Genomic DNA, 72,089 nt, shown 5'->3' on the forward strand with positions numbered 1-72,089 from the left:
TTATTTTTAAATCATGTTTTTACTATTATTGCTTTCAATACCAAAAAAAAATATTTACGTTATTTAAAATAGCCTGGAGATACCGTCTCCTTCCCAAGGTGTGCAATCAACTACGGAGTCATTAGTTTTGTAATATCCTCTAGCAAACAAACTCTTTAAGGTTGCTTTGGGATTTTACAACTGAATAATTTTGAACATTTTCGCGGATCGTGGTGTGAATTTGTACCACTAAGAGTATGTAATCGAGTAATTAAAATAAGAAGTTTATACTTGTTGCTCGTATTAATATTATATTCTGGAAAAATAGTTTATGCTTTTGCAAACTTTATCAAAAACAAATTCATCATTTTTTCACAATTGAAATTTGAAACATTTCCGTGATATATAAGTTGAAACGTTAGATTCTGAAGACGTTTGCAGTGCCAACGGTCGAATATCAAATAATCCTTCTGGTAAGCCGCATTTAAAGTTAGCATTGGTATGGGAAAATGAAGTATCAGATGACAGCTACCCCGTTGCACGTGCAATTAACAATCAGTTACAGTTACACTCAATACAAATTTATACTTATAAAATAACTGATTCATCATCGCCGAACGTAAACTATTAAAGTTAGGAATATAGTATTAAAGTTAGGTAATAGTCATGAATTTTGATGAGTAGGATCGTTTTATTGAGTAGACACCTACTAAGGAAGGAATCTTGGTAATTCTACTATAAGTGGAATTGGGGTAGGGGTTGAAATACGTTATTCTATCAAAAAAAAAAAAAACAAAAATCAAAATGAACTTTATTCAAGTGGGTTTTAACTTTTGGATCGTCATTAAACAATTAAGTGAACCTACCACCGGTTCGGAAATAGATTCTACCGAGAAGAACCGGCAAGAAACGCAGTAGTTACTCCTTTTCAACATTTAAAAAAATACAAAGTAATTTAAGATGTCAACAGATGGACAACGGATGTCAACATGTATTAATTCCACGCTTTTTTATCATCTTCAAGATTACTTTAAGTTAGAAGTTCATTCAATTTTATTTTTGAGTTGCAGATTAAAAAGGAATGGACACATATTTAAGCGTTTCTAGATATTCTACACAAAGGGGTGAAATTTGACAGCGGTTTGGGATGAGATGCGGTCCTTCTTTTCGTCTTACCCATGGAGGCGGGTTTGCTATTCGACGGATGATTCAAGACGTTGCTGCCGACATGGACAATATGGAACTTTTCATTCTTTATTCTACAGTGTCCATCGGTGGCAGGTGCCTAGCCTAAGATAATAGCGGGAGCTCTACCATGTATACAGTTATTATATGTTTAATTTTTTTTTTTATGAAAACTAAAACAAAGATATATATTTTTTATTAAACTACTACTGTCTATTTAGTTATGTCTGAAAAAGGATTATAATTTAAAAAGTTGTCCCCAGTTACATTTTATTAAGTTTTAACAACATGAAATAAATATAGTTCGTAGTTTTACTTAGACTCTATTCTAGTACAGGCACAAGCGTTTTCACACTATCATTTAATCAATATTCAGACACTGAAGGGTTCGCTTCGTTATACTGTATAGTGTTATCAGGTTAAAAATAATAGTAGTTTATTAACTTAGAAAATAAAAAAAATATAAAAATTTATGTAATTACCTACTATCAATATACATTTAAATGCACGTTACAGATAAATTATGTATGACCGGAATAACAATTAAATTTGTTATTCTTAGCAGTACCTCGATTACATAGTAACTATATTATCATATAAGGAAAATTTCTTTGGAATGTAAATAAGGCACCCTCGTCATGATAAGACGGACACGTAAGGGCAAAGTTTTCTTCTATAATATTGCTGTTTATTCACTAAAATATCCACATCAGTGTAGGTAATATTAGGTAAGTAACATTATTACTTTTTGCTATTTTATTCTCATATAAGCCAGCATTACATTCGAGCTCATATGCGCGTAACAAAAAAGCTGAGCGTACGTAAGCCGAGATTAAGTTGGGCTGGAAATACGTGACTAATTGTAACAGATTTTCATATATTTTATACTCAGATTGAGTACCTAGTATTATGGACGTTTTAGGAATCCATAGTCCGTAGATAAATGGATTTAAGCCTTTCTATATTTAAAGCACAATAGTATACGACTAAGTACCGTAAGGTCGCAATATAAAGTAAAATTGGAACTAATCAGAATTAATTTTTTTAAGACATCAGCCCTGACAATAACAGGTTTTAGCTTTATAACTCGTAGTCATGAAAAAAATGTTTACAATCCAAAGGAATTTTCCTGATACGATATATCAGGCTATACGAGTTATATATATACGAGTTATTATATAATCAACAGAATGTTAATAAATTTTATCTGTGACGTACAAATAAAAATAAAAAGAAACAATAAAAGTGCTGGAAAATGTAGCTATTAAAATCTTATAATGTGTTTCCATTAAAATAATAGTGTTGGAGCTTTTTGCAATTATTCTGAATGTCGAGATTTCCATACTATATACACCGTATAAACAATTACTAACAGAGCAAGCGATTCAACCCGCGAATGAATACGCGTGTGAAAAGTACATTGCCTAATATGGACGCATTTTATTACAGTTTAAGTAATTACAGGATAATTTGATACCGGGAATTAATGCAAAGGTTGCTGATTCATTATTATTTCATGAAATATAGACTTTGATAAGAATGAAAATAGCTAATAATAGAATCGACTCTTCTAGTGAATTGGACTAGCAATGAAAATTGACTTTAATAAATTGTGTATATTGTAATTTCGTCGTCTAGAATGACAGCTGTAACATCGGAAAAAATCGTAAAACCGAACACATCCGAATAAAGTGCGATTTCAAAATCATCAATATTTATCCATTTCCTATGCGAAAATGGTCTTAACGCAAACGTTGTAATTTGTAATGTCATACAACAAAATACATTCGCCAAATTAATTAGTGCTTGTTTTTTTTTTAATTTGTCAATGTTACATTAACATGGCGATACAAACTATTTTAAAGAATTGAACAAAAGTCAACTTTTACTCCACGGTACAATAATTATTGTATTTTTTATCTCTTGTGAAAACTAAATATAATTATTTAGAAATCTTTTGTGGGATTTTCTCTCGTTATTGGAAATTAGTCAAGTCGATTCACCATGCTGCTTAGAATCTATTGAAACACATACTCGATAAATTCTCAATATTCATAGTCACAGGATATGCGATGAATATCAGGTATGTTTAATGCATATCAAATATCTTAAAATGAATACAATTTCAATTTAATCCAGATTATAAATTATTTGCAATTTAATGAATATTCGAAATATAAAACCTATTTAGTTCTGTAGCCCCTATTCGTTTAGAATACTTGCAACATTTTAGTGTATAATAAAATTTTATGAACATAACGAAATTATTTCGTAATAAGATTAGCCAATAATAATCCTTTCACAAAACCCCTGTAGATGTTCTACAATATGAAACGTGCTAATTAAGTAAAGACGCAGTTTACGAGATTAGCTTAATGTAATTCCTTTATCATTTTCAACGACAAAGAGAATTTTAAAGACGTTACTGCAACACGTTGCTGATGGACTTAGTAAATTAAATTAATTCTTAGTCATAATTTAATAGTCTCTTACGTAATTTAAAGGGGAAGATAATTGGATGCCATTGATTTCCTCCCATGAAGTTTATAGCTCTTTCGTCACCTGGATCCATTTCTCACATAATCATGGTTAGTGTGGTTGAGCATTCGGTACAAGCTGATAAAACATGATGTTTTCTTTCATCACCAAGAAAGAGAGTAATTAAAAACAAAACAGAACCGCAATCTTCGCTATAGATTTACATAATTTATTATATATTCATGCAAATATTATTAAAATCTTCCCCTTTTTTAATGCTCTTAGCTGTTGTTGCTTCGATTTTATCGCCTACGCTGATAGTTACAAAAGATTCGCAGATAAATCAGCGTTTACGTTCATTTGTTTCGTACTTTTTTCCTTACCCGGTAATTGAACGTACCTTTGCTGTCTTCCTCATAAATTTCCTGGACAGTACACTTTAATTTATCGTACAAAAAATCTTTTCCGAAACAACAAATTTATCTAACGTTTCTTCGGTATCCATAAATCGCGATACCCGTAAATGTCTTAACAGGGCGCTTAATGTGTTTTCAATTGCCTAAATCGATGGATTATATAGATAACACCGTACATCCGTATAAACGCAACCTTCATTTGACTAAAACAGCTACGATACCGAACGGATAGCGGTCTAATGGCTTGAGTATTTAATAGGGGCGAGTACGGCGGCTAAACTGCAAATTGAAATTAAAGATAATGGTATGGGCCATAGTAGAACTTTGGTATAGCTGCTTCGTTAAAATTAGAACACGTTAATATTCCTTTACTTTGAAGCGAGTACCTTTATAGCTTGATGTAATTTTGTTTGCTTATTATTACGTAATTTCGACGTTCAAAAGTTTGCCGCAGTGAAGTCTAATGGTGTTTATTAATTAATTGGATATAAGACTTCTTCAAGTTAATTCTTGTTCAGTAAATTAATTAGATACATATTAAAATTTGTAATTATTTATTAGTATAAAGAAATGTTATAAAAAGTAATGATTATAAAATTAGATCTCGTTAATACATTTATTAATTAAATTATATTTTGTATCAAATATAGACATGATACGAAAATAATTTTCGCTTAGACTAAATAAGCAAGACTCTTACTTAGCTTACATACTATTTTTGTTTCTACAAAATTAATATAAAAACAAGCAATTTTTGACAATGTCTTAATAAATAATATTTATGTATTAGAATTCCAATATTGGGAAAAGGTTGTTCGGAGAAATTTTGAAGCCGGAGAACGAGTTATCGCAATGATCACACATTCGAATACTTAGCTTCACAAGATTATTATTATTTTTCATCCTACAAATAAATTTAAATATATATGATTACAAATTAGGTTATATTTAATTGCAATAAAAATTTACACGATGTTATTACTTTGCAGTTTCTAAAACGTTAATTTAGATGATTTGAGTTTAGACGGATCGTTCATTGGTCGAAGACAGCTAACGCCCAATTAGCGTACAGTATTTAGTAAGATTAGTAGATCTGACTTAGCTTGTTATTTCCGAAACAGGCAGTTAGTATAACGATCATATGAATAATTAATTTCCACCATGGGATCTACGATGCTATGTTCTTATCTTGTCTGTTGAAAATAACTGTTTCAATCAACATTAAAACCTTAACGTAACAATACAAAGTAGGTATTGATGTTTGGCGATAGAATAACTAATAATAACAATAAAAATAGGAGCGAGGCAGTACTTATGAGATAAAGATTAATCTTCCTCTTTATATTATAAGCTGTTCAACTCAACTTCGTAAGTGTAAAATAAGCATTTCATCCCATCATATTTTTGAACTCTTAATTGTTAAGTTTAAAGTTTACCCTGAAAACGAAAATCTCAAACATACAAAATTTTACTATTTATAAAAGTATAGTACTAAAGCCTTCAATGGATGGTATTCCAAAGAGTTCCAACACGTTGCTCGAATGTGGGTTAGCGGATAAACATGAGACAGAAATTCATTGAAAGAAGATACACGCAGATTTCCTCTCATGCTTTATAAATACAAATTAAGAACATCAAATTTAAGTCCATGTATGATTTAGTTCAGCCCGAAATTATAGGTTAACATAAGCATGCTTATCATCATAATCATACGATTTTATTAAATATCAATAATAATACAAACTTTTATAAGAAGTACTTTTCTAAATTATAGCGTTGTATTCAGATATTTTAAAACACAGTTTCGAAAACCTTAGTTTAGCTAAAGTTTCAAATCCTTTGGGAAAGTGGCACGTATAATATGCAAATTGTATTTCAATTGCTCTCAAGTCCAAGTATGTAAAGAACTAAAGCTGAGTCAGTTTGAAATAAATTATAAATACTTATACGCTTATGAAGAATTAAAGAAAAAAGTTAATCTCGGGTATGAAACTAATTTATTAATATACAGCATGATGTAAAATTCCTTATAACAAATGTGATTTCTTTAAGAAAGTAGGTAATGCTAAAAATGTTGCGCTAAATTTAAGAATATTATTGTTTCATGAAGCAATATAGCCCAGCGAGATGACCCAGTGGTTAGAACGCATGTATCTTAACCGACGATTGTGGGTTCAAACCCAGGCAAGCACCGCTGAAGACTCGTGCGCAGCGATGAAGGAAAACATCGTGAGGAAACCTGCATGTGTCAAATTTAATAGAAATTCTGCCATATGTGTATTCTACCAACCTGCATTGAAACAGCGTGGTGGAATATGTTCCAAACCTTCTCCTCAAAGGGAGAGGAGACCTTTAGCCCAGCAGTGGGAAATAACAGGCTGTTGTTGAAGCGATATATGACTATGTTTTTATGCGACTGCCCAAAAAGGACTGTATTGTGTGTTGATGTTAAGTGCGATTATTAGTTTATCTATTTGTTATAAATTTTAAACGCCTGAACAAATTTTATGCATCGCATGATGTTGAGTGACATTCGCTACTCTTTAGTCCACATTTGAGATAGTTATGTTTTCTTTTATAAATTAAAAATAATTATTATTTTTATACTTGATTAAAACTTTTTGGTGATAATATCGGCTGAATGATAACAAATGACTTAAATTTAGTAAAGACGCGTCGTTTAGCACATTCGCGTCACCTTAACCCTCACCATTTGTCTCGTCGCGAATTCTCCCAGTTAATATTTCAGTGGAATCAAATTACGAAACTCGTAAGATGCCGGGAACATATTGAAGGACGGATGGGGGCTGTGTTATGCGAAATACGCAAGGAAACGTCTTATGGGCTGTATGTGAACATTTCCAAGAGTTATTTCTTTCGTAATAGCACGAATTACATTCTCTACTAGCATAACGCGCACTAGAAATTTTAACAGAAATCTCAGAATCTTTACCCTTACTTTTTTTTATAATAGAAACTTTTTTGGATGTATTACGATATTATTATTTATAGAAATGAATGTATGTGTACACTAAGCGAAACTGTTAACATAGAGTTAAGATAATATGTTTAGTCTGCTTTCAAGTAATTAGCTAATAGATTTTGACACTGCCTATCACATCACCAAATTGGCACTCATATGTAGTATCGGTAATGAGGTCATCATACCAATTTTATTTATAATAATTCTCTTCCACAGACATTAACAGTTCATATTTCGCGCCCTTTAAGAATAAGTAAAATATTATGTGTGAGGCATGAACCAAAATTAGGTTACCCTGATCATTTCTCAAAATCAGATAAATATGTGAAAATTGCTTTTAAATTTTTTTGAAGATACTGCAATGCGTTTCAGGCATTAGCTAGTTATTCATAAATGTTATAATTTCAATTAAATTATTTGCTTTCTATTACAGAATGCGTTTTGAAATTGTTTATTTATTTTGAATACGTAAAGTAGCTTAAAATATGTTGCTGACAGACGTTCCTTCATAACGGAAGCATAGGATTTCGCCATAAATCTTATGCAGTTTCAAATAATAACACTACGACTGGAAAGTTTAAGCTATAAAAGTAATGGCTCTATTATTTACGGTCGACAGTTAGTACTGAGGAAATATATTTATCAAGCTATAAAGGAATATAATTTATGTATTGTAAAGACTGGTCGCTGTTAACTCAGCGATTACGTCTTCCAATTGATAACGACATAAAGATGGAAAGCTGAATCTTTTCGCTCGCATCGCTTATTCTAGCGACAAACATCAATAATCCTTAATGTCGTGTTAATTCAAAGTATGCAGGTTTCCTCACGATGTTTTCCATCACCGCCGAGCATGAGATGAATTATAAACACAAATACGTAGTGGTGCTTACCTGGGTTTGAACCCGCAATCATCGGTTAATATGAGAATTCAATATAGAAGGTATTTATCTTACTTATTACAATATTACATGGTATGATATACATATAAGCAGATTCCATAGTCTGGCGATGAATAATTCTGGGGAAAGATGAAGGTTGCTAGTGAGAATTTAACTTTACTAAAATATTATAAAAAAACATGAGTAACTTGTATTAGTTTACTGTTTACGCACTAACTGTACTTGTGTAACTCAAAATGAAAAGAAATATTTTTCAGAACTAAGTTGTGTAGCAACTCTTCTTAAAACGTGTTTTAAATTCTGTAAGCAAGTTTCTCTCCACTTGTCCTATCTGCGAACTCATCTCGGCTCGACGGTTAATCTATTGTAAAAAGTTTTCAAATAAGAACTTTTTCAATGACACTAATTTTGTACACCCATAGTTTGAAAATTGAATAAAAAAAAAACATTTGTCAATTATTCAATCGTATATTTATTGCTTTGTACAAAAAATCGTTTTACACTTTGATATAGATTAATTATATTTTAATACAGTATACGATTCAGAACAGCATACATCACATTAATATTATAAGGGATAGCGTATAAAAATATTGGCACAGCAATTTACTTAGTTAATTTTCAGCCAACCAAATATCTGAAGTGCAGTCGCCTCCTGGATATCTATAGGAAAAAACAAACAATTATATTTATCTATCTTTAGTAATATTATGAATACGAAAGTAACTCTTACACTTTCTTTGAAGTACATTTGATAAAATCGGTATGATTCCAAGGAAGGTATGCTTTAATTTGACGTCGAGTGGTGTATACACCGGTTTTCATGGGTACACCACTCTGAGGTCCCGGTTTCGATTCCCGGCCGAATCGATGTAGAAGGTTTATTATAATATATTTTGAGTTCAGAGTAATGTACGTGATGTTCTCCAATATTTATAAAAAAAATTACTAGCTGTTTTAATCCTAACTCTGACAACCAACCTCTAAGACGTAAGCGAAGCAGTGGGAACTAGTATAATATAAGTGTAGTTAATTTCAGCAGTGTTATCTTATAAAAATTAGAAGGTCCTACAAAGCAACTCGAAGTTGGTGTCACATCTATGGTGATATCAATTGTCATAATTATACATCAAATATATTATAACTATTCACTCATAAAAATAAGGAACTTATTATGACTGTTACAAACATGTAAATTATGTCTATGAAAATTCATCCACAGTAAGATATAAAACCTTAAAATATTACATAAAACGTTGGAAGAAAATCGAGGCGTCTCGAATAGTAGAATCTCTACATCAAAAACAGCTGAAGGAAGTTTCATTACCTCATTTCATGCGGCAAAACTGGCCCGTTCGGTTCCTTACCGAAGTCGACAAGAAAATCCGGGTCTAATTTCATGCCTCCGTTAACCGTGTCTACGTCCAACTTGACCATCCAACCTCCCTGAATATGCAAATACTTCTGTTATATGACGTCAAATTTCCATGCACTTTTATGATTTTTATCTATTTGTACTTACACATTTTAAGTTTATATAATATTATAACTTTAGTCTACGTTCTATGAATTAACTTCTTTTCTTTTTTTTGACATTTAAAAAGTACATTCTTAATTATTTTCGTTTTACATATGATGTAAAACGACGACTATGATTAGTTTGAAAAGATATATTTTTTTCACAATCAATCTGACTTTCGTTTTAATTAATTCGTAACAATGGATTTCATACAAATACACTGTTAATTCCTTGCTATATCTATCAGACTTGTATATAAAATATGGATCTTATAACTATTCGAAATTTTAAAATAAAAGTAATTTATTGCAACATTACAAATTAAAATATAAATTGAAAATGACAAATAAAAACACAAACATAAACAAAATTATGACAGTAGCAAATTAAAAATGAATATTTCATCTATTTTTAAGGAGATGGAAATATCTTACAAAGTGAAATACAATTTTTCATATGTTACTTAACTAAATATATACTTTATTATAAGCGTAGTAAAATTAAAATTACAAGTTCAGCATTCAATTATTCAAAAGATCAAAAATTAAATCGAACGAAGTTTATAGTCTGATAAAATTTTCAACCAACCTCTTTTGTCATTTGAGGATAGAATTGTTTATCCCATGGAGAGTAAAGAGATGAAGACACGTACAAGCGTTTTCCATCCAAAGATAACTGCAGCATCTGAGGCGCTCCTTGTAATCGTTTGCCTTTTAATATTACCGGCTCAGGGGGTTCCTTAACAAACAAGAACATGTATTCGACGTAGTTCCATTTAATTTGCTGTTATAATATCTCATGCTCACATAATAATGCACGTAATATTATAAATTAATTAGATCCTATATTTATGACACTTTATTTTACACTTTGTGTGTTTGTGCTAGGAGGTGAAGGAAAACATCCTAAGGAAACCTGCATGTGTTTTTTAATAGAAATATTCACCGCAAGTATTCCACCAAATCGTATTGGAGCGTAGTGGAATATGTTCCAAAACCTTCAGAAATTTACAGGCTGTTATTTAATAATTTGGCCACTTTCGTTAAAAAAAAACGCTTTAAAATAATAAATACATTAGGTAACGTAATTATTATTATTTATACGGTAACATGTATTTATCATATAACAATATTAAAAATATTAGTCATTTCTTCATTATTTCTTCAAAAAGTGTCTGTGGTACACACAATACAACTATGAAAGTAATATTAGAAGCGTTAAATTTAAAAAACAAAGAGTAGAACTCGAAATGAATGACAAAGCGGAACTGTAATTGTGTGGAGTCATGAAGCATTAATTTCAACTATTATTTGCTCGTGTTAGGAAATGAGAAATTCTTGCCTTCAGCTCTTTATCTTCAACGACTTTCAGGCCATAATTCACAATTTCGCCGCCTAAATGAACATGGCCTTTCAGCTTGGGGTTCTTTGGGTCAGATACGTCATATTGTCTCACATCGCCGTGTAACCAGCACGAAATGTATAAGTATTTGTCATCCAGTGATAGAATAATATCGGACATCAAACCTAAAATCATTTAATGACACTGTCATGTCATATCATCACAAGTTTATATAAATTAATATCAATGGGTTTTAAACAACGATAGAATTTTATACTGTTTTCAAAAAATGATTCGCTTTATTAGTTGAATTATCTGATCGACTTTAATGATTATTGTAAATGTATTCACTATTAAATTTGAGTGACGCTCGTAATTATAGGATGTCTCAGGTATGTTAGACGACTAATGTAAGAATAAAACCGCAAAAAATAATTCAAGATTATAATTTTTAATTCAGGTAGATAATTTAACGTGGAGTGAAGCACCTTCGAAACAAAATATACTTTTTTTACTAAGCTATCATTGGTTCAGAATGAAAATTCTACCGAAAAGTACCGGTAAGACACAGTGCTTACTCTATTTCAACATTTAAAAATACAAAGTCATGTTAGTAAAATACAATTATATGCGTATGTAATATATCGTGAGTGAACTGATCTATAACTACTTAATGAAATACTCGTAAATACAGTCAGTTGTACAACTATCAGGTATTCATAGCCTTTGAATCCATAAATAGCAACCCAATGATCAGATTGTGTGTAACATTGTTGATAATTCGAACAAAACTAATGTTTCTTTAACATAAGAACCGGTTAAGCACGCCCATATAATTTAAATCATTTCTCTTACCATTGATGTCAGTTTCGACGCCATTTTTTATAACTCTTTTTGCTGGAATATCGATTACTTTATCTGCCTTCCACTTTCCATTGTCTGATTTATAGAACCTATAATAAAATAATATATTAGAGAGAAATTTGTGGCAACAAATTGTTCCTAAATAAAGCTATACATTTGGTTTGCTAAGTAAATGTATTCAAATCTCTTACCTGTATACGTTAGCCTCGACAGCGCATCCGACAAATCCTTGTGCGGATTTAGGATCATGAAGGAATCTGATCTCAAGGGGCGCACATCCCTCGCTACCTAAATCTATGACTTGTTCTATCTCGTGAGTGGACCATTTATAAATATTTAGAGAGGTCCCATATCTCTCTGAGTTAGGAACGTCGTCCGGATGGAAACCCCTACAGAAAATAAAAGAACGAATTTTATATTCGTTAAAGGTTCGTGGAATAATTTATTATACTTTAGATAAAGATATATAGGCAAGAGCATATTTAAAAGGCGTGACTAAACTTCAAATGAATTGAAAAATATATTTTGTTTTGTTCCAAAGAATTGCTTTTAATTAACTTACGATTTGAAGAATTTTGGGGTACCCCATTCTGAAGCGATCATTACATCGTGATAAGGTTGGTACCAGAAATCGTAACCAAACTTTGCTTTCTTCCCTTTCGTCCAAGTGCCTAAAATGTATTCAAATTATCGTTATGTCCATAACATAGTGCAAATCTATGTCCCCTACGGAGTTCGAGAGTCCTCAACCACTTACCTGTCACTTGCAAAGTTTTCGAATCAATGAGCACAAAATCCCCTTTTCCGTTTTCGTTTTCATCGCCCATAGTCGAAATCATGATTTCTCCGCTGGCTAAACAATGTGTCGTATGAGGAAAAGTGCAGTTGAATGACCTCATCTCGGAGCCGTCGATTACCTGGTAATGAGATTTCAGGCTGTGAACATTCGACAAGGGTTCAGAGGCATTTGCGCAGATTGAGTTAAAGCTTTTTATACCGCTCCGAAAGTAGTTCTAATGGAATAATAATACTGCGCAGCTTGGTATAATGTTTCTGATATGCAAACGAAATAAATTTTATTACAGTGGGTATTATTCTCGCTAAAATTAAGAATATTATTTTAAATTAATTTAAAGCTATCATTCTTGTTAATATTCCACGCGGTCAAGATTTATACAGTAACTATTTTTAATTCATATTTGTATATTTAAACATTTAATGTTATTAATTTTTATGATAATAAAAACATTGATATAAAACGAACATTTGTATATTTGTTCACTGATTCTCAAAGATACGTTCGATTTTGATGAAACTTTGGTTTGCTGATACATACATAACCGCCTCTGCCATGGGGACGATTGAAACAAAATATGTATTTGTTTTAAATTTCACATATTTCTAAAAATATTAATCCGGGAACTATAATTTTAAAACCATATTGTAGCTAAAAGTATAGCTTTGAATTTCACGTGTCAAAATCGTCATTTGGTTAGTATATAACAAAATTAAAAGCCGTAGAAGCTAAATTTTTTCAACCGTAACCAGTCTACCCTATTTATTATGTGATTAACGTACAAAAAAAATAATTATATTATATATGTATATTGCAAAGTATACAAAGTATTATATAGAAAGTGGAAAAATATGTGGAATATTATAGATTAAATAGCTAATATGAGTTGAAAACCGTTTCGCAGAATTTTGAATGTTCAAAGTTTGACGATAGATTTGGGACGAGTTGGGCAGAGGTAGTTGTAGGGTAATTTCACTTTATAACTATGTGGATAATAATTATAGTTGAGTCGGGCGATGATCGACGGAACGATGTAGGTAGTGTTACTAACATTTATTGCATAACTTACATTATTAAATGCTACTGTAGTATCCTGGGAAATTAATCGAGCGATACGTACTCAGTGCATAGTATATATAATCAATATATTATTAAGCGTATCTTTCTTTATGTCATTATTATAGTGAAGCGTGACGTTATGGAATTATATTATCGTGGAAGTGATTTTTCGAGTATTGTGTGAATTCACTTAATTGAAATTACAAATAAGAAAATTATAGTTATGAACGACTGATTTTACATGAAGATGAAAGAATTTTATATATGTGATACTAGTGACCTTAATTCCGATTATAAATACTCTTCATGTAAAAAATATGAATAATAATTAAGACAAAATTTTGTTAAATATAAGTTGTTTGAAAATCCACATACCACCAAATACAACCTCTAATTAATAATTTATTGCACAAATAAAACACTTTCATATAACAGATGAATGGCCGGCATGATTGGTATGCCTCTTTGTAAGCTATTATGCTCCTAAGATTTATTCACTCACGAAAACAGGCCACTCCACATTTAATTATCAGCGTTCATTATTATGAGTGACACTCGTGCTTCCAAGATGTCTTAGTCTTGAGATGACTAACGCAAGGATAATGACCGCAAAAAATATAAATAAGATTATTTTATTAACAAGCTGAGCCCGCGACCTTGTACGCGTTTGAATTTAACAAAAAAGAAATTATATTGTAACCTAAGTTGCTCCTTATTATGTCAGTTATCTGCCAGTGAAAGGCCCGTTAAAATCGGTCCAGCCGTTCCAGAGATTCTCTTTTTTTTTTTTGTGCATTGAGTTCTCCGAGTTTTAAGTTTTCTTTTGAAGATAATATAATAATATGAGACAACATCACATACATTACTCTGACCCCAATTTAAGTAGCTTAAGCACTTGTGTTATGGAAAATCAGAAGTAACGACGGTACCACAAACACCCAGACCCAAGGCAACATAGAAAACTAATGATAATCTACATTGACTCGGCCGGGAATCGAACCCGGGACCTCGGAGTGGCGTACCCATGAAAACCGGTGCACACACCACTCGACCACGGAGGTCGTCAAAATTATTTATTTAGATTAGCTGCAACAAACAGACAGACGAGCAGACAGACCGACAAAAAATGTAAAAAATGTTATTTTGGTATAAGTACTATTTTAATATTACAAACAGACACTCCAATTTTATTATATGTATAGATGGACGCCGATATTTTAATGTGAAGGACGCGTTTTTATGCGAGAATAGTAGAGGCATTCTGTAAGAAGAAAGTCGTAAGTCAACGCAGAGCAAGTCAAATATAAGAACGTCATATGCGAAATTGACTATAATAATTATCAAATTTATAGCACATATGTATCAAAATGGCGTATCATTGTTAGTTGATTATCAAAATTTTATAAGTGAGTTGCAAAATGAATTCTTATTGAATCTCATAACATCCTTTACATTATCCGTGCTCAAATGTCAGCTAATTGTCATAGCTATACGTTAAACGATTTAGGAAATAATATACTGCGTTATATAATAGAGAACTGTGTGATGTGTAAACTATAAGTATCGTCTCTGTTAGAAAATTCAAGTATTATATGTAATTTTTTAAATTTCTTTGTTAAATATCACAGTATATTTATCTCAAATAAATATACTTAATATGTACCAACTGGATGGTTCATAGACAATCTATACTAATATTATAAAAGCGTACGTAGCTCTGTCCTTGTCTAACGATTGCTCTTTCACGAATATGATGATAACTAGTCTTCTATACTAACTTATAAAATCGTAATTTAAAACATTTTTTTATAGAAATTTAAACTACAATTACATAATAAAAAGAGGTATATATGAATGAAAATGGAAAATCTGACGTCATTTGGATTTAACTCGTATTATATCGGGTCATTTTTTTATACATAAAGGCAGTTTAATACCGTACAAATAATTATAAAAGTAACATTTCATTTAGATTTCAATATTGAAGATCGTATAAAATTCAACGTTCGGTTATTTATACTGGCTTGCAATATTAAACAATGGCCGCATGTGATATTGAAAGTATGAAAAAAGAGATGATGAAATTAAAAAAGTTTATCCGATCCGTTGACATAAAAATTCAGTTTTACGAGTTTCGCGCAAACAAGAACCAACTTGTCCATGTTACTAACGCTTCGAGTTTTTAACTAGTAAGAAACCACAATAGGTTTTTTATGTATGAAAATGATCTGAATTTTCAAGCTTAAAATATATGAATTTAAAGAGATCTAGAGACTAAATATATTTCATAGAATGCTTCAAATTATATATAAATAAACGAAACGACTTAATGGAAATTTTATGCATTTATAATACCATAATTTGATATCAATAGTGATGGTAAAGCGTACGTTATACAGTTTCTGGAACTAAATTTATTTTTTGTCTGATTACGTCATCGGTTTCTAAATAAATTTTCCGTGTTCCAACGGTTCTAATTTTAAATTATAATCCGACAATATTTGAAATTAAAAAAAAAAAAAAGTATCACGTCTTCGAGAGTGTACGAAAAGCTATTAAAAAGTTTGATATAGCATCACAAAAATCTACATTACTGATTAAAATGATATAACATCCACCGTAAATCTTGCAAAAGTTGGAGTAAATGTTCCACGTTAATAGCTTTGATGGTACTTAATCTAACTTTATTACCTTATGCAGCTCCGGCTTGCGTGGGTTTGTGCCAACGTCAATAACGAAGACATTGCAGGAATGTAAGCCCGGCAGTATTAGGAAATTTCTTTTTAGTTCCGGATTGTCGTGGCAACTCGAACAAACATTCCATCCGCTGTGATGAAGCTCATCTCCGACGCTCCCAGTGTATGTGCGGTGAATGACCTGTAATTAATAACATTAAAATTTCACAGACCTTTGGTGCGGAGCATTACGCAGTCTCTATAGGCAATAACTGTCCCCTTTGAATATAAATGATCTAATCTCTATCGAAAAGCTATAAATGATTTTAAATGTTCAATTGACGTTGGAGATTACTTTGTAAAACTCGTTAATTGCTGTAAAATACGAGATATTTTAGCAAGACACAAAAACACAAACATTTTAGACATCAAAATAAAAAGGACGTTGGGATCTTATTTCACCACGCTAGAAGGCGGAGTGGTGGATAAACTAATCCATCCATCCATCCATCAGCCCATTTCCGTCCACTGCTGGACATAGGCCTCTTCAATTGCAGGCCACTGAGATCGTTCTTGGCCTACTCGCATCCAGCTCCTGCCAGCCGTCTTGTGTAAGTCGTCACACCACCGTGACCGAGGACGTCCTAGACTACGTTTGCCGAGACGATAAACTAATGGTAGATATAAATTATACTCATATTAAACTTGCAATATGATAATTTGAGGGTGCTCGCGCAAGTTCGATATGACAATCAATCGCACAGATTATATATACTTTAGAGAGGTAGTTATATACACATAACATAACGTGAAATTGTAATCTGTTCTCAAAACACTATTCCTAATATTTAAACTATATAAGTTTTTTTTTTGTTTTGAACAAATGAAGCCTTACTGCTATATACACCTCCTACATTTGTGTGAGTGTTATTTATAAATATATGTATGTGTATAATCTATAAATAGGTAAAATTGAACTTTGTCTCTATACAACTAGGTTAGTTTTCAGTTGATCCATATTTTTATAAAATATTATTTTGTCGAGCGAACGGTCGTTCGAATATAAAGGTCGAATTTGAATGCAAGTGTGTATACGTAACGTTCGGGAAAAATGGTTTTGATGTAAATTTCTATTACTGCTATTTGTATTTAATAAAAGCAACTTAGATTACAGTATTTCGTTTGCAACTATGTGTTAAAAATAAAACGCTGAAGTTGAAAACAATCGCAATAACAGTAGTATGTACGTATTAATTTAAACTAATAATCGTTTTGTAATTTAAATTCGTTTCAATTTATACACGAATGTAATACAGACTTTCAAATAAAAAAAAACTAAAAATTATAAAAAAAACTAAACAATTTATAACTTTCAAATAAAAAAAAAATCAAAAATCAAAATAAACTTTATTCAAGTGGGCTTTTACAAGCACTTTTGAATCGTCATTTAACAATTAAGTGAAGCTTACAATATCAATAGAGGGCGTGACCGGTAGATTCACAATGGAAGAAATTGCAAAAATTTTACAAAAGATACAGACCGACATAGCAGATAACAAGAAGGAAATGAAAGAGATGGAACAAAATATTAAAGAGGCGATAAATAAAAACATAGATGAAAAATTCTCCATTTTTGAAACTAAAACTAAACAGTTGGTAACAAAAATAGAACAACAGCAAAAAATTATAGATATTTTAGACAAACAACTTAGAAGGAAAAACATAATATTTTTTGGCATCGAAGAAAAAGAAAAGGGTTATGAAAGCTTACTCTCAATAGTATTGAATATCATAAACAATATGATGGAAATACCTTGTCAAAAGTGGGAAATAGAACACGTTAATAGGATGGGGAAATATTCCAGAAAAGCAAGACCAGTAGCCGTTACAGTGACAACAACAAGTAGAAAAATAGAGTTACTAAAAAAGAAGAAATCATTAGAGGGTACAAACATCTATCTGAAAGAAGATTTCCCCCCTAACGTGCTACAAAAACGAAAAGAATTACAAGAAGAGTTTAAACGCGAGCGAGAGGCGGGGAAAAAAGTAGTTCTACGGTACGATAAAATTATGACTCTAAGGCCACGAAAATCAGAAGCCCATACACCAACAGAAAGAAACACAAACAAACGTTTCATGTCTATATCGCCGGAAGGAACCACGAACGAAACAAGAAAAGGTTGCAACAACGAAAAGACTAAACAATTACCTAAAAGAAACAAGTCACAAACCATAACTAGTTTCCTACGCCCGCCACAGCCAAACCTCAATGACCCGACTCTACCAACTGAAAATAGGGAAGGGAGCCAAAAAAACTAACTGGCGCCTCTGTAACCTCTCTACCTTCTCCAAGCCGGCTGGTCACCGTGGAGAAGCCAGACCAACGCCTCCTAAACCACATTCAAAACCAAAAGACCAGATTAATAGCAAAAACATTAACAAGAGAATGACATCACAAAATCTCTACATAGCAAGCTTTAATGTAAGAACATTAATATCGGACAGTAGAATAGAAGAACTAAGGCACGCTGTTATGTCAATAAAATGGGATATTATAGGTTTGTGTGAGATAAGAAAAGAAAAAGAATCAATAGAAGAATACACAGACTTTATGTTATTTCATTCGCGTGGAACGAACGGAAGAAATGGAGTAGGATTTTTAATTAAAAAACATTTAAAAAATAAAATAGTAAATTTCAAATGTCTCTCGGACCGCGTGGCGATACTAGAAATACAAATATCCGACAACTCTATCTGGTCACTCATACAATCATACGCCCCCACAGAACAATGCAATGAAGAAGATATAGAGCATTTTTATATAACATTGCAATCCGCTTTAGACTCCACTCACACAAAAAATATAATCTTGCTCGGTGACTTCAACGCAAAAATAGGGATGGCCCAAAAAAATTAAGAAAAAAATATAGGGCCATACGCACACGGAGATAGAAGCCAGCACGGCCAAAGACTAGTAGAATTTGCAATCGAAAATAACTATTACTTCATGAATAGTATGTTTCAATGCAAACCTCATAAAAATGGACATGGCGATCACCAAACAATAAACACTTTAACGAGATAGACTACATACTAACAAACCAACCAACCTATATAAATAATTTCGATGTAATAAAAAACCTGAACTTCAACTCTGACCACAGGATGATTAGATGTGCGCTGTCATTAACTTTAAAGCCACAAAGAAGAAAAATTATCTCCGCTGGGTATACCAGATTCATACCGAATATCTCAGAAAACGACGCTAAACATTGGGAACACAAATTTATGGAAACAATTAATACACATACAACAGTACAAAATCAATACGATAAGCTAGAAATTGAGTTACAAAACTTTTCAAAACAGCTACCCCAAAAAAGAAAACTTGCAAATAAATATATAAATGATGAAACAAAAGAACTATTACAGCAAAGAAAAGAACTATATACGAAAAAGAGAACAAAATATGTGAAACGCGAACTAACAAGAATAAGCAAACAAATTAATAGAAATATTACGCAACAAAAATGGGCAATAAGACAGAGCACCTTCGAAAGATTTATAAGTAAAACAGGGGGAGTACGTAAAGCTTATAAAGAGTTAATAGAAAAATCAGAATGGACAGGCAACTTGAAGAATAAACAGGGTATTACGCTAACAAAACGTCCTGATATAATAAATAAAGCCACACAATTCTACAAAGAACTCTATGCTGGTACAGATAAAACATACTCACCTCTCTACAAAAAATCAAGCAAGTTCAGAGGAGAAAATGTAAACCAGGAGATACCTACAATTTTAACTTCAGAGATCGAGTTCGCAATAAAATCCCAAAAAAATGACAAGTCCCCAGGAAGCGACAACATTACTAACGAAACCCTTAAATCTCTATCGACCATACTCTTAAAACCTCTACAAGCTTTGTTCAATAACATTCTTAGAACCGAAACCACACCGGACCAATGGTCAAAATCCACAATCATTCTACTGTTCAAAAAAGGAGATAGAAGTAATCTAAACAACTATAGACCCATCAGTCTCATGTCGAACTTATACAAAATTTTTTCAAAGATCATATTGAATAGAATAACAGGGACCCTAGATGTACACCAACCGCGCGAACAAGCAGGTTTCCGGAAAGGATACTCGACTGTAGACCACATCCACACTGTGACACAAGTAATAGAGAAAGTAAAAGAGTATAGAAAGACTATATATATCTGCTTTATAGACTACACAAAAGCATTTGATTCTCTACACTTCGAAGCCATATTGACAGCACTCACACAACAAGGCGTCAACCAAAAATATGTAAACCTAATTAAAAATATATATACAAAATGCTTCGCCAAAGTACGTCTAGAACGCGAAGGTGCAGAATTTCCAATACATAGGGGAGTTAGACAGGGGGACCCGCTCTCCCCGAAGTTATTCACAGCAGTGCTCGAATCCATTTTCAGACGCCTGGACTGGGAAACAAGAGGAATACGAATAGATGGAGAACTACTGAATCACTTACGTTTCGCGGACGACATAGTGATTTTCGCAGAATGCGCCACTGAATTGGAGAGTATGATGAATGAACTGGCAGCGGAGAGTCAAAAAGTAGGACTATCAATGAATACGACGAAAACCAAGATCCTAACCAACGGAATTCCTCAAGATATTACGGTAAAAAGTGAAAAGATCGAATACGTAAAAGAGTATATATACCTGGGACAACTCGTAACTTTTGAAAATAATACAGAAAAAGAAATTAAAAGAAGGATAACCCTAGCGTGGAAGAAATACTGGGGATCGAAAGAAATAATGAAAAACAACGAAATTCATGTAAATATTAAGAAGAGACTTTTTGAAATAACGATATTACCCTGCTTAACATACGGATGTCAGACTTGGTCATTAAGGAAACAAGATGAAGATAGATTAGCCATCTGCCAACGTAAGATGGAAAGAAGCATACTCGGTTTAAAACTATCTGATAAGGTCAGCAATATCAGTATTAGGAAAATAACCAAAATAACAGATGTGAGGAAAAGAGCGAGACTACTCAAATGGCATTGGGCAGGACACGTCTGTAGAATGAACAATACCAGATGGGCAAAACGCCTAACAGAATGGGTACCAAGAGACACAAAAAGAAGAAGAGGACGACCAAGCAAAAGGTGGAATGACATCTTTAACCAAAGACGGGGGCCCTTATGGATGCGTGAGGCACGGGAACGTGAAGAGTGGAAAGGTTTAGGAGAGGCCTACGCCAGAGAGGTTACTACTTGTTAAATTTAAAATATATATTTTTGTTTTTCCTTATAATACACTTGTTTACTGAGAAATAGAATTTAGATCTAGCAATATAAACTATAAAAGTATAAGTTGTAAGTAGTAGAAATAAAGGCTATTTTTATTTTATTTTATTTTATTTTAAACAATTTATAACTTTCAAATAAAAAAAAATCAAAAATCAAAATAAACTTTATTCAAGTGGGCTTTTACAAGCACTTTTGAATCGTCATTTAACAATTAAGTGAAGCTACCACCGGTTCGGAAAGTAGTTTCTACCTAGAAGAACCGGCAAGAAACTCAGTAGTTACTCTTTTTCAACTTGCATTTAAAAAATACAAGGTCATGTTAATTAATACAATTATTAAAATTAACATAAACACTTAAATGAAAAATATATATTAGCTCTAGGTCTTGTGCCTGTTATTACAATCGCTTAGTCAGTCCAAGTCGGAATACAAATTTGGCAGTGAACTAATGAGTATAGTTATTGTACGGTACCGGTACCTGGCAAAAATTCCTACCACTGGAAAATCAAAGTCAATAAGCAATTCCAATTTTAAAAATCGATCGGAAATCCAATGATTCCTAGAAACGAATTCCAAGCTAAGATATATTGCATTCCGGTTGTTAATTTACTTTCACGTTCGTACGACGAGATACACAATAATACTTTCCTAGCCCTAAAATCCTTTAGGATTACCGGAACGTTATTGCCTCGCTGCGACATCTCTCCGGACTAAGCGGACGTTCGTACAATTTTATTTGCTAATATCCGAGCTAATTTAGCTCTTCGTATTTTCATTTTCTTTATCTCTTAAGTAACAGCAATAGCAGGTAATTACAGCTACATAGAGTTACGATGGTATAATCAGGGGTAGATGTGACACTTGTTTTGTAATGGAACCGAAATGGTACACTAAATTAAACGTTGTATTCTCCATCGCACGTGACATTGCCGAAATAATCTGTGCCCTTCTGACACAAAATAAAAAAAAAAAACTAAACGTTTTAGTGTTGATCTAAGGTCGTAGTTTCATAGTCTTGTTAGCACCACAGATTTGTAATTTCATGTGCTTAATTTTTGTATTGACATACAAACCTTATTTCGCATACATTATTTTCGTAAAGTCACTCAATGTTTGAATTGCTTTGACATACTTTTTTACTTTTCATACTAGCTGTTACTAGTTCGCAGCGACTCGTTTATAAGTGTGTTTCATATACGAATCGAATATCCCTAGTTTAGCAATAATTTCGCAGTAAATATAATAAAAATAAATGTCATAATAAAGTATGAAATGATAAAAGTGCCTATTAAAATCTGTAAGTACTTTTATAGATCTATTCATTAATGAAAGGGCATATCTCCACGTTGTCTTCAAGTTAATTCTATTTTAAGAAATTAAACTTAACAAATTTAATCTTTTCTCTCTGTCTATAAGCATGAGCTTCACGCGTGACTTCATTAACGACTATATGTCTATACTAATTAAAATTAGTAGCCGCAAAAACCAGTATAAATAAAGCTTTCTCTGCAGACAACTTCCGCTTACTTGGTTGTAGGGTTTATGCGAAACCTTTTCTGCAAAGACCTCCGTATTCATTACATATTCCACCGCCAAAAAGCAATATTGTATTGTCGTGTTCCAGTATGAAGGGTGAGTGAGTTAGTGCTGCCACATACACATAGGATACAACATCTATGTTCCCAACATCACCAGCGCATTATATGTCACGAATAGTCAATGTTTTTAAAACCACCCAACTGTCTGATCTTTTTGCCCCATATAAATCAACATTATAGTAATGTGGGTATCTTTATCAACGGCATTTAAATATACTTTTATAATGTTCGAGTGTGACATTGCTTATGTGTGTATGTGTGTGTGCTCTTTACTAAGATACAATAAAAGACTTTCAATCTGGAAAGACTTAACGTTATAATTTTGATTAAAATGGCTCTAATTTAACTTTGGTTGTAAAACATTTTTACAGAAATTCGTCATTGAGGTACAACGAACTGTAGTTCAAGTTCCAAACCGAGTTTTCATTCAGCGTACGGTCCAGCGAATTGTTCTGAACAAATGTTTGTCTACTCTATCGACGTTTGGACAGGTTTGAACAGGAGTACTCGGTCTCCCGGCTTAAGTTCAAATATATCTGTTCGAATTGAGAAAACTTCCCTATTTTTTATACGAAATCGTTTGAACGGTTATATTAAAGTTTATAAATATTCTGTAATAAAATAATTTCGATTATGCAATGCTTTCTTATGTTATTATGACTACAAGTAAACCTGAAAACTCGATAAATAACTAGAATTAAAACATGCACATGACATAATACTAAATCAAAATATTTTTTGAACTTAACAACACGTCTTTGAAGATTATTTGGTTTATAAAAAAGACTGATACGTGTGTTCTTAAGCTGTCATGATATTTTTGTTTACATAATGGTTGTAGTTTTGTCATTATTAATAATTATTAAGATATTGTTTAATTGGTTTTTAAGCTAGTTTTAATAGTATTGACCGACTTAAAAAATGTGTTTTTGTTTATTACCTCACAACTCCGTCGTTAACGAACCGACTTTTTTGGTTTGTAAGAACAGCTTTGGTACTATTTAATTTTTTATATCGTTTATTATTTTGTTGAAATTATAAAACATACTTGAACCACATATAATCACCTGATCGTACATTCCTAATTGATACTTTTAAGGAGTATGGTAGTATTCATAGGCGCTAACAAATTATTGATAATATCAGATGTATGAACCATTTACTATCGCTACGGCCCTAACCATGTGATCTAATATTATGGTCCCCTTTGCCTGTAATTGCACCGACTCGCCTACCCTTTGAATATAAACGCAGCTGTACAAAGTATCACTGTTTGGTGAGAGAATTATTAATGCGTGGGTAGACCGATATATGTATAAATGTTTTATCACCGACTTAAATATCAAATATGTAATTAACATATTTTAATATATTTTTTATATCATTGTTTAAAACATAATTGTTAAAAACATATTTGTCGTATCTAGAACTTTGGGCAGGCTTAACACAGCTATTTATAAAATTTAATTATGTTCTTTATTAGCTACTCTGTAAAGATAATACAGAAACCGATTAAAGCCAATCAAAATAAATTAAAACCTGGCTGTATGTGGGTGATTTAGGGTCCACGTCGACAGTAGCGAGATAGTCCTCCTTACTCGGGTCTGGTTGCACGCACACAACATAAAGTAACCCTTCCCTGGGGCCGTTTCTATATGCGTCAAGTGGGGATGCGTATCCCGGACCGAGCTTACCTGCGGAAAATAATAAATTATTATTGTTAGCCAAATTTGGGATGTGGGAGTTTTCAAATGAAATTTGCGTCACTCAAGGGGATGGTAATGGCTTCTGTTAAATAATAATACGAAAGGAAAAGGCAAATTAACAATATTTTATGTAACACTGGTTAATTCTGCGCCTTTACCCGCGTGAAATTTATAAAACACAAACTTTTAATCCCCGTTTTACCCCCTTAGGGGTGAAGTTTCGTTCTTAGTGGATGTTTACACCTTATAACGAAATTACTTGACAAATTTCAAGCTTGTAGACGTTATATTTTCTGAGATTCTGTGATTAAATAGTGAGTGGTATTTTTTATGTAAAAATTTTAATAAAAATTAAATTTCATTAGCATTTAACACTGCGGAAATATACAAAAAAATCATTATTATTTGATATCGTTATAGAATTCAGTAAATTTATTTAAATTTTAAATTTCAAATTAAATCTCATTCAGACAGTTCTAGTTATTTTTCATTCTAAAGTACAGTGTCCCTTTTTGTCACTTTATTATTATTTTTCTCTTCTAATATATAAAGATGTTTATATGTAGATCTTACAAAATTCTTAATCAAAATTATATATGTTACTGTTATACAGTTAGCCTATACGTTATTATATTAATCAAGAAATCGAATTACCAATTAATAATAGAACTGCAATATGTTGTGATTCGTCCGACTATTTACATAAGGATGTTTAATTGAAAAGCAACATGTTTACAACGGTCTATTTTGTAGTCTTTAATGGATTTCCATTTAAAATGTTCAAGGCGGTATAAAATAAATCGTCTGACGAAATTTATTTGCATTTCCTTATGGTTTGAGCGCTTTTTTCATTCATCCGATACGATATCGGCATTGGGTAAATCCCAAGAGAACGGTAACGTATGAGGTTATAGTTAGAAGATAATATAATAGATAATTGACATACGCACTTAAGGTCGTACATAAAAATTCAGTATATACATTAAAATATATTAACACTAATTGTCACTCGCGGTTTTGCTCGCATTTCAGGGGTTGGTTATCAAATCTTAGGCATAAAAAGTAGCCTATGTTCTTTCTTTCAGTTCAAGTATTCTTCACACAAAATTTCATCAAATTCGGTTCATTGGTTTGGTCACAAAAGAGCGACAGACAGACAGACAAACAGAGTTACTTTTACATTATATGTTATAATATTAGTATAGATTATAAGAAGACAGTTTTTATTTTGTAATGTGAACTGTGAGATCTAAGGTCAGGTTAGGTCAGGTTAGGTCAGGTCCCTTGCTCAGAACGTTCTCTTATTTCTATCAAACAATCACAACACTATCAAATAAACAAATAATCGGTCAATCAGTAAAGGCAATTTTACTTTCAGCCCAAAAGTAATGGGTAAAAGTCTTATAAAAACGAAGACCTCTCCTTAACAAGATTGGCCTATTCCAGTAGCAGATTTCAATATGTATCTAACACATGAACATACAAAATTTCATCCGACTCATGATCAGGATGTTTCCTTCACGGAGATCGAGATGAAACAAATTAGGCACATGAAAATTGAGATCTTCATCTTCGTCACATATGGAAATTGCTAATATATCGAAATACGATGTAATTCCAATATCGTATCGGATAGCTTAAAATATAATCTTAATATTCTCAATTTACTTTGGAAATGAATGTCTTTGCGTAAATAGCGAACTGTCACATCCCATAAATAGTCGACAGATATACAAACATTACATTTTGAATTTTATTATATGTTAAGAAATAGGAGCGGAAACAAAATCAGTTACAAATTAGTGTTAAAGATCAAGAGCTTTTTATAATGTTGATCAGAAGAATGAATATTTTACAAGAGACAGAGCATCAGAAAAAATAGCATAATTATGCAATGTAAGTACTCTCGCTGGTGATAGCTCGCCGTTAATAGGTCGGCTGGGAGATTGCATGCAACTAATTTTATATGCACCCATGTTTATTCGGGGCGGGTCACTAATTACGTTATACGATATACGCAAATACAGATATGAGTTTAAAAATGTTTCAAACTTGATATCAAATTCACTCACGTCATTAAGCAAACGCTTATATTTGGTATATTTTTAATCAAATGTTAGCCTAATATGAAAGCTATACATATATATTATATATGGTATCCTCCTCCATTAATACTTTATCGTTTTAGTATCCAATACGATTTAAAGTTTTGTCTGTTCTAATAAAAACTATTTTATATAGAGTAAAATAAAAATAGAATTTAATCTAAGTACAAAAGTTGAAGATATTTCAATTGATATTCTACAATAACTGTAGACTGATCGTTTTATAAGAACTTTTTTAAAAATTATAGCATTCATAGGGCTACATAAGCACTGAATATGTTAAAATGTTGAATATATGGGTGGTTCTGTCAGAGTTTTTTTTAGGATATAGTTTGGCGGACGAGCATATGGGCCACCTGATGGTAAGTGGTGAACATCGCACATAGACAATGACGCTGTAAGTAATATTACAAATCCTTACATCGTCAGTGTGCCACGAAACTTGGGAACTAAGATGCCATGTCCCTTGTGTCTGTAGTTACACTGGCTCACTCACCCTTCAAACCGGAACACAACAATACTGAGTACTGTAATTTGGCGGTAGAATAACTGATGAGTGGGTGGTACCTACCCGAACGAGCTTGCACAGAGCCTTACCACCAAGTAAATTTTTAAATATAATTCGACTATTATAAAGCGTATTTCTATCTACATAGCGCTACGTAAGCACTGGATTTGTTAAACCGACATTGAGGGATAAACACCCCTTGCAATTCAGTAATCACGTGAGATAATGCTTGCATATAAATTACTCCTTTGTTTGGAATAATCGTATTAAGCGCCATTGTTTACGACACCAACTTCTTCATTTTGTACCTCTAATCTCTCAAAAAGGCTGCTATTTTAGATAACTTTTAAAATTATTTAAAATAACGAGATAAAATTTTATAACATATCTGAAGATTTTGCAATTTTTTTCATTGATAGTACGTGATATCCGGTCAATTTTTTTTTTTTTTGAGTATAATGTCGTGTATGTTTGCAGTAGGTATTGCGTACATTCTTGTGGGTACGTAGATTGAGAGAGACAAACATATACGAGGATTGTGTGCAAGAGGACATAGAATAATATTATTACATTAAATATTTGCCTTACACTCCTTTATTTACATTGGTAATATTAACTTGAAATTTATTATGTTCAACGGTTTGAGAATTTTATTATAAAAATATCAAATTCATAATATTTTAGAATGTCGATGTCGATGAGAAATAATGAGCAGTCACTACGAATTCCATTTTTGAAATTCTTGAAATATATAAATACTCTTTAATAATGTCTTGCGAGTCGCTTTTAATTATTGTTTATAAAAGGCAATTACATTATTTTTAACGAACTCATTCTCAAGGTTCCAGACGTCTCGAGTCTAATGACTATACTAGCACGAATTCATTTTTAATATGTAATTATAAAATGTTTTTACTTATTAACTTTTTACTAAGTCAAAATCAAAGTGGCAATCTACATTCAATGTAGCTTTACACTTTCTTGTTGATAGCCAAAAATCTACCACTATTTCGGAAACAGAGGAAACCTAGGTACGAACCTCGGACCTGAGAATCAGTGGAAGTAACACAGCTATTTTTTCTAATGTCTTATTTTACTGTTATTGTTTTTGATACTATAACAACGAAAAAATTGTTACTTGAGGCTATCATTTCATTTTTAAGGTGTGCAGGTGTGTAAGGTTCAATTTAATATTTTTCAGATTTTCTGGTATCCTGTTATAATCCTGTGTAATCGGGTAATTGGAGTAACAATTTATGCTCGTCTATAGTAAATACGTCACAATTTCTTAAAAAAAAAACAATTAGGAAGCGACAGACTTTATTGAAATTTCTTTAAATTTACATCTTAGCGAATAATTGGGGCCCAGGTTATAGATTGCATGAAAGGCTCTCTTCTGTAATACGAAAATGGTATATATATCGGCTTTATTCTCTAGAGAAGAATGCTATAACACATTTTATTGTATAATTAACTTAATTACAGTGGCGAGCCGTGGCAATATCACTCAATGGTCATTTTTTTGTAATCGCGCAAGCTTCATTATGTCTACGAGTCAATCTGTTAATAGGTACCCGATTTGTATGTCAGTTTGATTTCCAGTCTACCTACCTAAATTAAATGTATTTAAATATGACCTTTTTATATGACATAAAATATAACAGAACAAAGTATAAAAATAATTAATTTAATGTTGTTTGTCGAAGAAAGCGGAAAAGCATTACACATTAAAGCCACATAAAACTCGTGTAATTATAATATTAAATATAATATATCATGCTCAGAACAAAATAAGAGCTACGCATATAAATTGCACAAATGGCCAGCCTCTTGTTTAGTGTTTGTAATAATCTGTAAATGTAAAATTATGAGCTGTTTAAAGTGTCGCTAACGATTCTAGTGGGAACTCTTATAATTTATATTTAAGTATATTTTAGTGCAGATGATATTTGTTTTGTTTGTATGACCCTTATTAAAGATCGTAAAGCTGGTGTTCCTGCATCTGGTTTCTTACTGGTCGTGTCCGATTGCGAATCCATCGGATTATAAGTGAATACTGTGCACTTGTATTTATGGATAATATACTTGTGCAAATATATAGTTGTGGGCGGTATATTAGGTAATATTTCTTGTCGTCGTTCAAGCTAATAAAATTAGTCCAGGAAACTCACTATCAAATCAAAGTATTCTTTATACAAATAGGCTTTTACAGGCATTTTACAATCGCCATTTAAGAAACTATATTCAGTGAAGTTACCTCCGGTTAATGCAGATACAGAAATACAATTATATAGGTATGTAATATATCCTGTCTAGAAGTCAACAAGTATTAGCTCCACGCTGTTTTATGATCTATTTAATCTTATATTGAATAATATGCTTTCTTTATCAATGTATTTTAAACAAATGATTTGAATTTATGAAACAACAAAGTTCAATCTCATTCAATTTAGTTCATATCTTTACTCATAATACCTAAGTAAAGTAGCTTATTTATCCTACTCACTATTACTTTCATTGATTTAATTGTATAAAATTGCTTTTATTAAGTTTAGTTATTTATTACAATATGAACTATTTTAAGGGGATCTTTCTTACAAATTTTTAAACATATTCAAAAACTAGTACCTCATTAGACAAGGAAGGGAAAGCAAATGGATCTGATAGCGATAGTCAACGATTGATTGGGAACGAAACACTACTAACCGTATATACGCTGGGGACATGATAGTAGATAGGGTAGGATATGTTATACCCCTCATTTCTTTTTTACTTGGTTTTAGGGCTTTGTGCAAGCCCGCCTGGGTAGGTACCACCCACTCATCAGATATTCTACCGCTAAACAACAGTACACAGTATTGTTGTGTTCCGATTTGAAGAGTGAGTGAGCCAGTGTAACTACAGGCACAAGGGACATAGCATCTTAGTTCCCAAGGTTGGTGCGCATTGACGATATAAGGAAAAGTTAATATTTTTTACAGCGTCATTGTCTATGGGTGATGGTGGCCCATATGCGCATGCGCCAACCTGTCCCATAAAAAAGTCTATAATTACCTATACATTGTGTTAAACAGTGTTTTAGTTCTTAAACCGGAATACTGATGTGATAACACATGTTACATGTGACAAAACAAATCATGCACAGATACATACCAATTCAGAATATGCGACCGTTTCATATTAATTCGAACGAAATATTTTAAATTGTTTTTGCGATTGAGGCGCTATCAAATGTTGTAATCTTGCTCTTTTTATTGCATAATTATTTTTTTAAACAATATTATCTGTGAATTATTTGCGTAACGATTAACTGTTACCTTTTTAAATAACAATATTGTTTATGTTTACAAAAAGAAAACGATTTTTATAGCCGTTTATCGCTAACCTTGATTACGAAGTGTAAAGTTCAATTTGATATTGGAATACATTTATTACCATTCAAGTGTGAAATTTTACTAATAACAATATATAAGCATTATGCACAACTACGAGAAAATTGCAAATTTTTAACCAATGATAACACTGGGTATATATTTCAGTCAGTGATATAATATATATTTTTTTTATTATTCTAATGCATTGACATATTTTTTAGCATTTCAGTTTAGTACATAAATTTTCAACATATATCCCTTCCCAAAGTTCATTTACACGGAACGACATAACAGCGGAAATTATTATCGATAGTAGTTTAAAAATATACGTTTGTTAAGTACTCTGTAGAGTTATTCTTTAACAATAAATGTGAAACCTATCGCAGAACTCCATCATAGAAAATTATAAAACAATATGCTACTTAATAAACAAATTACTCAATTCGGTTTTTAAAACTTTAAGATTGGGACGGTCGCTGATGCCGTGTTAAACAAATTCGAGATATTCAAAATCCAACTAAACAGCTGACTCAATTTTTACAAAGTTCGAATTGATGTTCTTAAAAATAAAAACAAAAATAATTTTGGTATACGAAAGTTATAAATCTATTAGAAACTTTTGAAATGTACTCCAATAAAAATTAACATCATTCATCCTTTAGTACTATTTCTATAAGCCTATATATTCTATAATTTTAATAGTTTAGTTTAGCCAGCCTAGAAATTTTCCGTTGACGGAATTAAATTGAAGTTTGTTTATTTAGTTTTATTTGTTAGGACGTATTTACGTCTTAATTACGTAGGGCTGCCGTTGAGGATGCAGAATGAAACCGAACGAATTTAACTTATACGTTTATTTAAATAATTTAATTTAACAATTAATTATTTCTAATTTATAATATACGTGACAGTCTGTTCGATGTTAGAACAAAAAGTGAAGTTCTGTAGTCTGAATTACATATTTATATACGAAATCGGTAAATCACTGAATGGTCCCCACGGTATGGTGATTCTTGGTAGCGCTCGATGTTCGGGAGGTCTTGCGAAACAAAGCAGCGACGCTGGCAACAGGTGGTAGCTTCAAGGAATGCATGGTGTGATTATTTCTCACGGTATGGTAATTCTTGGTAGCGCTCGATGTTCGGGAGGTCTTGCGATTATTTCTTAACAACTCCCTCCGCAGGATCAGCAGCTATTTGGAGACTTTTGTCGAAAATAGTGCTGATAGAGACATAGGATCTCTGGGGCTGTCCTGGACTTCTTGTGTTCTGGTTGCCTCATTGTCCTTCTGGTTGGTATTTCTTAAATGCATACATTTGCGACGAATGAGGACGATGCTAATAGTGAGTACTGATGCACCGATGAGTAGGTAGACAGGTATAGTCGTGTGATAGAGCGTGTCTAAGTTCGACAATTCCAAAGTCACTGGTTCTTGAGAGGCAATCCTGGCATTGGTTGAATGTAAGTGAGTCAAATCTATACTGTTCAATTTCAAGATGTTCTTCGCTGTCGCTTTGTATGGATCTTCATTACTATATTCTATATTCAACATTTTCAAAACTTGTCCTTTTACTTGATCATGGTGGTTAGTGATGGTGAAGATGGACGTTTGTAGAGCACACCCTTTAGGTATTTCAGCTAGATAGCTTCCGAGAAGGTTTTTGTATTGATCTTGAGAACAGGTTAAATGAACTTTCGTTAAGTTGGGAAAGCTCAGAACATAGTGACGATCATCCAATTGTTCCATGGCTTGAGAAGATAAGATTACTGGAGTAACCCGACAGGTTTCATGGATATGTTGCTGGAGTATAAGATGTTGAATGCAGCTCGTTTGCTCTCCATAGTGTCGGTTTAAGTTGTCCTCGCAAAGATGACCGTGACTGTACTTCGGACATTCTGTCTCTATATACAGTAGATCTTTCTCGTTAATTGCTACGTATGGATAGGTAGGGATTATAATTTTATCATTACTATTAGGGGCTAAGGACAATTTGTAAAGGATGTAGTTATTGGGATTCATGATTGGAAACTTAATTACCAAGATTATATCATTATCTTTATAATAATATCCTAATCTTAATAGATCTAAATATTCCCTAAAATTAATATCTAGCACTACATTTGAATTGTATAAACCTTTTAGTTTATTTAACATAACTATATAAGTGTCGTAATCGAGAACGGAATAATGGATGCTTTTAGCTCTTATGAATGCCAATAGATTCTGTAGTTTTGACAACTCTTGTGACAAATTGTCTATGTCATCACCTAGTATTGTAAGTAGCTGGGCTAAATGAAAATACTTAATTGCATCTTCTTCTTTCCTAACATCATTATCTAAGATGGTTTTAATAATGTTCTCTATTTTCCTCTGGTTTTCTACTATCATATCTGTAACATTTGAACTCTGAGATGCCCACTGCTTGCTTAAACTTATTTGATGATTTATTTCAATGGCTAAGTTATTTTCGTTCTTTTGTAGAATAGCAATGGCATTTTCGTTCTTTAGTGCGTCCGTATAATCTAAATTTCCGGAGATTAGGTACCCGTTTCAGGCGCGACTTGGGTACGGGTCCTCTCTTTCTCTTTGTATAAATATGTATAGGTAAATCTGTTACAACCGTATCGTTCGTATAGCGGGCAGCTAATTTCTGTCTATTAGCTAGGGGATTTCTGACATAGATTCGTTGATCAGGTGCATATGTTTTATTTTTTATGCCATTTCTATTAATGTTCTCGGTTATTTCAGTACGACGCTGAAGGGCGGTTTCATTAATGATTTCGTATACCTTTAACATTCGCTTACGGTGATCTAGTATATATTCCTGCAATAGGTGCTCTGTTAAATAAGGATCGTAATAATCGGCATATTCATCGTATATAGAATTGTCAATGAAACTATTGTAATTTACTTCTTTAGATTTAAAGTAGTTCGTAGGGGGTGGGTTCCCGGATTTTGAACCTTGCGATAAAATAGCTAAATCGTTATATAGAGCGGTCTCATCTCGTTGGTCCGCGAAGTTGTTCACTAAAGCAGTTCGAATGCCTTGCCAGTCGGATGGAATCCCATTAGAATTAATTAAGCGAGCAGCAGAGCCTGTTACTTTGTTAAGAATTCCGTTGAGAAGAGCACACCTACTTAATTCACTACTACTATCACTACAAAACTGTCCTACCAATTGATCACATAATTTTAAAAATCTAGTAAGTACATTTGGGTTCCCGTCGAACTCGGGTACCAACCTTAAGGCTTTATAAATGGTGTCTAACTCAGACATTTCCGTTTGTTCTTCTATACTACTTAAACTAATATCTCTTCTATTATCTACGAAAGTTTGCCTACTACTAATAACTATCCTAGGTTCCTTCGATTTTCTTAAATGAAAAATCTTGGCAAATTTTATTAACACACAGGTTAGTTAGGCTAGGATTGAGCAACCACTAAAAAGAATCTAGTGTACTCACATGAACATGTTTCGGTCTCTCTGCGTTATCGATGTCTGGATACCTCTCGTGCAGCACTACTCGTAGATTCGGATGCTACGGATGCAGCAGCTAGACAAGCTACGGCGGGGCTTCACGCGATTACGGAAATCTTCTACGCGAAACGTTCCGCGAGCATCCTACCGACTGCGCCAATTACGTAGGGCTGCCGTTGAGGATGCAGAATGAAACCGAACGAATTTAACTTATACGTTTATTTAAATAATTTAATTTAACAATTAATTATTTCTAATTTATAATATACGTGACAGTCTGTTCGATGTTAGAACAAAAAGTGAAGTTCTGTAGTCTGAATTACATATTTATATACGAAATCGGTAAATCACTGAATGGTCCCCACGGTATGGTGATTCTTGGTAGCGCTCGATGTTCGGGAGGTCTTGCGAAACAAAGCAGCGACGCTGGCAACAGGTGGTAGCTTCAAGGAATGCATGGTGTGATTATTTCTCACGGTATGGTAATTCTTGGTAGCGCTCGATGTTCGGGAGGTCTTGCGATTATTTCTTAACATCTTAACAAATATTTGTTATTTGTTATAAAATGTATTTACATTTTATAAAATTTCAATATGATGTAATCAAAAGTTGCAGTTTAGTAAGGATTGTTTCCATAACAAACAGAACATCTACACTTTTTTTATAAAGGTTCTTAATCTTTAATAATAAACGAAAATACGTTGTATTGTTATGAGGCAAGATAGGTGTTAAGTGTTAAGTGGTTATAATGCGCGAGTCTTCATCGAAATCGTGGATGTGAACACCAATTTAACTTTTGTTTACAATTCAAATCCAGCACACAGATATACTTGTAATTATATATATATTTATATTATATTATATCTAATTTCATTTTATCGTAAACAGCGATTGAGTCTGTTAAGCAACATGTTTTAACCGCCAACGACATTTGTATTATATCATTCATATTTTTTTAACGTAAATAATGAGAGTGACTTTAAACATCATTATAAGAATTGCATAATCTGAGCCGGGATGTATTAGAATATAAATAAACTGTAATGTACAACACTAGTCGTATTGAATATTAATATATGCAATCAAAGTGCGCGGTTATATGAATCACAAATAAGTAAAGTACTTCTAACAATAGTTAAGGAGGTAAACACTGGTTGAATTTATCTAAGTAACCCACCACTCCAGGAGATAAAAAACAACGAAGATAGCTTCAACTTTCTCATTTGCTTTTGAGATTAGATGAAATAAAAACCAAGTTAAATGAAACCTCATTTACGTTACACGATAAATACAAAAAAAAAAAAAAAAAAAAAAAAAAAAAAAAAAAAAAAAAAAAAAAAAAAAAAAAAAAAACAAAAACAAAAAAAAAAAATACAGACGAATTGATAACCTCCTCCTTTTGGAAGTCGGTTGAAAATAGATTACTATACATAATTATATATTAATGTATTAAACTTATACTTTTAGTAATTTTATTTGACTTGTGTCGGATACGATGTCGCCTCTATAAGCACACTTTGTATATCTTTAAACTTCATTTTATACGCAATTATATATGTATGAAAGGCAAGATGTTATTTTATTTGTTTATTGACAAGTAATAAATATAATATTAATGTTAGAAGCAAAATAAATATATAATAATAAACTTACAACAAGACATTTCGTAAAATGTCAATTACTATTACAAATCCAACACTAAATACAAGTTAAGCAACTGAACCCTGCGCGTTGACAGACATCACTAACAAAATCACAGATAAGTATGAAAAAGTAACTAACAAACAATATATTTACATCTCCAATCCATATAATATAACCGTCTCTTTTTATTATTACTGCGCTTCAATATAGCTATCTCTTATCGATTACGCGCCATAGTGTAATCATGCAATTTTTTTTGCTGGTAATATTTCTCATCCAATATTTATCTTGTGGATATATTTTTATTTAAATTTGGGATCTAAATTTAAAAATGTGAATAAAGAAAAAAATGGGTTTTCGTAATGTTCTATTTTTTAATATCTATAAACAAACTAAGATCTGCGATTACTTAGTATAAAATAAAGGTCAATACACTAACAAGTTGGCGCGAAAATCAACAACAGATATAAAAACATAATTTTCAAATTATGCATGCAGAATTTATACAGTCTAGTGGAAAAGTCCGATAAAAAATAAAAAAATAAAGAAAATCAAAGTTCTTAATTATTTATTATCTGCGCCGCTACAAAAATACTTTTCGATACTCATGTTATTGCTATTTTTTTGAAACAGGAGATTGTTTATAAATTGCCAGTAGCTTAAAAAAAAAAACAAACATATTAATTAAATCGAGAATGTTTGAAACATTCAAGTTATTTGTATTTATTATTGTCTAATATTTATATTGGAAAAACAAATATGGAACGATTTTTCGGTTTTATATAAAATAAATTGGCACTGTCGTGTCTCCAATATTGAACTACAAGTAATATTATACATTCAAAAAGCTCTGGTTGTTAGTACTTGTAAACCAAAAGAAGTACTGTAAAAATACTATTCAACCAAAAACTAAGACACATCGTACATACGTGCTTTGGAAACTAAACTGCTTCACAACTTCATTCAGTCTTTAAGCCGCTTTTCGTATTCGTATGTTTATTGTCAATGTATTGTTAAGTTCTTTAAAACGTAGCACAATTATAGTTTATCACCTACTTTATAGTACATAATTTGGTCCGTAAAACCCGAGTTTAGCGTTTACGCGTTAACACTTTTCGTCTCCCTGATTTATGTTTATGCGTGTGAGAATTAGTGTCTTGTAAAATTCGTCGCAAACTAGAATGCTGATGGAACTGGTGCCGGATTGTAATGTGTCTGCTGATATTTTTAAATAGTATATGCCAGAGGGCTTTGTCTTTATTCTTCCACAATAAATCTGCCGTCTTCTCCTTAATCCTACGCATATTTTCCTCGAGTCTCCTAGCTTTTATTTCCATTTGTATGAGCGAACGGGTCGTATTTGTCAAAAGACGGTACAGGTATTCTTTTCTTCTCGTTTTTCCCGGTTCCGTTGCGGTTTCATTAATCATAGGCTCGCATTCAATATACGAGGAGTCCGAAATATTTTTTATGGTTGTGTGCTGTTTAATTTTCGTTCGTAGTAAAATTCCGGCCAGTAGTACGGTGAGTGCGAAAGTTACTATCATAAGTAATTTCGCATGTTTGTAAAGAGGTTTCAATATAAAATGCATGACGCATGACTGTCAGAACGAGGCGTTCGCTACATGTCTTACGTGCGTCGCGTTATATGATCGCATAATATGCAGTATCGCGACGAGCAACAAGTCACGTGGTCGCGTCAGACGCTTGCGGCGCCCTCTCGCGTCCTGAGCGCAAACGGCACTGAGACTGAAAATACGCCGGTGCGACGCACCCTACGATTTTCCCCAATGACTTTTCCGCTTGGATGTTGGAATAATAGATACGGTATTATACGATAGCTCTGTCCTCGCCTTATGAAATTTTCTTATTAACATCTAACATTGATAAATTGAAATGGTGTCTGAATCAATTCGATTGTACGCGCACCTGATCAACTCCAATTGAGTTATTATAATTTGCGTGATATGTATTCTTTTCTCTAAATTATATTTGAGAAGATACGATTTAATTGGTTGAAATTTGTTCCAAATTTAAAATAAATTACCGTCTTAAGCCTTTTTTATTGTATACTTTTTATGCCCTTTTACACAATATTTCTAAGCTCCCTGTTTTTGTAGGTGCGTAAGTGGCAAAGGGGAAGGGCGTGAATTCACCTCGCCTCTCGTAATGTAGTCTAACACTATCTCCCTGCTATCAATATTATTTGTTCTGTAAAGCCTTTGTCATTTAAATATACGAGTTACTACTTTACATAATAATATGCACTTGAAACAGAACGTACCTACTATCGCAGGTAAATATTTAAGAATTTGAAGAATCGTTAAATTATTTTATATTGTAATAAAATCAAAATTTACAAAAAAAGCGGAAGATTTCTTGGTTATTTTTACATTTTCTAAAATTCTGTTTTGTATGGATGTAATAAATATCTTCTAAATGTCCCAAAATTTTTCTAACTTCCAAATTGCCTAAGTATTGACATAAATTGCATTTAATTTTATATATTTTAATAAGTGACTTATGTATTTATCTCTACTGAAAATATTGACAGTCGTAACTGTTTATTAGCAATCTCCGATTCAGGTTTGAGATGATGTTACCAAGATGTGCGAAGCCCATGTGAAGACGTAATATGGCTCTTATGCATGGTAAGATTGACGAGACCAACTCACCCTGTTTCATAGACTTGAATAGCCAGTTCATATGAATGCGAAACACTCTGGACCCAATAAAAAAATAAAAACTAAATTAAAAAAGAACCTTTTATTCTATGCATAAATGTACATATTACATTATACAGTTTTTTTTTTATTAAAGTTGTATAAAAATAAGGTATTGAATATTTAAGTAGAAACAAATATTGAAAATTTTTAAATATATAAATTTGAATTCAATTAAGGTGTTTCTTCTTGGCAAAACTTGTGTTTGCATGGACCCCTCTCAGGTGAAGGCCTCCTCCAAGGCGTTCCATTTCTATTCTTTGCTGTTATTAACCAGTTTGTTCCTGCGATCTTTTTAACGTCGTTAAGATGGGAATCTTGTGTAAGGTCTTCCCACTCTCCGTTTGCCTGTTGGGCCCTTCCGTGTAGCGACATTTATGATCCATCTTTCATCAACATAGCGGGCTACATGGCCAGTCCATCTCAGTTTCTTCAGTCTCAGGACCCAATAGCGAGTTAGAATTTGGGTTTATTTAAATATAGGTTTTGCAGTAGCAGCTGGGAATTGACGGAGCATTTGAAGCTAATAATCCTGACCGCTCTCTGCTGGTGTCTTAATATATGTTTATAATTAATCTCGTGCTCAACGGTGAAGAAAAACACCGTGAAAAATCCCAAATGTGTATAATTTTCATCGATATTCTGCTACATGTGTATTCCAACAACCCGCATTGGAACAGCGGGGTGGAATTTGTTCCAAACCTTCCTCAAAGGGAGAGGCCTAAACCCAGCAGTATTAAATTTACAGGCTGTTAATGTTTAATGTAATATAAACGAATACAGATATGAATCTCCATTCGCACAGATTATTATATCGATATTATCTCGCGCCATTTAACTGTTGAAATTTACATGTTACAAAATGTTTTAAAAATTTGATAATGAAATTTATTTTCGTTCTTATTTCTGTTATTTTTAATTTACTCTTAACCACTTAAGCAAATGTATTGGTCGGGCCACCTTATGTTATGCAGGAACACCTGACAAGTTACCCCTAATAATTTGTATTTTTGTATTTCGTTTGAATTTTAAGTGAACCAGAGTCTACATCCCATGGTTATCAACACAGTTTTTTTATCATAACGTTAGTACTACGACAATAGTTACAGAAATCAATGCTCTTTTATTTATGTTAAATATACATACATATTATATAATGTTATTCAATATTAAGTTTAATCTAAATGACTTCGAGAACAATTGTTGAAAATCCATATTTTTTTCATATCGCCGAAACAATACCGTTGAATGAATTTAAAACGAATAATTTTAATAAAATCATACCGTTGTCTCATCGCAGCTGGCGTCGGTAGATAAGCGACCCTTTCTTTCAAATTCTTTGTCTTGAATTGATTTTTGGGGAGAAAGGTCTATAAAATATTTAACAGCGGCGTCTAAAAGACGTTACAAGTTTACTCAAGTACCGATAACCGTATCGATTGTGGGCTCAGGTTTCTGAAAAGGATCACGTTGAATCCTTAGACATAAGCCTATTCTTACGTCTACTGCGGTATACTTTTACCAACAACAAATAAATATAATGTTAGGTATCAATTTACGAATTAAGTTTTGCAAAAAATGTTGACGTATTTAAATATCAAAACACGGTGAAAATTATTCGAAAATTCTAGTTGAAGACAACATCCTTAAAATATTACACTGTTTATTAATGAGCATTCATACTTCTGATACATTGCTGGCTAGTTATTGGATATTGTTTTTTTTTTTCAGTTCAGATTACGATAAGCTCAAATGAAGAACATGAAAATTTTATGACGCCTGTTCGAATTTGAATCAAACATTGGTTCAAATTTTGTCCAAGTCAAGACTTATAATTATACATGAGCACGCGTACGTGGACGGTGAAATAATCCCATCTTAATACCAGGCTTCAATCCTATATGAAAATAACCCACAATAAAGCATCGCTTGTACTGAGAAGATTATATTATGTGACGTTGCGTGGGCAGTTTAAAATCCTCCCTCGGAATAGACGACGTTGTGAAATACTCTTCATTCGTCTCATATACTATGCAAATCTTTTATATATTTTCAATAAAAACTTATGTTTGGAAAAACGTTGTTTATTAATAACTTCAAACACTCATGAATATTTATCAGTTATCGAAGATACTATTTAGTATATAATTTACTTGTAAGATCTATACTAAGGAGCGCCTTATGTAGTCTGTGTCTCCTAGTGTGACATTAGGATGCCTAATAAAGAATTTAACTTATTAACAAAGATGTTAATAAACGATTTTTATTTTTAGGGCTGAGGCCTCCACTTCCAATAAGGAGAGGGTTTGGAACATATTCCAGGACGCATTTCCAATAGGGTTTGGTGGAATGCACATGTGGCAGAATTTCGATGAAATTAGACACATGCAGGTTTTCTAACGATGTTTTCCTTTACCACCGAGCACGAGATGAATTATAAACACAAATTAAGCACACATATATATAGCGGTGCTTTCCTGGGTTTGAACCCGAAATCATCGGTTAAGATCCACGCGTTCTAACCACTGGACTATCTCAACTCTTAATTGATTTATTACCGTCTTTTCGAACATTTTAATTATGAAATTAACTGAAATGCAATTTATTGGAACATTTGATTTAAAATTTATTCAATATACTGGCATTCAGTAGATCAGTTTTACGATATGTCTGTCGGGTAATATCCCTGCACTTTATGATATGAGTGTTTGCTCTATAGATACGAATGAAAGGTAGTGGATTATGCGAATCTGTCTGCGATGCTATTGAGTATTCCTCGTGCTATAAAATTGAAGTCAACAAACTTCATCGCTGGCTTTAAATATATATGAAGATTTTATACTTTATTATTAATGGAAATTAGATCTATAATACTATTTGTACAGCGGGAGTCTGTACATTCAATATATAATTTATTTTAAACAACTTTGTAATATGTTATTTAAATGATTAAATGTTGTAAGTTATTTAAATGAATAAATGTTATTTTAACGATATGCTGATGATATTTGTCATATACTAGAATTGTGATAATAATACTAAATTTTCCCAGAATTATGATAAAAGAATATATTTGATAAATAACATTATATTGTGTTGTGTTTTAGTTTTCGAATTTCACGTATAAATCTATTGATAAAACCAATTTGATATTAACCCCCCGTATTAATAAACATAATTAAATTATATACAAAACGTTCTGTTTTTTTTTTTAATTTGAAATTGGAAATAGAGAACGCAAAAGAGAGAATTTAATTCATAAATATTCTTCGGCTTTAAAAGCTGATTCGTAATTATGTTAATTTATTCTGAGAGAAAATCGTTGATTTAAGGTAATCTCTGTCGTCTACTGGATGTACTAGATATAAAAGGTATATTATAGTAAAGTCTGGAGCAGGAAATCCATCTTAGATAGATAAGTCACGATTATCATCTTCTTCTTTACATCGTATAAAACAAAGTCACTTACCGCTATCTGTCCCTATGCATTCTTAGATCTCAAAATTACGCAACTGATTTTGATACGGTTTTTTTTTAAAGTAGACTAATTCTAGGGGAACTTTTTTGTATATCATACACGGACAATGTAATAAAGAAACGCTGTCAATTTTAGAAGTTTCTAATGTGATGTCGCAAGTAAACAAATTCTGAAGTATATTTAGTATCAGCATTAAAAACGCACGAAGCCGGATCGGGTCGGTAGTTATATCATAATTATTGTCCTGTGTGGGCTGGCTGGATCGTTCTAGATCGCTTGATTCTATCATATTAAAATAACAAAAACACTGAAACGTAAGGGCAGATAGTGAAAATCTGAACTGTTTTAATCATATGTATTGAAATTAACGTCGTAAATATCATTAAAGGTGACTTCGCGTCACATATCAATTAGGCTCTCCAGGGAATTGTAAATTCTCATTTGCTGTTGTTTGTGTGATGGCCTCGCTAAAGAGGGGAGGTTGAATTTATTGTTTTCCGTTTCACTGCATTACGTGATCTGTTTGGATTAACTTACGGGATACAAATTTAAAGCTTCAAGTTTACAGCTTTTTATTTGATTGTTAAGTATTTTATTATTGTGATAATATGTTATTTAACATGGTCAAATTTCAGTGTTACATAAAATTAAATAAATACACAACCTGAATATGGCCATTGATTATTTTTTTTATTTATCTTCAGAAAGAAAACCAAACTCAAAATAAAGATATACTTTATTCAAGTAGCTTTATAAAAGCACTTTTGAATCGTCATTGAACAACTATATTAAGTGAACCTTACTGTACCTTTCTGAAGGTCGTTCAGAAATGTATCCGGGTTATTGAGGGGTCAAACTGGGTTATGTGGGATTACTACCCACTAAAATCATTGCGATAGCCGCCCTCGACTCGAATCGAAGAGGCTGCGGAATCGTGTATAAGGGATCCATGTCACCGCCCGTTCAGTGCTCTGCTCTCTGGGAGAAGGTGATCTCGCCAAATAGACAAAAATACTGCTTATAAAGTGTATAACAGACATGAGACGAAATGGTGAATAGAATACAAACATCTGAACCAAGTCGTGACTTCAATTAATCTTATTTGATTTATATTTGTTAGAGAACGAAAACATCGCAAGGAAACCTGCATTTGTCAGTGAATTCAGAGACATGTTTATTCATTAATTTGCAGCGGGGCAGTGTAATGGATTGAATTTTAGTTTCCCTTAACATTATTTATTTATTTTATATTTGTTTTTAGAAGGCATATGCAAATGTTCCACTTGATGCTAATATGATCAATATTAATATGGCTAACAAAAAAAGAAGATTTAGAATGACATTTTAGGCACAATACCAGAACCGGAACGCATTATATATATTAGCTGGTTGTATACGTTCAGACACGACGCTCTGGCACCAGAATCTTATTAGTAATAGTAACTAGCAACCAGCAGCACAACAATAAAAAAAATATCCAAAACCAAATTAAAAAAATATATCCGTTATAACTTAAATATATATGATGTCAAATATCCATTGGCGCACTTTGGGGATACCACTGACTCGTATGCCGTGACGGTATACGGTATTTCTTTATATGCTCTTTTATCCGGTATCGGATGCCTTGTGTAACATATATACCTACTGAATATTTCTTTGCTATATAATGTCATCATAACAAGATTATTTATCTATTTCTTTAATCATAAAAACTTTAAACAACTATCTCTTTTTACTGGGGGACTTGAGACGGTCCTCTATTTTTCCATGTTGCTGTTTTGTAGAAGACAAGTCTTAAATTTGATGATAAAAACAAAACAAATATAACGGTAAATCGTTGTAAAACAAATGGGACAAGAAAAATAGAGAAGTTCGGTCATTACGTCGCCCGACGAGCTTGAGTGCGAAGTTCGCCCCATTTGGCGTCGGCTACTAAATTCTACCCTCAACTGGATTCGAAAGTGTTAACATCTTTCTTAACTTTTCTTTCACCAGTTATGTGTATAGTTTAGCTTTGTGGGACGGTAATTTAATGAGAGTTCGCCTCTCAGATTGTTTTATTCGTAAATGTAAACAGGAAAATATTTTTAATACATTTTCCGAGTCGAATTATGATATTAGTACTATTCGAAAAACTAACTTACATTAAATTTTGGCAACTACTAAGCTAATGTGAAATGAAATATTTACGAATTTGGAACAAAATGTATTCTATATTTGAGTATGAATAAATATTTTGTGCTAGCAAGCTTATATTCGCATAAAAATATGTCATAACGAATTGTAATATTAACGATATTAATATTTTCAATCTCAGTATTGCCAGGTACATAAACATTCGTACATAAAACGTAATCCACAGCGTTAAAATCATCATAGATTTTACTCGGAAAAAATATATTTTACCTCCTATACAGTTTTTTGTGTTGATCTTATTAACAACATATATAGAGTATTTTTTGAATATCATAAAATAACTCATTGAAGTTCATTATTTATTAACCGACTTCTTTAAAACTTAAGTCGTCGTAAACACGAAAAGATATATATTTACTTAATCATATATCCTTTAAAACACTTCCTATTTCAAGTAAGATACTTTCAGTTTGAAATGGTCCCCATTTAATTACATCAGAAAATTATTGATATGAACGGTTGATTCTCAAGTTTAAAGCATATAGACATATGACTACAATTAACTAAGGGGCGGATATAATATACAGAACTATTTAAAGTTGCAAAGCTGCTAATAGAGTTTCCCAAACTTCTTTGAGAGAACCCCTATAGGGCAGACACATATTTGACATGAAATGTCAGTTCAGACTTTTGTTTAAGTTACATCCATTGTGTTACTTACAGGGGCACATGTTAACGTTTATTAATAGATATACCAGTATTATACCAGTAACATGCCCTGTTATCTATCACGGCGTGGCATCTTTTTCATACTCAATATTATGAGTCAAAAGACTATAATGAAATTCTCCGCCACGTCAGGTATCACAGATTGCGTCCAATATGCCCCGTAGGGATGCATGAAGCACACACGCCTATACCAAAATAACCAATTTATCATGACCCTCCGATACATGAGTAATGTATTCTCTGTAGAGAGTATAATGCAACAACGACTGCTGGGGGAGGTCTGCTTTAAATGGATGCGTGACGTAGGTATATTTCATGCAATTTCTTGCGCCTGCAGGCAACGAAATGACATGCGGGACGTTCGCGTTATGTCGATGCCAATAATGTTAGCCCCCGAGCGATCCCGACGAATGAATATAAAAGCCGAATAAGGCACAGTGCGGCAAAAAACATAGCCTTTTTGGCTGGTAGTAAATAATATAGCTTTTGTTTTTCTCGTGCAATTTTGATTTCGATATTTAAAATTTTAATAATAATAATTATAAACTTTATTTTTCTCCACACAAAAACATACCTTACATAACTATATCTAATGAGATATACATATATCTATAATTATATACATTCAAAATTACAATTCAAGTATAAATATATACCTAATTTAATGAGAGCACCTATTATTACCAATTTGATATTTCATTAAATTAAACTACTCCGAATAATTAAAATAAATATTAATAACACCTATAACATAATATATTTATATGTTACAAACAGACATTGAAATCACTAAAATCTTACAACTAACCAAGCAATTTATTTCAATAAACGAATGCGTTATTATATTATGATGTAAAAATGTAAGGAATAATTAAATATTTTCTAACATATTTAACATAACTTTGTTTCTTAAAACCTTCCAAAAGAAATAACATATATATTTATACTCACTAATCTTATAGAGCTATAAATCCATATTTACATTGTTTACTGGCGACGGGGAGAGTTAAGTCGGGACTCGATAAATTATGTTAAAGGTAAAATTAGGGTCGTCTTGGTTGTATTCGAATATGTATTTTAAATGGAGTGTCAATGTATTATATATATATATATATATATATATATATATATATATATATATATATATATATATATATATATATATATATATATATATTTTATTTATATATATATATATATATATATATATATATATACATAAAACAATATACCACTCTATAACATCTACAAACTTGAAATATGGCATGTAAGTTCCTTATAGGGTGCATATATCCGCTAAGAATGGGTTTTATGAAACTTTGCCCCTAAGGGGGTATAACGGGTATAGTCTGTGTTTTATAAATTTTGCGCGGGTAAAGTCACAAGTTATAACATATATAACTGTATTCTTTATTTAATCGACAGAATTATAAAACGTATATGAATTTATAGTTTTCGATTAATTAAATTTCTACGTTATTTTGATTTTTTAATGATCCAATATCTATTATAGAGAAAAAAAGATCGTTTTACACGCAATCGAGTAAAAAATGTATTGAACCGTTTTTTCTTTGTTCACTAGAAAATAAATAAGCTTAATATATTTTATAATCACTCGGGAGAATAGCAATTATAAATTATTGTGTAAGCTTCCAAATAAAAAAAAAGATATTACTTCTTTTGTGTAATATGTCATATTATCATGATCTTAAACATTTTAATGTACGATCTCTTAAAGCCTTTTATGCTGTTTCCTATCGGCATGGGATGTTAAACTAATGTCTCATAAATTATTTGGCAAGCATACTTGTAAAGACTATCATCACTTAATACGTTTTAGAATCCAATGTTGTTAATTGTTAAATAATAAAACTTAAACAAATACATTTAAATCTGTTGTTAATAGCATTGTTAACAAAATGTCTTAAGTGCCTTGTTTTGCGTTGGGTATTTAAGAACTTATTGAGTCAACGGTAATGTCAGTTATGACAAATGTACAATCTATGTTAATAATATAAATGAGAAAGTTACTCTGTCTGTCGCTCTTTCACGACCAAACGGCTGAAACGAATTTTATGAAATTTGGTATGAAGGAAAATCGAATTCCAACAAAATCAAAAATCAAAATATACTTTATTCAAGTAGGCTTTTGAAAAAAGCACTTTTGTCAAGTCATTTCACAATTAAGTGAAGCTACCACCGGTTTGGAAAGTAGATTCTACCGAGAAGAACCGGCAAGAAACTCAGCAGTTACTCTTTTAAGCATTTAAAAAATACAAAGCCATGTTAGTGAAATACAATTATTTAAATTAATATATCCTGCTTGGAAGTCAACAGTTATTAACTTCACGCTTTTTTATCATCTATAAAATCTTGTATCGAATAATATGTTTTTTCTACCAATGTATTTTTTACAAACAATTTGAATTTATTCGGCAAATTTAAAATTGTCTGCGGAATTTTATTATAGAAACGGATACCTTGCCCCAAGAAGAATATATTGACATAGACCACTTTTTTGCCTGATACATGACAACAACAACAACCAACACCCTGAAACGCAAGGAAAACTGCGGGCGACTACTAGTATGTAATAAATAAGATTGTATGATTGATTGTATGTATGGATAGTATGGAATAAGAAAGTTATAGAATTATGAAATACTGATAAATACTAAGCATAAATACATAATGTCAATACATTTGACAATAAAATGTGAAAAAATAATGTTATCAATACATTTGTCTACTAGACAATCGATATATAAAAATATAATCTAACCTTGATATCTAACTAATGACAATCCTATGTAATCTAAAGTTGAAACTTGACTTACCTAATAACGAAGATTTTCTCGAATCACAATTCTCATGTAAGACTTAGCACTAACGTGCTGTGGATAACGTAGTTAGGTTTGTTGTAACTATCTTGAAACTACAAACTAATTAGAAGCAGCTTTGTAATAATGAATTCCACTTTCAAAACCATATTATAATAAGTCTTATACACTACACTGCGTAACGTAGTGTATTTTTTATATTTAATATTATGTGGAAGCAGCTTTACATTAACTGAATCGTGAAAAAAAAGGATATTTTGATTATTTTTTTTATATACGTCAGGATTAAGACCGGATTGAATGCCGCCGCTGACTCGCTCCGCAGAAGACGACCGGGCAGAAGGAAAAGGCGCTACGCGCACCTTCTCCCTCCGTCTCAATAGGCGCCGTAGGGACCAGGGGGGGTCCCAGTACCCTGGGAATCCCCCCTAGCTGTTGGAGGCCCGTATAGACGGGCCGACCGTCAGGGCGTCACGGTAGCTTGCGTAAGCGATCCCGTGGCGTCCGCCGAAAGACGGAGAGGGTACCGCTGGTTTTTTAGTGGGTAAACCCGGTGTGCTTGGGCGTACTCGGTGTTCAGGGCTCCGGGGAGTCCCACACACCCCCCCACTTTCCATCACGTGGGGGAAGCGCGTAATGCGTTTTTCCAGCGAGAAAAAAAAAAGGAGTAAGACCGGACAAAATGTGTGGATTATGAGATTTGCAGGAGAGTAAGGTATGGAGACAGTGTGGAATTAAAAGAAGGAAAGAGTACATAATGAGATGATGATAAATCAATGCATTTACAGAATAAAAATTAATACAAATATAGTCATGTTTAAGTCTCGCTTTGTGAACTATCTATAAGTTAGAGTGTACTACTGGATGTATTATAACTTCTTAGTAATCGATTACAATATTTATATATATTTATATTTATATATATTCAATATTTATGTAGATACTTTTTTTAACATAAAAATAAAATGCCGTTTAATGAATAATAATCATAAATTCATTAGCATTGCATGTTTCACATACATAAGTAAAGTGTAATAGTTGTCACCACATGTTGTCACGGCTTAAAAATTATTCAATTAAATCATTAAGCACAAAATTTCAAGGATTTTTTCTTGAAGTTCATGCTTGATATTTAGTTATATTATTTGGTTGGGCCGCGAAAGAGCACCAGACATAGTTACTTTCGCGTTTATTTTAGTATATATTTAGAACATTATATATTAAACACTTCGTATGAACTATGTATGACTAGGGCGTTCACATATTGTTTAAAGCGGTGCCTGAAAGGAAACTAATTATTTTCACTGACAAGCGAGCGCCCATACCTAGTCCTGTTGCAAAATAATTATCTTGTACCAGCTTTATCTCTTTGATGTTACTTGAAATTTAATAACGCATACAAGCAACACGTTCAATAAATAATAACGTCTGATCTTACCATTAATTTCGATAAAATATATTGCATGTATCTACAAATAAATTTAAAAAAATAAAAATTCTTATTTTGAAATTAAATGCGTTATTTAAATTTGAAAGCGTTACGCTTATCTATTGATTATCAAAAATTACTAATGTTTCGCAAATACATACCGCGCGAGAAAAACAACATTTTCATTAATATATACGAAGATATATCGAGACCTATGAGAAAGACTTCCCTAAATCTCATTGCCAATAATATATCGACGAAAACCAGAATTTCACTTTTGAGTTAATATTTAAAAAAAATACATATTTTTTTATTTTTAGAAAATGCTACGATATTAATATAAATTTAAGTAAGTCGTGATTTAGAGGTAGTTTTTCTTTTTAACCGTTTTTTAAAAAAGGACCTCTTCCTTTTGTCTTTCTGCTTAACTATATAATATGTCACGACGAGTACCTACCTTCATAAACACAAAGCTCTATCGCAAAGTAAAATTAAACAATTAAGATAACTTATCAAATCAATTAAAAATTTACTTTGGCAATTTTTACTTTCTTTAAAATCTATAAAGGAATTGTTTATGATAACGTGCTGTTCTAGTTCTTATTATTGTTAGTTGCTTTCAAAAATGTATAGATCACTGCCATGCAACTGCTTCTACCAAACAGAAGCGTTTGGCTCGGTTCCGGTATGAAGGTTAATCCAGGTTAATTACAGGTCAAAGGAAATACCAATTTAGACGCTGTGACAGGCTGCCCATTGCTAATTTCTCTTTCAATATTAGTGTCTTCAATGATAATAATCAAACTGCAGGTAAACTCAAGCCCAATACCTTTCTATTGTTCTTAAATAAATCAAAAGTATACTTTATTCACGCACAAACTTATAATATATGTTAATATACACTAATAAAATAAATTAATAAATATTATTTTATTTTGTTTATTAAACAAAAAGAAATGAATTATTTTATATTTTAAGTTTCAGAATAGCTGTATGTTTGTCACTTTCGTCTTAAATGTAAAAAAAAAAACATTACAAAGGAACAAAACAATCAACATTAAACGAAGGGTTATTCACCCTCCGGAAATTATACACCGATTACTCAACTTGTCTGCGTCTAAGTAGACTCTACTGAGGCCTAGGCCATACTTCCATATCTACAAGTACAATGCAACTCATCTACGATACGTCCAACGCAGGCTATTAGTCTCCGGAATGAATGGGAACTAATTTAGCAGTTTCAGAGGAAAGACAGGATTCCATGTTGATGAAACTCTCAGTTAAACTTGCAGAATTTAAATTGTCTATTGAAATACTTATTTTATATGGAAATATTTATGAGAGGTTTTCTTTAGAAGCATGTTTTAGGAACTGATTAAAATAAATGTAAATAATGAAGTACTAAGCATATGCAAGATATTTAAATAATTTTATTTGTATATCTATTATTATTAATATTAATACCAAAAAATTATATCAAGCGAGATCGTTGCTATATTGTTATAAAATAGCGTCACTATATTTTTATTAAATGCTTGACATCAGTGTTACATGAAATTGAACGGATATTAATAATCTGTATTTTGAAGAATACAGATAAAAATATGAAACAATAAGGTATCAAAATTAAAATTATTTCGACATTTTTTTGCGTGTAAAATATTAATTAATTTATATCAACTATTAATTATGAATTAAATTCCACACCCTTAAAAGCTACCCATAATTAACTTTTATTACTTTTGGATATCACTGAATATATTTTTTTCAAAAAAACAAGATAAACTGCTCAATTGTCTTATTTCGAAGTGTTCGCAAAGAGTAGTTAAAATTTCACTACTTTTTACAGAACAATCGTACCGGCTATACCTTAATACGATATTTCCTAGAGATCACGATATGAGATTCCAATGTATCGCCTTGGGTATATTGAAAATATCCAATTTAAAGTATCGAGATACAGCCGTGACAACTAGGATTGCATATCGATTCCTGTAGTGGGAATGAGATCACATCTTTTTATTTTTATGTCAGTTGATATTAAAAACGTGTAACCCCCAGCGGTATAGGCCAGGTGTGATTTCATAGGTAACGTTTGTACAATTTCATTTCACTGTGATATGCTTAAATCCGATGGGGATTTAATATGTTATGGAAGTTTAAAATAATATATAATATTTTTTTATACCTAACACGAAAAGCTCAATACATATTATTTATCTTTTTATGTTATAAGGGGGGAAAACGAGCGGGAGGCTCACCTGATGGCAAGTGATTACCATCGCTCGTGGACATCTGCTAAAACGGGGAGCTTGACGGCCTTTAAGGAAGGAGAGCGCTCATTTTTTGAAGGTTCCAAAGTCGCATCGGTTCGGAAAAACCGCCGGAGAAAGCTGGTTCCACAGAGTGGTTGTTGACAGAAAATTACTTAAAAATCGCACTGCTGTGTATTCGAAAAGACACATAATTGTATTTACCGTGACGTCACAAAACCTAAAATTTAAAATTCAATCGATCAATTGGAACATTAAGTTTCAAACGATACCTCCTTTTTCATATAAGTAGTTTAAATGAAGTACAGTCGAATAATAAGAATATAAGAATCAAGTATATGTAGTATACATATACTTGATTCTTAAGTCAAATATATACTTATGATAATTTGTCTTTGTGTCTTTTTCTTTCCCTAAATGTCGGGCGCACTATAAAAAGAGGGCTGTTATAGCCGCAGCTTCAGATAAAACCGTCAACAGAGACTTTATTAAGTTAGAGGGAAGATTTATTTGAGCCCTTTTGCGTGAGTTATCCACGAGAGTATAAATTCTATTTTCCATTCTATAAGGGCTTATCGACTGCTCAGTTCCACGCGATTCAAATTAAAATTGCATCGAATGATTTATATAATTCTATGATATCACAAATTTACGTTAGTTTTATTTTTGTAAAACCTAACGTCTTGTCAAAGACCGTTTGGCCAGGGACTAAAAAAAACACGTGTCCCCGCATGGAAGCAGAAGTGAAGTAAATTACAAAACACGTTCTCGACAAGGTGAAAAAGTCTAAGCCCAGCTGTGGGACTCTGAGAGTCTATTACTTTGTTAAGAGCATGAGTTAAATTATATTCACCCAAGATTCTATGATCAAGCTTTGTGACAAAATTCCAGAGAAATATTTACCCTCATAAACGACGACAAGGTAAATTATGTATTTGTAAAAGATTGTTGTGCTATTCAGATTTGATCCTACGACCTTTAATTAAGATACGTGTGTCCTATATAACGTATGTTATGTTTTACACATTAAATTATGCAAAGTAAGGTCAGATCACAGGTAAAAGTTTGGAACCTATTTCACCACGCTGTTCCAATGCGGGATACACATTTGGCAGAATTTATATGAAATAGACACATGCAGGTTTCCTCGCGAGTTTTCCTTCACCGCCGGGCTCGAGATGAATTATAAACACAAATTAAGCACATGAATATTCAGTGATGCTTGCCTGGGTTTGAACCCGCAATAATTGGTAAAGATGCATACGTTCAGGCGTGGCACACTTAAATTGTATATAGAGGATTATTACAGAAAGCTAATGTTTTTTATATATATAATATGCAATAGATAATCTAGCACTAGAAATAATATTAAGAAATTCTTACACAACTACCCTGTGTTTAGTTAACGTTCAAACTGGCTTTGATTATTAACGACACGTGGCTTTTTTATATATTTTTTTAGGCAATAAAGTCAAGGTATCGTCTGGTTTTAATATTTTTGTTAACAATGAATGACTGTCGGAATTTCGACCAATGAGATACTACTCCTTATTATTTCAAATTTGATTTAAAATAAAACAACATTCCAATATAATAATTATGTATTTCGCACCGAATGAATCCGAATCTAATGTTTTTAATATACATATTACAATGTTATTCAATTTCAACAGATTTTATATAAAACATAAGAGCATAATTATTCTTTAAAATTTAAAAAATGTAATTAAATAGAGGTGTTGTTAAAACAGTTTTCTTACTTAAAACAATAATTACTGATAACTGACTTTTCATTATGAAACAATTTTTATTTCCTTAATATTAATTCATATTATTATTTTTTAATTTATACAAACTAATATTTTCTTTTAAAACTACTATATTTAGTGTTATATTTAATCAGTTCAGTCTTAAAACATTGACAAAAGCATGTCCATTTAAATATTTGATCATTATTTACACAGTCATACTCAATCACACCTAGTAATCTATATTATATTATATTACAACATCATAACACACACTTATAAAATTTTCTAGTAATATTTTAATACTCGTTCCACTACGATTTTTGTTTTTAAGGATTTAATATACTTTAGCATTAAATTGTGTCGAATGTCTATAAAATAACTTTAAACGAATGAGATCATAATTGAGGTTCATTGATCACTCAATTCTTCAACCCGTGCTATTTTCCAACACCAGAACCGAATGTCATTGTTTCACCAGTTATCTGGGCAATACTCCACTAACTGAGCCACTGTACAAGGTCGAAGACAGCACTCGTCCACCACTTGGCGTTTCTGTCTCTCCCTCGTATAGAACAGGACGGATCTCTTCGATCTCAGCTTGGAGAGACTCGTAGAGGGCAGGTCAGCGATGGGTATCCCGCCGGTGCATATTTGAAATATTAAGTTTGAAAGCGATCTGCTACACAAATCCTTTAGCACAGAATTCAATGCGAGCGATTCACAACTTATAACTCTACCGTACAAAAACAAACCGTATATAATCCAATGAATTTTTTTATTCGTTATCGAGCACATTTTTATTAATTTAAAATTCAGCTGAATTGTTTATATCAACTGGGTAAATGAGAAACTGGCGTTTCCGTCTAGTGTAAGTCCATCAATGCCTCTGAATAAATAGAATTGATAACCTCTGTCAATTATGACAACTGTACGACATTAAGTTCAAAACAACATGTCGGGGGCCTCAGGACATTAGGAAATTTCCAAACGAAAGCTTTAGATTGGACTTTCCGTTTAAATTATATTGTTTAAGATAAGAAATATTCTTTAACTGTGCCACAGGCGTAAGCTTCTTATGGTATTCGAATAATTACAAATTATTAAATTTAATAATATTCCGTAAATTGATATCTTAATATGACTAATAAATTATTATAATATAATTATTTTAATGTCCACACTATGATAGCACAAATACCTAGCCAATGTATTATATAATACGGTACAATAACAATACTTAAGTGTGCCATAGATAGGATATCTCATATATATCGTTTACACTCCAGGATACTTTGTATCCTACATTGTAAGCGATATTCAAGACACCCTAATCTCAAAATTCACCCCATGTTGACGCTGAGACATATATACATATATATTAATAAAAGCGCTTTTAGTTGATTTATATATTTTTAATATATACCAAGAAAACATGAAATGACTAAATGTATGAATATTATTTAAGTTTTAAGGAATAAAATTGATTGAACGAAAAAGACAGTTGTAGAGATGAGTCGTAAAGTGTGGAGTCAGCCTAACGCCGTCTCCACAAATGATTTGTTATTTATAGAATTAAGATAATGAGTTGTTTTTAGAGTTTCATTTGTAGACTACGGGGACGTTTGCTCCCTCTGTGTACTGTGACTTATCAATAAAATTATTGACCTCAAATTATGTAAATGATAACGCAAGGCCAGACACGGAGTTATTCAAGTTTCAATTTTTGTTTTTAAATCATGTTTTATCGTATGCCCTATTCTTTACGGAATTAGGAATAGTCACGCGTGGTTTGTATTGTATTCTATCTTGTATATGTGTATGATCGATGTATTTAATACATTTCAAGCAAAGAAAGGCCAAACAACCAATCAAGATATTTGATAAACACATGTTTGTAATTATTTTATTGATAAAGTTGTGTTTTTGGCACATGACCTTTGGTTGAGCGCGTGTACGGTATCGCTTTGTGATGTTACAATATGTTGTTTTTGTTATAGATACTTTACTTTTGTAATGTCATTTATTACATTATTTTTTTAATTATTTTGTATCACATTTTGATAGAATTTCTCGAACACTTTTTTAATAATAATTTGGACTTGTGGAAATGTTTTAATCATCCCCTAACCAAAAAGTATGATTACCATACCTTTGATAATGATTATGTTATTATAAACAGGATTTTTTTTGCTAAGCAGCCACATAGACGAACGGTGGTCACCTGGTGGTAAATGATTACCACCATACATATCATCCATCATCAATTAAGTTTTTTTATAAAAATTCTTGCACTGACCTTGGAAACTAAAATGCTGTATCTCATTCAAACTTGAGCCTTTAGTCATACTACATAGTCATATCACTCATTTTCCAAACTGAAACACAACAATACTCAAAATTGTTGTTGTTTTACCATACTGCACAATAACCAGCATTAGCATCGATACGCTGGTAATCATGAGATTTATCCTTCGGCCTTATAACACTGATTCTTTCCGACTTTGCGAAATCAATTCTGGGGCAAGGTATTCGTTTCTGTAACAAGATTTCATAATATTTTCAACTTGACCTATTAAATTAGTAAACATAAATAAATAATTTCATTGATAATAAGGCTTATTATTCGATAAAAAGAATATATATTTATCTAGATGATATTTAAGCGCGGAGTGAGTATTTGCTTTCATAAACATACATATGTAAATTGGTGGGAAAAAATACAAAGTTTTTTTAACCAATTATTTCAAATGTATTTTATACAGGTATAAACTGTACACGTTACTTTACTTTCTGGTAGGCCTGTGTAATATGATCTAGTGAATCAGTATTTTCTACCGCCAAACAGGAATACATAGTATTTTTGTGTTCTGTTTTCAAGGGTGAGTGGGCCAGTGTAACTACAAGTACAAGGGATATCACATCTTAGCTCCTAAGGTTGGTAACGTATTGAGGAATATATTATATATAATATTGAGGAATGGTTATTATTTCTTCCATCGTCATTGTCTATTGGCAGTAGTAACCAGTTACCATCAGGTGTCTCACGTGTCTGTTGCCCATCCTATAAAAACACTATTAAGTCAAATTAAAAATCGTTAATTAAATATATCCAACTCTCGTTTCTGAAAGCAGCTTCCAGCGAGAAAATCAGCAAGAAACTTGCATCAGGTGTAAAATATGGTTGGTAACCTCAATTATTGATCTTGATCAATCCTGCGCAGAACCCGAAATACTTTAATCCGAAAAATTTAAAAAGTATTATTTTAATGAGCATTATGTTAAAAAGACTTATTAGTTAATTGTTTTGTAATTAAAATTTTCAATTACTAGATTAGTAATACTTTCTAGTATTTTATTAGGTACATACATCATGGCTCCCTTCGAGTAAACGTTTCAAAACAGTGCAAGCTATAAATTCAATGCTACGCTATGGCATCGAGATTCTGAAGATTATGAGCATATTTGATTTCCGAATATATTTTTTTTTCTTTGTGTGTATCTCAATTTATTGTGGGTCACCATTCAAACTTGAACATAGAAATAAAGAATGCCGATAAAATATTTGATAATAGTAAAAACGGGGCTAAGGTTCTGCAAACGAACCCTCCTCTTACTTTAACGCCGACAATTTTTAGACAACAATTATATTTTATCAAGAATAACCTCTAGAGGTCCCGTTGAGCTAAACTTGTCTGGAATACTGCCCAAAATAGCTTTACGTTATAAATAACAAAAATATTTATAATATTATATAAGTATGTATATTGTTTTCGCAAATATACTTTAGACATTGTGTACAATGGATTTGTAATATATAAGAGTAGTTAAACATAATCTATATATTACCAGCTATAATTTCAATATACATATATTATTTTCAATTAACAAAAGTATAATTGTGGAAACAACAATGGAGTTCTGATTTTAATTATTCCATTTTATTAATGATTTAACGAACGCACGACGTGTTTTACGCGAAAGCCTTCATTTGCTTCAACAGTTAGAATGAAATGATCGCGAATGCATTCGATATTTGGTATATTTTCAGCTGATCTGCTTTATAATTTATATAAATAAATAAATATGAGACAACATCACATACATTACTCTGATTCCAATGTAAGTAGCTAAAACACTTGTGTTATGGAAAATCAGAAGTAACGACGGTACCACAAACATCCATACCCAAGACAACATAGAAAACTAATGATACCGGGACCTCGGAGTGGCGTACCCATGAAAACCGGTGTATACACCACTCGGCCACGGAGGTCATCAAATTTATGTTATTATTTTCATACAATAACATTACATATATATTTTTAATAGTCCATGATATATGTAACCAATTTTAAAAGAGACAGCAAAACATCGGAGACTAATTATATTATTGGTTATTTTTCATACCTTAAATAATGCTTCATTTTAAAGGAGTCCCATTTTAAATGCGTTATAAGAACAAGCGACAAATTTCATGACGTATGCTTTTATCTTTTTCCAAACTAGATTCGTGATAATCTTAAAGCAATTCAAATTTTCAACATATTTATCTAATTTTAAAAGCTTTGCCAAAAAAGCGTCTTGATTTTCTTTTATAAAAGCTCTTGGTCCATATGTGGGTAAAGTTAGCTTGTATTCCAGGTCAATATATTCTTTATTGCAACCGAGATGGTCCAGCGGCTGGAACGCGTGAAATTTAATTGAAGATTGCGAAACAGACCCGGTTAAGCATCACTGACTTTACATCATGGTTTAGTGCAGGTTGTGTGGTAGGTGGTTGGCGTAGCGGTGGAAGTTGGAAGAGTGGTGGTGAATTAGAATATTCACATGTATTTGAGTCTGCAGTGGGGTAGCTGAGAGGAAAGAGAATCACTCTTTTACGGACAAAAAAATCTTTAATAAATCATAAATATTATTAATTTTGAAATATATATTACACGTTTGTTATATTTTGAAAGTTATGTACAATTCCTAAGAAATATATCCATGTATATTTATTACATAAAGCGTCTCTTATATAACATTCACTATTGTGTAAGTGCATTGTGTTGTTCGGAAGTGTTTATAGCGGAAAGGCATTGCTTTGCTTACATTCTAAAACAATAGCAATAAACTGTTTCAAAATGAAATATACTTATTCATAGTTGCACATTTGTTTGTACATAAATTATAATATTCTTATTAACAGCATAACGATGCTGTTAATAAGAATATTATAATTTATAGGAACCAACGGGTTCCTTATAGTAAAATCTAATAATATAAATGTTGATTAATTGTATTAAAATAAATATTTATAATATATATAGAATTTAAGTCAATTATGTCAGGTATTATGTTAATTTAAATATAACTTTTTATTTTATCATCGTAAACAGACATACATATATTTCAAAAGACTTAACTTTGCTCTCTTAATTAAAAAGGAGTTAAAAAATAACAAATTCAAAAATATTTAAAAAAAGGTTTTATATAGATTATGTAAGTAATTAAAAAGTATATGATAGATGAAACTTTTTAAAATATAAAAAATGATTAAAAATATATATAAAAAAGTACGACGATGGCTCTCGACGTAAGACGAAGGTCGAGTGATATAAACGTATTTTTTTTTATAAAAAATAGTGATTACACAGGCAAAGCTGAGGGCGATTGATAGTTATTTGTAAACGAAAACAATAAGCGTTGGTAACTGTAATTATTTTCTTAACAAGCTACGAGGTGTTTACTCTTAACAAACAGATGAAGTAAATAAATTAATACTTGTTTACAAACATTCTTTTTTATCTATTTAATTAAGATATTACGAAAATAGAACAAGAATATTCTCTCTGTATAATAGATCTATGTAATTTAACGTTGAATTTCTTAAATAATGTTTATATGGAAACCGAACGGATAAAAATAAAAAAAAAAGTCTCGGCGACAAATGCTTAATGGATAGTTCTGTATTGGAAATACAGATGCTGAGACTCAACGATATATTTTGTTCAGCGCTGTAATGTTTTCCTTGCGATAACAGAGCCTGTCTAGCGCACTGAGATAAATATTTTCTATTGGAAAAAGAAAATTGAATCAATTGCACCTGTAAAATATACATTCGGAAAACTGTTTATGTTTTCGTATTATTCAATTGTCGAATTAAATGTTTATATAAATACATATGCAATAGTAACAAATATGTCCTTGAAACAATTTTCAAAACAACTTTTAATTTAATCAAATGATAAATTTAAGCATTATTATTATTATTATTCATTCCTTTTTTTGTTTAAATTTTCATGGTTAAATAAATGTATAAAAACCAATTGAAGTTTTTTACGTACAAACCCAAACAGGTGAATATCATCACCATTATCCTCCTGCCGTTATACCAATTTAACTTGGGGTCGACGCAGCATGTCTTTTTCATCCATACTTCCCTATTCCTTTCCCTAACAGGAATATAAATATAATATACAAACTTCTAAAAAAGTGAAACTGCTCATTCAATCTGCGTCCGCACACAAAACACACACACATACCTGTTTACGTATTATATATAGTGTACAAATATGTATATTTTATTTTTCATCACACTAATGAATAATCTATGAAGATCAAAAATAGTTTCATTTTATGAAGAAAAAAGAAATAGCATAATGTTACGTGTTATTCCACAATATAAATATTATCTGTGACAAATTTCATTCAGATCCATTCACTCGTGATTGAGTTACAGACATCCATCAATCCAAGCTTTCGCAATTATATTATAAGTTAAATAAAAAGTAATTGAAATTGGCCTAATTTCATTAAACACATCCAATACCATCCGCATTCTTTTACAAGGACTGATAAAAATAAATAATAAAAACAAAACAGTACAAATATTACTTTCAACAATCATGTGCTTTTATTATTATATTTATTAAAAAAAAACAACAGCGACAACTTGATAATATTATTATTGTAACACGACTTCGTTCAATTTTTATCTCTGTTTGTATAGAGTGGATTTCCAATACTTATGTACATATAATATATATTATATGGCTAGCGCCGGACCACGCTGGAAGCTCGTGCAATTTCTCATATCAGCGGGTTTAGACGTTTATTATACGTGGTTATCTAACCGTTGCATGCGAGGGAGTGTCACCAGGAAATATTGCATCGCACATCAGACCTTCTGACACGAGATGACTTATGGCGTATTCGGATCTCACTCAGGCGTATCTACCTATTACTAATTAAGCACTCGAAATGAGTGTTGATATACTGTCATAAATTTCATACGACATTGCGTTAAATGTAATTGTAGTGTTTTATTAAAATTGACAATCAAATGTAACTGAATTTATGTAATAAACTTCAATTTACAGATTTAATTAAAAAAAATAGTGTTAAGGGCGTAAAGTGACTAAATCTTGCAAGCTGTATTATAATGACTTCCTATTTATTATCCAATGGAGTCAACTCCATTGGATTTTAGATGTTGTTGAAATACAGATGACAACGCATTTTGTGGTAAAAAAAAAATCAAAATATACTTTATTCAGGTAGCACTTTTGAATAGTCATTTAACAAACTATATTTAGTGAAGCGAACACCGGCTTGGAATGTAGATTTAAGAACCGACAAGAGACTAAGTAGTATTCTTTTTCAACATTAAAGGTACAAAGTCATGTTAGTTAAATACAATTATATATGTTCGTAATATATTCTGCCTGGAAGTTAACAAATATTAGATACACGCTTTTTTTTAGCATTACCCTGATTCCGCAGGGTTTGCACCAGACGGAGGAAAAACAGTCAATAGCAATAGCAATAGCAATATTACATATCTATGTAAGTTTAGTAAAAAAGATACAGGCAACTGTGAGCCTGCAGATGCTGTAAATTAAATAAAAAATCTCCTTTTAAGTGCTCAACCTGAGATATGTTATAAAATCGTTTCCGATTAGACATTGCAATTTGGGGTTAATACTTTTCAATAGGTAAACTGTATATTTCAAAAAACCGTGGTATATTTTAAAAGTAAAAATTTCAACGTATATAATATAAAAAACACTCAAAAAGTGAAAAATATCTGAAAGATAAAGATTTTTGTAATATAATGTGATGCACAAAGTTTTTAATTCTATATATAGATCAAAGTCTTATAAATATTTCAATGTACATTACTCCTACAGCCTAACTTACTGTAGTAACAAAAACAACTATGGAAATTTAAGATTAAAAAGTAAATATGAAAAACAAATATTGTAATTATATCTTAAGAATAACTATAAATATGCGTTCTACTTTACGAGCTGTGATGGCCCAGTGGTTAGAACTCGTGCATCTTAACCGATGATTGCGGGTTCAAACCCAGGCAAGTGCCGCTGATTCGTGTGCTTAATTTGTCTTTATAACTCATCTCGTGCTCAGCGGTGAAGGAAAACATCGTGAGAAAACCTGCATGTGACAAATTTCATTGAAATTCTGCCACTTGTGTATTCGGTGTAACCCGCATTTGAACAGCGTGATGGAGTATGTTCCAAACCTTCTCCTCAAAGGAAGAGGAGGCCAGGAGGAGGCCTTGTTGTATGCGTTTCACAAGCCTGTCTGTATTTAATGAATATAATTCAAAGTAGGAGCAAAAAGTAACTTTTCCATGTATTATATAAAAACTACCAACATTTTTGTGATGTATACATATAAGTACTTAATGTTAACAAATAACTTGATAATAATACGTATATACATATGTAGATATAGTAAGTTCAGTCACGCGACCTAAAAGTAAATTACTATGTATAACAGCGGATATCAGTATTGCCAAGCAATGCCGACTATTTAAACGATCAAATCTGGTAGACGAGACTCTGGCACGAACTGTGGACGTAAATATTTACTCGCACTTAATAATAATGATATTTTACATTTATACTCTTTTGGCTTGTTTACAACAAATGTTCCTTAAAATAAAGAAAGATTTTTTCGTGATTAAGCTATCAGGATCATATGGGATACTACCAAACATAAATTTTACTTGGTGGTAGGGCTTTGTGCAAGCCCGTCTGGGTAGGTACCACCCACTCATCAGTTATTCTACCGCCAAATAACAGTACTCAGTATTGTTGTGTTCCGGTTTGAAGGGTGAGTGAGCCAGTGTAACTACAAGCACAAGGGACATGACATCTTAGTTCTCAAGGTTGGTGGCACATTGACGATGAAAGGAATAGTTAATATTTCTTACAGCGTCATTGTCTATGGGTGATGGTGACCACTTACCATCAGGTGGCCCATATGCTCGTCCGCCAACCTAGACCATAAAAGAATAAAAAAAGAAAAAAAAAGAAAAGATTAAAGTTTCAATGGGTCAATGGACAAAATCCAAAGTATCAAAGTATTGTGACAAATTGTCATGTGTTTGCTTTGATTTTGTTTAAAATAATGCTCAGCGGTTAAAAACTACATCGCCACTACGCTTTGTGCACTGTTTGCCTGGGTACTATTCTAATGCCAACATGTGATGCATTTGCCACTCACTTTAAAAATTTATCAATATATATAAAAACCCAGAAGTTGATTTAAGTAATAATCATCTGATAATTCGACAACTAAAAGCAACACCGTTATGGAAGAAATTAACATGTAAATGATCAAATAAAATATTGTTGTCCAATATTTGATGTTGTTATAATATATTGACTATTATTATTGTATGTTGTTTACGATAATATATCATTTATCTAATGAACTCTTTACACTTTAAACTGTTGATAACTATATGTGTCTTTTTTTTCTAATTTAAGAAAATAAAGGAAGATAATACACGGATGCAGTTTTCGATGATTTGTTATTCTTAAATTAAACATAATCGGTATTTAAAAATAAACTAAGAATTGACCTTTATATGTTAAAATAATTGACATCTTTATCACTACTGTTTACAGTTTCATTTTGAGTTATTTTTTTTCTGGGGTAAGTATTAGATGATGTGAAGTTAAGAAGCCGACTCCAGGATTTCGTAATCGTTTTTTTTTTATGTTATAGGTTGACGGACGGGCATATGGGCCATCCTATGGTTAATGGTCACCACCACCCACACCATTGACAATGTTGCTATAAGTAATATAAACCATTCCTTACATCGAGAATGCGCCACTAACCTTGGAAACTAAGATGTTACGTCTTCCTTTATGCCTGTAGTTATACTGGCTCAATCATCTTTCAACGAAACAACAATACTGAGTACTGTTGTTTGGCGGTAGAATATCTGATGAGTGGGTGGTACCAGGCGGGCTTGCACAAAGCCCTACCACCAAGAGAAATATTCAAACAATCTTCAGACTAATAAGCTAATTCTGATGTATTTCACGTTTAAAAAATAAAAAATCTTCATATCTTCCACCATAAGTGTTCGTGTTCGTAAATAAAATCAAAATAAACTTAATTCAAGTGGGCTTTTACAGGCACTTTTGAGTCGTCATTTAACAATTTAAGTGAAGCTACCACCGGTTCGGAAAGTAAATTCTACCGAGAAGAACCGGCAAGAAACTCAGTAGTTACTCTTTTTCAACATTTAAAAAATACAAAGTCATATTAGTATTAACAATTATTTAAATTAATATATTCTGCCTGGAAGTCAACAGGTATTAATTCCACGCTTTTTTATCATCTACACAATCTTGTACCGAATAATATGCCTTTTTTACCAATGTATTTTTTATAAACGATTTAAATTTACAAACCGGCAAAGTTAAAAATGTCTGCGGAATTTTATTATAGAATAACTGCAACATGACAAGCTGGTTAATTTTTTCCCCCAGAGGATCAGAATTACGAATAAACGGGGAAATACGACTAGCGTTCTTACCACGATTCCACGCGGTTATCATTTTTTGAGTAACTATTTTTAATGCTTATTCGTATATAGTTAAGCCCCTATATCAATACGTTTTCACGAGTTTTACGATTCTCAAATTTCCAGTGTAATGACAAAAACAATATAGTTTGTTTAATAGACAAGGTAGTATTATACATGTATTGTTTTATTGTAAAAAAAGGACATAGGTACAATCGAGAATGCCACGTACCATTCAGTAAGCAACACGAACAAAAACATTACAACGCAGTCTAGAGCTCCCCCTGCAAAAAAATACCCGCTCATAATCCTTCGTAATAACGGATGGATTAAAACTTCCAATGCCTAAAGCTGCAAAGTACCGAAGCCGAGCGAAGTTACAATTAATAAGAATACAGAAATCTCTCGAATAAGGTTTTAATTGGTAACATCGGTTTCGAAGTCTCTAAACGACTTTTGCTGTTTTCAAATTGTTCTCTTTAGCTCCATTGGTTTATAATTAAATTTTAATACCGAATTGTTTGCAATCCAATTGGTTTTTTCATTGAATTGAATAAAGTATTCTTAATTCGAAAGTAGTACAAAAAAGCATTATACGCATACACACATATACGTTTTAACACATATATAACCACACCGACACAAAAACACAATTAATATAAATAAAAATAAAGAACAGTTGCCTTATTTCGGGATAACTATTTACATTATGATATCATGGACTTTTATTTTTAATAAGTGCTATTAAACATCCAGTACAATCACTAATATTTACAGGTTGGCAGTATGTTACATCGAAATGCAAAATTAAATAATTCCAAATTCGAAATTTAGACGATAATATTCATAGTTCATAATTCTCTTCCATCAGTTTCTAACTTAACCCCTTCGCAGACTGTATCGAGGATTTTATTGTAGTCTGCTGCGTTTCCTAAGCTTTTTTTTTCTGTTGTCTACTTAAACCGCAGTTCATCATTTTACAATAACAAAAACGATTCAGTAACAAGACCATCAAAATAATAGACGAAAAAAGTAAAAATGAGTTATTATGATATGAAGCTATGGTTGCTAGTAATATTGCTTCCAGGTTCCATTTCTTCCATTCTATGTGCTAAGCGCTAAGCATTTCGTATATGAGTAATATTTCATTTATAATTGATTCCTTTCTACTTTTATTAACAGAGTATCGTACAAAACGTACGATCATTGTTTTAAGATATCACTATAATTATCTTTTGGTGATATTATTATCGATATCCGTACTTCAACCACCCCACAGACCCAAGGGTCAAAGCCGTAAATTAAGAAATCGGGTTTCATATCATTTGGTTGATAAAAATAGATTTCGATGTGATGATTACAAAAGAAATACAATTAGATTGTAATTGAAACTAATTTCCAAGTAATTATTAATTATTAGTAACTTGTGAATTGATCAAAAAAAGTAAACTAACAGCCTGTTAGTATCCCACGATTGTGAAAATGCCCTTCTAATTAATAATTAAGTATAACAATAATAATTATACAAACTTAAAATCTCACCCCCCTCTAATGGAAGTATAATTACACACATTACCAGTTATTACGACTGAATGTGTAGTGGTGTCTTGTCACGAAACCACTTTCTTGAAGTTTAAAACTTGAATTTTAAAGTAAGAAAGGGGAAACATAAAACTAGTTACCGAATTCGAGAAGTACTCGCATTTCCCATTCAACCAGAATTACACTGTTCCACAAGAATTTAGTCTGGTTAAAGTTTTAAGATCCATAGATCATGAGACGATAAATATAAATAGCTAGTTCTCTCTCCAAATAAGAAGCCAATGTCCTTAATTGGAGTTCAAGTTTGTGTCGTACCAAATGTATTGAAATTCGCTTCAGCGGTTTGATCGTGAAAGAGTCTGTGAATTGTGAAAAAAAGTGAATTTTCTGAAATAGTCATCTCACGCACTCAACAATATCTTGTGCACAAGCGTCACTAATACTTGCACTCCGATAATTCTACAACTTTGTGATGAAATTTAATTGTCACTTAATCTACTTTCTACGTTGTTTATTTTTAGAACAAGCAGTTGTCAAATTTGTCAACTAATCATCACTCATCTTCGCCCATAAACCCTAGCATTGCATAAAGTATAAGTTACTTTTAATGGGACCTAAGATGTTATTTTCTTTTTACTTGTACCAAATGAATAGAACACATGAATCTTGACAGGCTCAAACTTGGGAAGCATCATTGACTTTCTTTTGTTTATAACACATCTGAAAACCTGGATTTTCTGGATGAAATTCTGTCAGATGTGTATCATCAGACTCTCATCAGTGGAATGAATACAACACAACACAAATACAAACCAAAAAAGTTTTGATAGCTTAATTTTTTGTAGTATAACTTTTTGGGTAAACGTTAAACGGGCCTTGTAATTAATGGGATCGCACCTAACTCTATCATAAAAAAATACTCTTAAGTATTACTTCAACATCATTACAAATATATTCTTATCTAAAACAACGGCAAACGATCTGCCTTTGACTTAACTACTCCATTAAGCATTTAATCACCCACTTACCAGCAACTGTGCCCAGTTACAAAAAAGTACATTAAGGGGCAAAGTAATGTCTAAATTGTTGTTATTTATTTAAAGATAATTTTTATTACCTAACAACAAAATACTACATATTATATGTTTTGTTATGTAACAATTCATTACAAACAGAAAAATGTTTGTGTAGATATGGCGTAGTGGCTAAAACACTTTATCTTTGTCAAAGACTGTGGGTTTAAACCCGGGCAAGTACTATACCATGACATGTGCTTAATTTGTGGTCATAATTCAAATCAGGCTCAGTGAGAAAGACATCACGTAGAAACCTATTTGTGTCGAATACATACGTGTAACACAATACACACATTTCAAAGTTAGTCATTTGATAATATTACATTCCTTTTCTTTGTTCTATGGGTGTTAAAACTGTAGAGGAAATTTCATTAATCGTTATTATTATAATTAAATATTTCACTGTATAAATTACGATATGAGAATTTGAAGGTTATCAAAAATTTATTTTTTTATTCTGCAAAACATAAAACAGTTTATTGAACAAAAGGAAAAATATAATTTTCATAACCATATTGCACTTACTTAAAGAACATTGTTAACATACATTTATAATGTCTATGAAAAAATGGTTTTATAAATTTATAAATTCACAAAGAGACCAGCACGCATAAGTAAAGACTTTCAACTATTTATCTTTAGAGAGACACTACTTCATCTTTATAAAGTCTATGAAAAGACATAACAGGAAAAAAAAAGATTTATTGTCATATATACATAGCACGACTATACGTTCTCATTAAAATAATAAAAGAGTCTCCATGCACACACCTAAAAGTGCCAAGCGCCGACGCTAAAATTCTTTTTACCTCTTCAGAAGATAGTCAAAAAAGCATAAGACGTTGCGAAATTCTACTTTAAAAATAAAATGGACCTTGTGAAAAACTTACGGTGCAAACTAGTTTTTCTCTAAGGTAAGTTATTACAGCCAGCATAAAGGCGAGAAAGGGTGCCTTTTATGGTACAGTTCTTTCAGGCCGACATTTTAATGAGGGTTTTAGGACAGGCGTGTCAATAGCTTATTATAATTTCCGGTCTCAGTTCTATAATGTCTTATGGTACTAGTTTTATTGTATTACGTTTAGCTTTTATAGCTTTAAATAGAATACATTGGTACTTAACTTATTGAGATATTTTGTTTTTTAAAGGTGATGTTTTGACTGGTTACCTATCAACATACGTCTTTTGGAAACATAATCATAAAAACTTCTAAATTCGGAAGAATCGTTGGTGTTTTACGGAATCAAATTTTAAAGAAGCATATTATTAGAGTTTTCTGCATTTATCTCGCTTTCAATCTATAATTCAATACAATCGAATTCCTTAAAATATTATTCTTCTTTGGACTTACATCTTTTGGCATCAGACCAGTGCGTTGAAAACGTACATTCTATATTTTTAAATAAAACTTCTTCAGTCACGATTCGTCATCAGATTTTTCCAAAAAATAACATTTGTACTCTTATATGTCCTTCTAATGCAATCATCTCTTGTTTTTTAAATAAAGCATTATTTAAATGTCTTAAGTACAGAGAAACACTTTTTCCTTGGTTTCATCGTTCATGTTTCATTCCAAAACAATTAATAACAAAACTATTATGTAATGAATCCTTTATATATAATGATGAATAATGATGAATCCCATACATAAATGTGGACACATTAATTACTTTGATTTAGTCATCTCGTTATCAACCGAAATCTGTATCTTCAGTCGTGACGAGTCATTGTTTTGATATCCGAGAGATTCGGACCGGTGAGTAAGTTACAAACTGCTACAGCCGATGAATTTATTGTTACTCTTGATCATTATCAACTGAAATTTATTCGTTATTTGTAAATTCAGTAACTGATATAAGTCTATTTAATAATGCCACGTGATTTTTTAATCTACCATATTATAATCTTTATAGTTTTTAGTTTTTTGAAGTTTGTATCTTCAGTGAATTTCTTATTTTAGACTTGGAAATAATTGTTCATTATTTTTTTTTTAATTTAATTTCATATGATTATATTTATTTGAAGTCGTTGTACATGCAGTCGTTTCATATCAACAAGAGTCAAGTTTACTTTGCTGTCTGAGAACTTTATGTATTAATGTCTGTTTAATGAGAAAATTTTACTTTGAAATATTAACAAAATAACCCACAAGTTGAAAATATTGCATCCACATTGAACTTACCGATCGAGCACTACAACTACCATCTGCTGTTGGTCGATCGTTCAATGTCATTTTATTTTTGCTCAAAACAGTAAAGCTTTATCATTTAGTGCATTTTAGACTAATTGAAAATTCACTTCATGGTAGGGATTGTGTTTTAAAAATGTCCATCAGTTGAATCACCAGATTATCAAATTGCCGATGCGCCGTCCTATGCCATAAGAAACATCAATCGTGAAATTGGGCTTCTTCTTAATAAAAAAAATTATTTACTTACTTTTTAATGTTTGAGCGACGGCTTATCGACTAGTAAAAAATAAAAAAGATGTTTTTGTTTGCCATTTACTATATTACAGTAAAGTATTCATGACATCAAATTTAATATCACCTATCTATGGTAAATTTATATTATGTGAACTGTGCATATTTAAAGACTTTAGCATTAATTTATTTTATAATTACGTTAATAAATTACAGATATCCACTAATCCCTTTTCATTTAAGGGTTCCTTGGGTCATATCAAATGCTAGTGACAGCAATAATTCTTATGAATGATATTTAATTTTGTAATACTTAGAATTTTAATATTAATTAAAGTTAGAATTTCAAAAAGCTTTTGTTATAAAAATATTTTTTATAATTGATAATAAATACATATTTAATCAATAATCGAAGCGCAAGAAATAGTGCAATCAAATCCGATGACCTACGGGTTATTGACTTAAGTCTAGAGTTTTTAGATTAAATTGATTAATTTCGCCCGATAGCCGATCCGCTTCACTTTGTTTCTAAAATAAATAAGCCGAAACTAATGCACAAACCGTGATAACATATTACTGTATTTTCATTTACTCATTGAATAATTGTATTAATTGTCACTGCTTAAATATATACAAATATGAACTAAAACTAATTACTGATAAATCTTAATCGCGTGGAATGGTGGTAAGAATGCTAGCAGCAAATCCCCGTTGAATCGCAAACCCGATCCTTTGAACAAAAACCGAACCAGCCTTCCTGTCACCAGTGGGGGCAATGAGGCGAGGTGTTATACTTTTGATGAAGCTTTTTCAACCACTACTCCAAGGGCCAAGTATTTCGACAGCAAATGGAACAAAAAAGTAATTTGATATATTTTAATGTAATTAATTCTTATGTCAATAAAAGAATAGTATTGTCACTAAAAATATTAAGGATTGGATTTCCATTATGTAACGGTGTAATTGAGGCAGGAAGTAGGCATCAGATGTTAAACCATCCTCACAGGTAGAATTCTAGAAGCGTAAGCCACACTTTACACAGTCAATGGTCCAACAAACCACGCGATCAAAGATATAATATCCCTTGTGCGTGTAATTATATGGTGTACCATTTAAACTGAAACATACTAACAGTGATTGCTTAATTAGTGGTAAAATAATTAATGAATCAGTGGAACCGAAGTAATTTTAACATAATTAAACATCAGCAGACCTGCGACGTAAAAACTAATACTAAATGTAATATTTACATGAGAGTATTTAATATTTTAATTTATTTTGATATTTACAAAATGATTTAAAGTAAGTAAGAAACGAAGAAAAACGTAAGTTCAAATGATTCAATTCAAAAAACTATTTTAGGGAAAATAGTGCACCCAAATTTTTACCTCAAACGCAAAAAGCAATGGAATATTGACCCATATTGAAATTAAAAAATATATATTTTGAGTTATACTTAATCAGAAATAAAAGGTATAGCTTTTGTCAAAAATATATAATAAAATAAATAAACAATAATAATAACTACTATTAATATGTTAGAGATCTGCACACAACATAACATTATCAGACGTTGAAGAATCCTGTTTAGCTCAAGGCGTTTAATAGAGAATAACTTCAGCCATAAAGTCTGCCGTCTGGTGCTCCTGTATAATTGTCGGTCAATAAAGTATTTAAAGGGAATAAAACGTCCAGACCGTGTAAATTTTTAAACGAGGGGAAAAACGAAGTTATCGAAAAAACCATTGGTCGAAGCGTCCGTCAATAGTGATAAATTCTCGAACATTTTAAACGCAAGCCTCTCCTTCATAAAATACTTTTTCGAAATATTTTCCCGCAATTTATTAAATTGTATTAATTAACAACACATGTAACCGAATCGACGTTTATTCATCAACTCCGTCTAAAAGGTTCGACTTTCAGAAGTTGCCAGCAGAATGCGCCATTACGAAACACAGTGAACCATTAACTTTTCTTCAACACGCCTGAGCGTTGGCTACGTGCTTTGTTTTCTTACAAATTTGCAATTTTGGCTAAAACTTCAAGCCAAGTTAAAAGATACAGCTTCGTAATGCAAAACTTAGTGGCGACAATATTTCACAACTATTCATATTTCCCTGACTAATGATAAAAATTAAATTTACGTAGAATAAAACCCATGTCTCTTGAAAAATTTATTCCTTTGTTGGTTTTACATTGTCGTTTGAGGCATAGTTGGTCAGTTCTGTGTCTGATATTCCGATTCTGTGTCTGATCAATCTACAGTTGGATTTGCCATGATATGTTTAAGTTAGCTGTATGACACTCTGTAGTAGTTACTCCTACGCCTGGGTTTCTGCGGTCGTGTGTGGATTTCCATGATATTCTTTATCAACGCCGAATAGTATTAAGAATGTATATATTTATCAGTTGTGAATATCAATATCAAGATTCACATGTTTATTCCATTTTAACAAAATCTAAATCAAAAAATATTTTTCAAGCACTTTTGAATAGAAAAATGTTTCAAACGTAAAGCTATCAGCATTGGGCAGGACATATTTATAGGACGTGTAAATAAATGTACAAAACGTGTCACAGAGTGGCTACCACTTGAGACGAAAAATATATATGGAAAGGTTTAGGAGAAGCCTATGCCGCATTGGCGACGCTACAAACATTATATAATATTTATTTATACACACGAAACTTATATACAATTTTAGTAAACACGTTTATAACCTATACTAGTTTAAGTACTCCTGTAATAGTTATTTGTTGTATAAAAATAATCTTACTGTAATTGTCTAAATAAATAGTTAAGAATTATGTATATAAATAGCGCTAAAATAATTGACGATCTTTAGGAAAAAAAACCTTTGTTTAATTGTACGTTCTAACAGGGCTGTATCCGTAGAAGTACAAAAAATATTTTTAGGCAATTACGGTTCTAT

The 72,089-nt window shown here is 31.8% G+C and overlaps 1 protein-coding gene across 1 annotated transcript; it reads right to left on the bottom strand.

Moving 5' to 3' along the window:
* Positions 1-8,391: 8,391 nt before the first annotated feature.
* On the bottom strand, positions 8,392-36,054 carry LOC124536194 (methanethiol oxidase). The gene is made up of 11 exons (XM_047112674.1): positions 35,933-36,054; positions 24,647-24,801; positions 16,214-16,399; positions 12,425-12,584; positions 12,230-12,338; positions 11,859-12,056; positions 11,659-11,756; positions 10,804-10,988; positions 10,051-10,200; positions 9,271-9,389; positions 8,392-8,606 (listed from the first exon to the last, which is right to left on the bottom strand). The coding sequence occupies exons 1-11, from the start codon at positions 35,940-35,942 to the stop codon at positions 8,558-8,560; spliced, it is 1,419 nt and encodes a 472-aa protein (XP_046968630.1). The 5' UTR covers positions 35,943-36,054; the 3' UTR covers positions 8,392-8,557.
* Between the last annotated feature and the right edge of the window lie 36,035 nt (positions 36,055-72,089).

This window comes from Vanessa cardui, chromosome 16, assembly GCF_905220365.1.
Source record: "Vanessa cardui chromosome 16, ilVanCard2.1, whole genome shotgun sequence".
Taxonomy (NCBI): Eukaryota; Metazoa; Arthropoda; class Insecta; order Lepidoptera; family Nymphalidae; genus Vanessa; species Vanessa cardui.

What these genes read in the sequence shown, in the direction of transcription:
- LOC124536194 (XM_047112674.1), bottom strand. An exon ending in CGTCGAAACTGACATCAATG is followed by an intron (nt 10,989 to 11,658) that starts GTAAGAGAAATG and finishes AAATGATTTTAG; the next exon opens with GTTTGATGTCCGATATTATT. An exon ending in GTTTTGCCGCATGAAATGAG is followed by an intron (nt 8,607 to 9,270) that starts GTAATGAAACTT and finishes TTTTTCCTATAG; the next exon opens with ATATCCAGGAGGCGACTGCA.